This window comes from Lycium ferocissimum, chromosome 1 (assembly GCF_029784015.1).
Source record: "Lycium ferocissimum isolate CSIRO_LF1 chromosome 1, AGI_CSIRO_Lferr_CH_V1, whole genome shotgun sequence".
NCBI lineage: Eukaryota > Viridiplantae > Streptophyta > Magnoliopsida > Solanales > Solanaceae > Lycium > Lycium ferocissimum.
Genome location: NC_081342.1, coordinates 73,387,831 through 73,459,109, shown reverse-complemented (window position 1 = coordinate 73,459,109; position 71,279 = coordinate 73,387,831). Strand labels below are relative to the sequence as shown.

At 33.5% G+C, this 71,279-nt stretch overlaps 6 protein-coding genes and 1 non-coding gene across 19 annotated transcripts; 5 read left to right on the top strand and 2 right to left on the bottom strand.

The window, feature by feature from the left end:
* Positions 1-1,372: 1,372 nt before the first annotated feature.
* Positions 1,373-9,301, top strand: LOC132031437 (protein HLB1-like). The gene is made up of 14 exons (XM_059421407.1): positions 1,373-1,511; positions 2,513-2,635; positions 3,049-3,118; positions 3,279-3,392; positions 3,834-3,917; positions 5,035-5,085; positions 5,543-5,572; positions 5,730-5,792; positions 5,960-6,025; positions 6,131-6,259; positions 6,578-6,613; positions 7,125-7,244; positions 7,859-8,047; positions 8,546-9,301. The coding sequence occupies exons 1-14, from the start codon at positions 1,411-1,413 to the stop codon at positions 8,651-8,653; spliced, it is 1,284 nt and encodes a 427-aa protein (XP_059277390.1). The 5' UTR covers positions 1,373-1,410; the 3' UTR covers positions 8,654-9,301.
* Positions 9,302-11,556: 2,255 nt separating this feature from the next.
* Positions 11,557-22,880, top strand: LOC132060336 (serine/threonine-protein kinase BLUS1-like). Of its 5 annotated transcripts, none has more exons than XM_059453347.1 (22): positions 11,558-11,920; positions 15,222-15,476; positions 15,563-15,687; positions 15,787-15,831; positions 16,076-16,157; positions 16,255-16,323; positions 16,452-16,622; positions 16,697-16,762; positions 17,206-17,274; positions 17,381-17,452; positions 17,788-17,849; positions 18,348-18,587; positions 19,031-19,164; positions 19,298-19,392; positions 19,556-19,615; positions 19,732-19,833; positions 20,005-20,056; positions 20,161-20,213; positions 21,579-21,643; positions 21,733-21,784; positions 22,083-22,182; positions 22,285-22,880. In XM_059453347.1, the coding sequence occupies exons 1-21, from the start codon at positions 11,753-11,755 to the stop codon at positions 22,149-22,151; spliced, it is 2,106 nt and encodes a 701-aa protein (XP_059309330.1). In that variant the 5' UTR covers positions 11,558-11,752; the 3' UTR covers positions 22,152-22,182; positions 22,285-22,880. The 5 variants fall into 5 exon arrangements, with proteins under 5 accessions (XP_059309349.1, XP_059309330.1, XP_059309339.1 ...); XM_059453356.1 differs by having other exon boundaries at positions 22,083-22,194; positions 22,291-22,880; XM_059453374.1 differs by adding an exon at positions 14,333-14,390 and having other exon boundaries at positions 11,798-11,920; positions 22,083-22,880.
* Positions 22,881-25,562: 2,682 nt separating this feature from the next.
* Positions 25,563-27,857, top strand: LOC132060317 (uncharacterized). Of its 4 annotated transcripts, none has more exons than XM_059453303.1 (2): positions 25,563-26,251; positions 27,241-27,857. In XM_059453303.1, the coding sequence occupies exons 1-2, from the start codon at positions 25,616-25,618 to the stop codon at positions 27,637-27,639; spliced, it is 1,035 nt and encodes a 344-aa protein (XP_059309286.1). In that variant the 5' UTR covers positions 25,563-25,615; the 3' UTR covers positions 27,640-27,857. The 4 variants fall into 4 exon arrangements, with proteins under 4 accessions (XP_059309286.1, XP_059309303.1, XP_059309312.1 ...); XM_059453320.1 differs by lacking the exon at positions 25,563-26,251 and adding an exon at positions 26,314-26,399; XM_059453329.1 differs by lacking the exon at positions 25,563-26,251 and adding an exon at positions 26,490-26,547.
* Positions 27,858-31,248: 3,391 nt separating this feature from the next.
* LOC132060288 (protein yippee-like At4g27745) lies at positions 31,249-33,391 on the top strand. Of its 6 annotated transcripts, none has more exons than XM_059453283.1 (5): positions 31,249-31,321; positions 31,424-31,499; positions 31,914-31,979; positions 32,081-32,207; positions 32,963-33,391. In XM_059453283.1, exons 4-5 carry the CDS (start codon positions 32,115-32,117, stop codon positions 33,188-33,190), a joined length of 321 nt encoding a protein of 106 aa, XP_059309266.1. In that variant the 5' UTR covers positions 31,249-31,321; positions 31,424-31,499; positions 31,914-31,979; positions 32,081-32,114; the 3' UTR covers positions 33,191-33,391. The 6 variants fall into 6 exon arrangements, with proteins under 6 accessions (XP_059309266.1, XP_059309235.1, XP_059309251.1 ...); XM_059453252.1 differs by having other exon boundaries at positions 32,071-32,207; XM_059453268.1 differs by having other exon boundaries at positions 31,424-31,979; positions 32,071-32,207.
* A 1,520-nt stretch (positions 33,392-34,911) lies between these two features.
* TRNAV-AAC (transfer RNA valine (anticodon AAC)) lies at positions 34,912-34,985 on the top strand. Its single transcript has one exon. It is a non-coding gene; the product is annotated as a tRNA-Val (tRNA).
* Positions 34,986-35,287: 302 nt separating this feature from the next.
* On the bottom strand, positions 35,288-42,696 carry LOC132060280 (plant UBX domain-containing protein 10-like). The gene is made up of 5 exons (XM_059453241.1): positions 42,272-42,696; positions 40,437-40,909; positions 36,672-36,842; positions 36,371-36,574; positions 35,288-35,727 (listed from the first exon to the last, which is right to left on the bottom strand). Exons 1-5 carry the CDS (start codon positions 42,564-42,566, stop codon positions 35,500-35,502), a joined length of 1,371 nt encoding a protein of 456 aa, XP_059309224.1. The 5' UTR covers positions 42,567-42,696; the 3' UTR covers positions 35,288-35,499.
* A 12,552-nt stretch (positions 42,697-55,248) lies between these two features.
* Positions 55,249-57,283, bottom strand: LOC132060272 (dof zinc finger protein DOF1.8-like). The gene is made up of 2 exons (XM_059453228.1): positions 57,041-57,283; positions 55,249-56,739 (listed from the first exon to the last, which is right to left on the bottom strand). Exons 1-2 carry the CDS (start codon positions 57,062-57,064, stop codon positions 56,005-56,007), a joined length of 759 nt encoding a protein of 252 aa, XP_059309211.1. The 5' UTR covers positions 57,065-57,283; the 3' UTR covers positions 55,249-56,004.
* Positions 57,284-71,279: the final 13,996 nt, after the last annotated feature.

The following is a 71,279-nucleotide window of genomic DNA, read 5'->3' as shown; positions in this document are numbered from 1 at the left end:
AGGTGCCCTAATTCACCTTAAAATTAATTAGGTGGCGACTCCTTAAAAATAAGCAATAATTAGGAATCTCCAATATGTTGTACCTAATTTAACCCGTTAAAATGGGGTATAACACTCACTACCCCAACCCCCAACCCACCTACCCACCCCACTACCCACCCCACAACACACCCACCACCACCACCAAACCCCTCACCCTACCCTCACTATCCACCTACCTTACCCCAATTAACCACCCTCCTCACCACCATCCCACCCTACTTCCACACCCAACACGCCACCACCATCCACCCCACCACCACCACCACCCCATAACACCCCCACAATCCTCCCTCCACCACCTACCCTCACCCATCGCCCACCACCACACCCACCACCCTACAATGCATCACTGCCATTACTAGCGAACATATACGTTTCATTTTTTTTGTCAAATAATACTTTAATTTAATTAAATTTCTAATATTTAGTTACTTTTTTTATTTGAATTATATATTTATTATGTTTAAATAAATATGTTATGCACATTCAGTTATTGAAAAACAAACAATCTTAATCATTCAGTGTTCAGATCTAGAGACACCATCTTAATCATTCAGATGCGTATTCAGATTCAGACGTCTTAATCTGATTGAAAACAAATGAGGCCTTAGTATTTTTAGATTGTGATAATTTTCTATATGTCTTATAAATTAGCCGTATTTATAATAGCATAACTTAGTATTTTTAGATTAAAATCATTTTATTCTATGCAATTTCATTACTTTTTTGTTGTTGAATATTTTAATACAATATCATCTCTTATCTCACATTTTGTGTTTTTGTCTTAATAAATATCTTAAGTAGATAGTCGTATCTTACTAGAACTAAAAAAATATTTGAAGTACAATTTATATGTTTTGTATGAAGACTTGACCGAAAAAAAATTCGAAAAACCCGATTTTTTTTGTTTGGTTTATAGATTTAAAAAACCGATGTAATTGGTTTGGTTTGGTCTTCAAAAACCCGAACCACCCGATCCATGTACACCCCTGCCTCTAAATTTAAGTTCCAGTTAGTTTTATTTCTTCTAGTTCCCATCAAATCTAACAGACAAAATTCTTAACTATTTGACAAGACTAAAAGTACACTTTAGACAAACTTAGAGGGTATTTGGATTGACTTTTTTAAAAGTAGCTTATAAGCCAAAAGTTAAACAAAGCAATGCTGTGTTTGTACTTTTAGCTAACTTGTTTAAAAACACTTTTTATTTTTTCCAAATATCACAAAAAGTAGAAAAGAGCTTAAAAGATAATAAACAATCTTCAGTGCAAGTTAATGGACTAATATTTCTGTACCAAATTTGTGATTGTCGGTTATTTATCGTTGCACCAAAACAGTTGAGATCACACTCTTCTTGTACATTTTAGCATGTCCATAAATGCCACTGATTCAGATCCCAAGGGGGATCAATCTAAGAATGAAAATCAACGAAAGATTGGTAATGCCAATGACCATGATTCACCTTACAGGTTCGCATGCATATCTATCCTCTTAATATATACATACATTGCGATCGACTGAAAATTGGTTTTACCATTCAGCTGCATACAAAATTGTCTAACTTTAATTTCTAGAATAACACTTTGTTTGGATGGTTTTTTTACACCTTGTTTCATAATGTATCGTATTACTACTCCCCGGTCCAAATTTGTTTGACACTTTTCGCTTTTCGAGAGTCAATCTTCTTAATTTTGACCGTGTGTTTGAACATAGAATCTTTAAATTTTTCAAAATGAAATTTACATATTTGGAAACTACGTGACAAGTACTATAAGTCACCATAATAATAATTTAAAATATCTTAAAGACCTATGAACAAGTCGTTTGACTCTCGAAAAGCGAAAAGTGTCAAACAAATTGGGACGGAGGGAGTAGTATGTTGTATTGTGTTGTGATGTATTGTACTGTACTGTATTGTTTTGATGAATACAACGTTTCGATAGATTGTTTCGTTTGTCGTTTTTACATAGTGTCACACATAAGCAATTTGAAAGATAAACCTACAGAAAAAATAAGGTACGGGATAGAGCTGCTATAAAAAGGTACGGTAAAGAATAAAAATAGGATTATTAGATAACAAGTAAAAAAAAAATGTGGGAAAAAAAATAAGGTAACGACGCGATCACACCGTATCATTATAAAACTTCAAAATTTGAATTGAAACTTTATGTATTCAAGTTAAGATGAGTATTACTTTTGTTTCATGTATAGAACATTGTTACTAGATGTTAAATTATCCAAATAATATACTTATGCATGTTGTGTGCTTTAACTACCTGATTCATTTAATTTTTTCCCCTCCCTTTCAGACAATTAATTCTGTTTATATTTTAATTTCTTCTACAACTACTGGTTTTTTGGATTGACTTCACACCTGAAAGACGTCTAGGTTCTTTTTGTTAATATATATTATATTAACATAATAAGCCTACTTTCCTTGTTCAATTTTCTCCTCATTTGATTTCTCCAGTGAAGAGAGCACTCAGCAGCAAACAGAGCATGGTAATGCTGCCTTGGAGTTGATTAACAGTGTCACAGGTGCTGATGAGGAGGGCAGATCACGCCAACGAATTCTAACATATGCTGCCAAGAGGTAACCGGATCTTTAGTAACCATTTTAGGTTCGGTCGCCTTAGCATTGTTGTATTCTTATGCTTTTCTTGTCCTTTTGTTTAAAAAGAAGTGTTTCGTCAGGGTAGCCTTAGCATTGTTGTAAATCATATTGTGATGCTAACTAAACTCCAAACCAGCAACCAAAGATACATAAATGTGGTTTCAGGTTAATTTTTTTCGTCAATCTCTTCGTGATTGCTAAATTGTTGTTATCTATCTGATTTGGTAATACAATTTGTATATGTATGTGCGCGCTGATGTGCTTTTCCACTCCTGATGTGGTTGGTAGAGTAACAAACATAGCCCTTCTGAACTTATTTCCTAAATTTATGTAATGTCTTTCCAAGATCATGCTTTGACATTTGGTATTTACCTGTTGTGATCCATGTGCAGGTATGCTAGTGCACTGAAGCGAGATCCAGAAGACTGTGACGCACTTTACAACTGGGCATTAGTTCTTCAGGTCTCATGTTTGATTTTTTTAGAAAATTTATAAAAACAAAAGATCTCTTTTTCTTTGAGAGAGAGAAGCTCCAGTGTTTGCATAATGAATTATCTGAATTGTCCTCTTATAGTATTTAGTCTCTGTTAGTTTACCTAATTCGATTCGATTTTGCTTGCAGGAAAGTGCAGATAATGTAAGCCCAGATTCCACTTCACCTTCAAAAGAGTCTTTGCTTGAAGAGGCGTGTAAGAAGTATGAGGAAGCTACACATCTTTGTCCTACGCTCAATGATGTATGTTTTCAGAATTTTATTAGGTCTCTTAAATATCATGACACATATAATTTTTAACAAGAGTAATAAGTTGAATGGATGGTGAAATACTGTGGAAATGTTCTCCACAAGTTGAATTGGTCCATACATCACCTCTATATAGCAAAATGTAGAAAATTGTGCCTCGCATTTCTAGTCACCTATAATTTGTGTTTATATGTAAATGGTCCAGGTCATATTGTGAGTTTAGATCGGTAAATATACTTGCAAGAATGGAATATAAGTCATTGGATTTGTTAGTTGACCAACTTTATAATATCTCCTAAAACTTCCAGTCCTTGATATCCATGGTAAAACAGTATGAGGTAGTATAGAAGAGAGGGACTATTCAGTTCAGGTTTCTTCACCTACTAAATTAAGATCTAATCATGTCTGTCTGTGGTTTATATCAATTGATGTCAGGCTTATTACAATTGGGCAATTGCAATATCTGACCGAGCGAAAATCCGAGGTCGTACAAAAGAAGCTGAAGAACTTTGGAAAGAGGTATAGTTTTAGAGCTCTATTGTTTTACTTGCTCTCATTCCATTTGTTTGGAATATCTTCCTTTTAAGCTAGTCACTGTTTTGTTTTTCCCGGAGGGTGGATCATTGGGGATGGCAAGACATTAAAAGATTTTCGTCCTTCAGAATGTACTAGAGATGAAAAGAGATACATCCTTTTCTCTATTATTTAATTTATTATTAAGATATGCATAAACTCTGGGATAAAACCTTGAGCTAAAGTATCAATGGGAAAGTAACTTTGGCCCAATTTTTATTCTAGATGTACTCTCTGGAGTTTTTGAGGCTGTTACTTTTTTACTAGTTAAGGATCTATTTGCCAAAAAGAAAATAAGTTTGTGTTTGCTATTTTATTTTCAGAATTTTGAAACATGATATAGAATGCTGCTCAGTAACTGTTTCTGTTTTGAAAACAAGACTGCATAAAGCAGGAGAATATGTGCTTCACTTTTTTGGTTTTTAATATTCTGATTTAGTTAATTGTGTGTTACACCAAGATGGTTAACTCTACAAAGAGTATGCCACTAACTATGCAAAAGGTCAATCCAGCTAACTAACTTTAGAAATCCCCAATTAAAACTATAAGTAAATTGTCAAAACACTCCTATTTTAAGTTGGAAAAGCTGCTAAAAAGGTAGAAACAACCCTGAACACAATAGAACAACTTATAAAAGCTTCGGAATTGTTCAAAATCCTGAAAACCCAATGTGAAAGATACAATTTTCAGCAGCTTTATATTCCTGTTTTCATGCACGTCATCAAGGGCGGAGCCACATATAGCTAAGGGGATTAACCCCCTTCGGTGGAAAATTACACTGTTTATACATGGTTAAAATTATTTTTTCTGCATAGATAATAGATGTTGAACCACCTTGGGCTTCTTCGTGTGTTTATTTCTTTGTATTTTGAACCCCTTATGGCAAAAACTGGCTCCGCCACTGCACATCATTGATGGTCCAGAACTCTGACAGTTGGTAAGCTATGATGCAAAGCCTGTTCTGTTCTATTTCTTCCCTTCTTTAGCTTATATACTTCATTGCATGTTAGATTTATCAGTGACAAGAAGGTAAAGTGCTTTTCTTATTCATTTAAATTTTCAGGCAACAAAGAACTATGAAAAAGCTGTCCAGATCAATTGGAACAGTCCACAGGTAATCTTTTAACTGTTTTTTAAGGCTTACGATGTTGGTATTTCTTTATTTCCGTTTTCACCTCAATGCAATGTTCTGAAGGTTGTATTATCACTATCAAAGCTTTAGCATATTCTCTTAGGTTTCCTCTTGGGTGTTAGCTTACTCCTTCTCGTTTAAGTTTACCAACTCCTAATTACATCACATATATCTTTCTCAAGGATGACGTTCTATTGTGTTTTGTATGATCAGTATACCTTCGAAAATGATATTCTCTTTTGGTGAAGCAAATTAGTGGTTTCCAAGTCATCCTTATTAAATTGTTTAGTCAAGCAGATAAGGTCATAATTTCATTTATAATTTGCTGCTTTCATCCCTAGATGTAAAGTGCTGTCTTATATTGATCTACTTTCAACCGTCTAACAATGTCCTATTTAATTTTTTTCCTGATTCTAGTTTCCTGAAACTGTCATTCCAGGCACTGAACAACTGGGGACTTGCTCTTCAGGTATCTACATTGAATAAGTCATATTACATGGACACGCAATTCTGAAAATTTTAAAAAGTTGATTTGGCACAGCAATTCTTTTGTAGTAATTATTGAATTTGTCAGTGAATATCAGTGTGAAACATAAACTGACTTGCTATTTCAAAAACGCATTTAGGAATTGAGTGCAATTGTCCCTGCCCGAGAGAAGGAATCAATTGTAAGAACAGCAATTAATAAGGTAGTGGAGTTTTTATTTTTTTTATTTTTTATTTTTTATGAGAAAATGTATAGTGAAGAATAAGTTTGTAAAATCATTTCAGGTCTAGAAATATGGTGGAATCCATGTATATGTGATGCATTTGATTTTTTTTATTTATGTTAACATGTAAGTCTTATGAACTGCAGTTCCGTGCGGCAATCCAGCTGCAGTTTGATTTCCATAGGGCAACTTACAACCTTGGAACTGTTTTGGTTAGTTCGACGTTACTCCTGGCTTTGTAAAGGGAAAAGCGGAAAGGCGACAAAAGAAAAGAAAATTGATGATGAAATTTCTTATTTTTCATCTCTCTTTTGCAGTATGGATTAGCAGAGGACATGTCAAGAATAGGGGGTGCTGCTAATGCTAAAGAAGTTTCTCCTGATGAGTTGTACAGCCAATCTGCAATTTATATTGCTGCCGCACATGCTCTAAAACCCAATTACTTGGTAAGGGAGTTATTCAAATATGGTTTTAGTTCTCTGACCTTATCAAATTAGCCATCAACTTTCTCCTTGTCTTCCCTAAGTGTATCTTATGTCATCATTGTAATGGGTGCTGATGTCTTTATATTTGTTATTAACCCCGTGCTCTGGTCATAACAATGATAGTGAAGGGGGACTGACATAACTCAGGTTTAGGAAATGAAGAGAAATGTGATTAGGAAACCAGTGAATATTATTATGTTTTAAGTTGTTATGAAGTATCATCAATATCTGTGGTCCTTCTTCTCAGGTTCCTAATTTCAGCACTCTATTGATATACAGGTTTACACAAGTGCCTTGAAACTCGTGCGATCCATGGTACGTCCTAGTTTTGCTTGAATCTTGCATCTTTCAAATATACGCATATGTTCACACTACATGGTGTTTAACATGGTCAAGAATATTCTAGATGTTATTCAACCATGTTAACTTCCAGGGTTAATATATTCCGTTGAAATGTGCAGTGCTCAGTGAGGAAATTAAAAGGAAAAGGCATAATAAAAAAGTTGGTTTCACCTCTTAAGCTTCTGTCTCTTGGAGAAAATGAAATTTCGAAAACTAGTTCTTGCAATAACATATACTATGTCATAATTCAACTTTAGTGACTGGTGAGTGGGCTTTTTGTTATAATCTTCTAGCTCTGCCTCCAGATATCATAATTATTCTCCAACCATTGAAAGAAGTATCATTTGGCATTTATTACATCATCTAATCATTTGTGTAATAACAGATAACTTGGGCCACTTTCTGTTCATTGGGACAGATTAGTGTAACTTGGAGTACAAGTTTGTAACAAAATCAAGTTCTAACAGTGCTTATCTGTTTCCAGCTACCTCTACCCTACCTAAAGGACGGATATCTCACTGCACCACCTGCTGGTAATCCTCTTGCATCACATACTGATTGGAAGCGTTCCCGGTTTGTTTTGAATCATGAAGGGCTTTTACAGGTATGTGGAATCAATGTCTTCAGTTGTTACAAGCTTGCTTCTTTCTCTTTAATTTCTTTTTTCTCTTTTTTTGCATGATCATTCTAAAATATTAGTTGCATATTAAAAATATGCCTGTTCCACTTGCGATTAGTTATCGGCTTCTTGCACATGCGATAATGTTGTTACTTGTTAGCACTATTATTAAACTACACTTAATTGGATTAACTTCTTGTTTTTAGATTTAACAAATTATCATGAAATCATGTTCTGGGACCTTGTTCTTGCTTGCCATTATGTACAAATTCCCGTCTCATTTAAAGATTTGCGTATTACTTCTTAAATCAATTCTACCGTATCAAATGTTTTCTTTACCTTTTGTGCCTTATTCATTGTTATTAAAGTTCTTATTTCGCACTTGAATCGGAGCTCTTTCCCGAAAGGTCAACTTGAAATTTATCTCAAATGCAATGGTATTTCTTGATTTATCTTTCTCAGGATACGTCTACTTAATGTTCAATGTGGCAGAAAGTCATTACCTTCTAGAAGGATATGGACATTGGTTGTACAGATTTAATTCAATATTTTGCTAAACTGTACTTCCTTTACTGATCGCTTGCCCTCTTATTGAACAGATTATTGAAATTGAGCAAAGATACATGTCAAGAAGCCTCTCATCAAATTCAGAAGATACTATGAGCCCTAGTCGACAAGCAATCAAAGTTGATATTCCCGACATTGTCTCTGTATCAGCATGTACAGATCTTACATTACCACCTGGCGCATGCCTCTCCATTGATACAATTCATGGACCACTGTACTTGGTAATCTTCTTCTTCTTTTCTCTGTTGGCATAAGAGTCTTGTTTCAAGGCAGATTCGAATAGTTATTTAGACTCGTGGATGCACGTCTAGATATTCTTTCACTTAACAGTAAGTAGTTGCTGATGTGCAAATAAAAATCACTTATGTTTTCAATGTTGAATTTGCTGATTGCTTCGTTTGTCAAATGCTTGAGATTTTTCAAGGGATAATTGCGCGTTTTAATCGCTCAATTATTTAGAAATTTCTTGTTTAATCCTTGTGATGAAGCTACATGAGGGTCTCTCCAGATATTACAAACTCTATTTGAACAACCTACCTTGATATCTTCATGTCAGTGTTCCTGCTTAAAATTGCTGTCTGAACTCCCAAAAACGTAGCTCTTCGTACAAAATGTTAACTCTATGATCATACTTTTAGATGGAAAATTTTATGTTTTGCCGTCTGTGTTTTCAGGCTCCTAGTCTTGTATAATTGGTTGCATTAATTAATTTATTTCAGATTGCTGATTCTTGGGAACTTTTCGACTGGTGGCTCGACGCAATTCGTTTAGTTTACACCATTTATGCAAAAGGAAAGAGTGACGTTTTGGCAGGCATCATCACTTGATGACGTTTTTATATATTTAATTGTATGATTAACCTGAAAGGAAGAAGAATCCTGATTTAATTTTTTGTATATTTAATTATATGATCAACCTCAAAGCAAGAAGAATCCTGATTTATGTGCCTCTCAAATATGTTGCTGATGTATACTTGTATATTATGTGATTTTTTCTCATAGAATGAGGATATAATTGAAGTTCACAGAATGGAACTACAATTGATACTAAGCTTTCAGTGATGTTTCCACTGTGGATAATATAAGATGCTTTGTCAAATCATTTCGCAGGGGTTACTTTCAAAACTGATTGAAAGTTTATTTTAAAGTGAAATTTTGATCTGTTGTTCCTTTTTGAGACAGTTGTTTAGTAAATGACACCTTTTTTACTTTTTTTTTTTTTTTTTTTTTGCAACTTACGAATCTTTTAGATCACGATCTAAAGATTACTTTTAAAATGTTGAATATCTTATGAGAAAACGTTAATTAGACCGAATATAACATTTGGCAAGTTCTGTAAAGTTGAGCAAACATTAGATTCGATTTTAACGTTATCTGAAAGGGTAATTCTCATAGGCACATTTCCACAACTTTAAAATAATGATGCAATCCTAAATGGTGGTCTAAAAAGGGACATTTGAAAAAGGTAAATGTGAGTTTATACAATTAGATCACTCATTAGGTAATTACATATAAATCTCTTTATAAATATTACTAATAAGTTAAAATAATATCTAATAAGTGTGAATAAGAGATTGGAAAACCCATATTTTTCCAACTAACTTGGTATTGTTAAAGAATATCTAAATGATGATTGGAAAACCCATATAGTAACTTGGTATTGTTGGATTCCCAATATCAAAAGTATTACTACTTGTGCATGCTCTAATTAAGAGAGAAAATGTATATAGGGTAATTTAGTAAACTTCACATTGCATTATTAATTTCTTAATATGCGTGTTTTTGACAAAAATGACACTTATTATGAGACGAAGGGAGTAATTAATAATCTGGGAAAAATAATAATTAACGTTAAAATTCAGTAATAGTCTATTTCTCGAAGTGTATATAATTTAAATCCTAAAGACCTTTAACTTTATGTTTTGATTCCTTGGAGAAATTATGGTGTCAATTATTCTCTAGATACAGAAAATTGGCAGCACTTTGGATAGGCAATGTCAAGGAAAAACGTTTCGTATTTAGCCATTCTCATTGGCACATATGTACACCAGATACAGTTAGTAATTTAATTCAATTTCGTACATTTTTTTTAATTTAGTATTTTAACCTAAATCAAATATTGTCGATTCCTATGGTTTATGCCAAATCTTACCGAATTATAGAACTTATAAATTCCATTTTTTTTTAATCTCAATAGAGAGATTATCATATTAATTTGATCTTTTCTTTTTGTAGAAGATTTTTCCGAAGAGGAAATGAATGACATATATGAAAAATCTATTATTCCCCCTCCTAATTTATGTGGTACACTTTCTTTTTTTAATCTATCCCAAAAAGATACATTTCTATATTTAAAAATAATTTAACTTAAAACTTTTCTTTTTACCCTTAATGAAATGATTTAGAACCACATAAATATTTATCGTCACTTATTTTAGATAACAAATTTTAAAAGTTATTATTTATTTTTTAAACGTCATGCCTAGTCAAAACAGATCATTATAAAAAAAAACTTTATGGGAAATATCACAACTTTTGGTGGGGTCAAAACAAAAATAATTTGTCTGCTTTTTCTTGGACATCCACAGTCATCATCACATAAAAGCAGGTCCCCACGTCAGCATAATTACCCGGATCCGTATTCGCTTTTGGTACCCTTCGCACGGGTCTCCACGTCAGCATATGTACTTCAAACCCGAATTCGTACTGTACCTTCGTACGGGTCTCCACGTCAGCAACCCCATTAGGGTCAAACCCGACCCATATATACATAACCCGTACGCCTTCCTCGATTTCCTCACTTCTCTTCTCATGGCGGTCAGCCAATCTGTAACACCTTGTTTGGATGGTTGTTACCTGCTGTATTATACTGTGTCGTCAGTTTAAATACAATATTTATTTTGGTTATTAATTTTACTGTCTCATTAAATACATTATATGTAATGAGGAAAAGTCACATTTTTTGTAACCATTAATTTGATGTAATCGTGTCATTATTTTATTTTTTTACCCTTATTTATTTTGAATTGTTATCTAGTAATTCTATTTTATTCTTTATTCTATCCTTTCATAGTAGTTCTATTATGTACCCTACTTTCCTACTCTCTCCGTTCATTTTTACTTATCTAGTATTATGACAATAGATTTTCGTTTTTACTTATTCAGTATTCCCTTTCTCTTAATTTTTATGACACACTTTCTTTTTTAGTTGGTCTAAAAAATAACATATTTTCTTATTTGACAATAATTTAACTTTAAACTATTTTCTTCTATAATCCCGAAATAATTTGGCTTGTTTTAGACCATAAAATTCAAAAGACTTCCTTTATTTCTTAAACTCCGTGCCCAATCAAACTACATCATATAAATTGAGACGGAGAAATATTATAAAATTAAATTTTCACTTTTACTTATCACTTTTGGCATATCAGAGGAAGACATTTTTTTTTTCCTGTTTCACCCATAAATGACTCATTTCCATATTCGCTAAAAATACAAACAAAATAACATGAATATTATAGTAAATAATGTACTACTTCATTTATTGCTTCTTAAAATATACGTAAAATTTATAGTGAATGAGTAAAAGTAAACGAATGGAGTATAAGTTTATCCATCAAATTAATAATGTGTGGCATTATATAATAATGAAATATACAGTCTATTTACACATTATTATATTCATTAAAACAACACATCAGTATACAAATACAATATATACATGAGGAAACAATATAAAAACCATCCAAACAGAGTGTAAATTGAATGAAGTAAAATTTTTTAAACAAAACAAACAACAAACCAAAATCTATCTGAATAACATCGAAGCAAAAAGCTAACAAAATAATCTCGTTTTTTCCAAAAACAGTTCACACTCAAACTTTAAACTGAGAAGTGGTATTCCGATCAGAGTTTAGTGGTTTTCCGATGGGTGGAGGACAGAAAAGTAATTACTCATTGAATCCTAAGGATTACAAGCTTCTAGAAGAAGTTGGATATGGTGCAAGTGCAACTGTGTATAGAACTGTTTATTTACCTTCTAATGAAGTTGTAGCTGTTAAATGCTTGGATCTTGATCGCTGTAATAGCAATCTGGTTTGTTCTTTTTCTCATTTTTCACTTCATTTTATGTACTTATGTAGATGTCTTTATCTTGTTTATGTTTGTGGAATTGAGTTTGAATGTGACTTGACTTGATTTGACTTCAAGGTGGATATGTATTTACTTAGCCTTGGTGGACAAAGTTACCAGATATGTATTGGTGGTGGGAGGTGGTACGTGTCCTGTAGAATTAGTGGAGGTGCACGTAAGCTCGCTCGGATACTACAGTTATCAAAAAGAAAGTTATATATGCATATCTAAAATTATTTTTAATGTATATATAGTAGATGTTGAAACCTCCTTAGCTTCGTCGTTTGTTTACTACTTTATATTTTTGAACCTCCTTAGTGAAAATCTTGGCTTCGTCACTGAGTGTATGTATGATGTGGGGTTCACGAGTGCCGATTCGAGCTGGTGAACCAATTTTAGTATTTAAGGCAGGTCCATTATCTACCGAGAAGTAATTTTGAGGTTATAAAAAAACAGAAGTAGATGTATTTATGTTGTTTTAAGTATGTGGAATTGAGTTTGAATGTGACTTGACTTGATTTGACTCTAGGCATGTAGAACCGATCCCACTGTTCTAGGATCGGATCCCACTGTCTTAGCCTTGGTATACAGAGTTACCAGGTATGTGTTGTTGGTGGGTGGTGGTAGGTGGTATCCTGTAGAATTAATCGAGGTGCACGTAAGCGGCCTCAACACCACAGTTATTAAAAAAAAAAAAAAAGTTATATGCATATCTAAAAAATTATTTTTTCGCTGCTCCTCTATGATGTGTGGTTCACAAGTTCTAATTCTAGCTGGTGAACCAATTTATGTATTTAAGACAGGTCTATTATCCACCGAGTTTCGAAACTCGAAAATAGTAGTTTTGAGGTTATTAAAAGAAGTAAAGGGCAGCTCGGTGCACAAAGCTCCCGCTATGCGCGGGGTCCGGGGAAGGGCCGGACGGTTATTAAAAGAAGTAGATGTCTTTAATTTGTTTATGTATGTAGAATTGAGTTTGAATGTGACTTGACTTGATTTGACTTCAAGGTGGATATGTAGTTATTCATAGCACGTAGAACCGATCCTACTGTTCTAGGCTCGGATCCCCCTGTCTTAGCCTTGATAGACAGAGTTACTAGGTATGTGTTGCTGGTGGGAGGTGGTAGGTATCCTATGGAATTAGTCGAGGTGCGCGTAAGCTGGTTCGGACACCACGGTTATCGAAAAAAATAATTATATATGCATATCTAAAACTGCACCCGCTTCGAAGGTGCTACTTCATTTATGTATTTAAGGCAGGTCATTATCGAAGCTGAAAAACAGTAGTTTTGAGGTTATTAAAGGAAGTAGATGTCTTTACTTTGTTTATGTGTGTGGAATTGAGTTTGAATGTGGGACTTGATTTGACACTAAGGTGGATGTAGTTCTTCATAGCAGGAAGAACCGATCCTACTGTTCTAGGCTGATCATAGAGTTGATTTCTCAGATGGTCACTCAACTAATATTTATTATCTCAAAAAGTAACTTTCTTTGTTAAAGGAAAGAAGAAAAGTGACTTTCTGAGATAATAACTATTAGGTGAGCGTTCATTATCCACCGAGTTTCGAAGCTGGAAATAGTAGTTTTGAGGTTACTAAAAAAAGTAGATGACTTTAATTTGTTTACCTATGTGGAATTGAGTTTGACTTGACATGACTTGACTTGATTTGACTCCAAGGTGGATGTAGTTCCTTTTAGTCCAACCGATGAAGCATCCCGCAGGCCAATAAGATTAACAGAAATGCCCGTGTTTTGACGTGATTAGGTTAAGAAATGATCACGATAGATATCAAAATAGCACAACTTACACACACACACCAAAAAAAAAAAAAAAAAAAAAGAATAAACCGCAATCGAGGAAAAAATTAAAATTGGGAAAGAGTGCTGATCACGATTGTTATTTAGCTTGTGCACGTGGAAAAGGTATGACATTTAGTTCTAAATTATCCATTTGGGATTTTCCATCAGTTTGACCAAGAGTGCTCATCTTTGGTGAAATTAAATGATCATATGTACTCAAGGTAATAATAGCGACGAGAATAGACTTATTCCCAAACTTAAGGGATCATTCGGGTTAAAATCTTTGCAAAATCAATTTTCCATCTTCAGCTTCACAATATCATAACATGAATACTTGATACTCTTTTTCCCTGTTACAGTTTATAGCATCTTTACATAGATAGTCAGGGTCTACTTTTTCTTCTTTTGGGATGTAATCAGGCAAAATCTTTGTGCTATTCTGCTTGATGCTTATAATAATACTTATCATACTTGATCACTTGATTTATTGCTAGTTGTGTGAAGTAGAGATCCTATCTACTCTAGTTTCGATGTTCACATTTGGACTCTTATCCATGCTCAATTATTGAACTACAGTTGGACCTTCTCCCTGTGACACTTCAAGCTATTGCTTGGTACGAAAGTGCAAAAGAGGGTATGCCTTGTTACACTTGGGACAATAGTTTCTTACAAAATTCCTGTTGGTGGTATCACTGTTTATATGTATGCATTGACAGATAATCACGTGACCCGGGATTTCTCATATACTTTTCTTGTTTTGAGCGGGGAGGATTGGATATGTGCGGAATTGCAAAGTAGTTGTGTGTTTATGCAAAATATTGGAGTTCTTCGTCACGACCCCTCGTTGGACAATGCTTTCAAATCTCTTATCTTAATGGCAGAATCTAGAAACTAATTCCCTCTGGGCTAAATAACTTTTTTCATTAATTTATTATTTTAAAGTTAATAAAAAGCTTGCCAAATTGGAACTTCTACTTACAACTGCAGATGAAAAGTTGTAATGAGACTGGTTTAAGGTATTCTTTCATACAGAGATTTCCTTTCCATCATGTTAAGAAATAGGTTGCTTGATATATGTGGTATTTAATTTTAAACTCTTGCATTCCATGTCATAACAACAGCCACATTTGTGCCTTTCGAGACTTGTTCCCGTCCCCCTACTGAAAAGAAAGAAACTTATAATCAGATTTTCTATAACTTGAGGCATTGTACTTTTCCTTGACTTTTGGTTCTTTATTGTTGTACACGCTTTTTCATTTTAATTTTCTGACTGTCTAATTGAATAAAAAATCAATTTCGGAAAATATACCATTTTGCCTTTTTGAGTAAACGCTTCAAAGGAAGACTTCTTATGGTTTGCAGTTAAGGTGTCATAAACAATCTCGTAAAATTACAAATTTATTTCTGTAAAGTCCTACTTTCTTGCTTCGATACGATTTTTAAAAACAAATTATATTTTTCACAGGATGATATTCGCAGGGAAGCTCAAACAATGAGTTTAATCGGCCATCCAAATTTAATAAAAGCATTTTGTTCATTCGTTGTTGATCACTACCTTTGGGTGGTGATGCCCTTCATGGCTGAGGGTTCTTGTCTGCACCTCATGCAAATAGCATATCCGGATGGATTTGAAGAAGCTGTAATTGGTTCTATCTTGAAAGAAACTCTTAAGGCTTTGGAATATCTCCACCAACATGGGCACATTCATCGAGATGTTAAGGTTTTTATTAGAACTAATGTTCCCTCCTGACGCTGATCCTGAACTGGCGATATTTATTTGTTCTCTGATGATTGGTGTCATTGTAGGCTGGGAATATATTGCTGGACACTACTGGGGTAGTAAAGCTCGCCGACTTTGGTGTTTCTGCATGCATGTTTGACAGTGGTGATAGGCAGCGTTCTAGGAATACCTTTACTGGAACTCCATGCTGGTGATTATATAAGCATCTTACTGCTTGATTCTCCATCCGTCTTTGTTGCCTTGAATGTTTTTTTTTGTATTTCTTAATGTATTTCAACTGATTTTGTAGGATGGCACCGGAAGTTTTGCAGCCTGGAACTGGATATGATTTCAAGTGAGTTTTCTTGTCACTGTCTAAAATGTCGGTGCTGTAGCACCGAACAAGTTTGCCAACCTGGTTAAGATGTGATATTGACCTTTGATTAAAATATAACATTTTGTTCGACTGAGTAAAACATTTATGTGGCTATGTCTACCAATATATTACTTATATATGGTTTCAGAGAGCATTTTTGATAATTACCTGAACGACTGATTTACTTTCCGAGAGGCGTGATTTTTTCATCATCCTTCTACAGGGCTGACATTTGGTCATTTGGAATAACTGCCTTAGAGTTGGCTCATGGTCATGCACCATTTTCAAAGTACCCTCCAATGAAGGTATATAGTCATTTTCAAGAGTGTTCAAGAACAATGCTTTAGCTATATACTTTTGTACATGTAGATGAACTTCTTGGCCTTGGTTCTCCTGTGATAGGTTCTATTGATGACCATAAATAGTGCTCCTCCTGGACTTGATTATGACCGTGATAAGAAATTCTCAAAGGTAGTTTTTTTAGTTTGCACTGGTTGATTTCGACACCGGATATATTTTGATGATCTTGCTATAAAGTGTGGTTCAACGCCTTATGTTCTTTTCATGTATGAAATCAAAACTTTTTTATTCCTTAACAGTCATTCAGGGAAATGGTTGCCATGTGCTTGGTGAAAGATCAAACTAAAAGGCCAACTGCTGAAAGATTGTTGAAACACACTTTTTTCAAAAAAGTTAAGCCTCCAGAGCTTGCTGTAAAGAAACTGTTTGCCGACTTACCATCACTGTGGAGTCGAGTAAAAACCCTCCAGGTATTTCATAATAGCTCTGCTCTAAGGTTTTCCTGTTTAGCATCGTTTAATTTTTCCTTGATTAAATACTGCAGCTTAAAGATGCTGCACAACTAGCCTTGAAGAAAATGCCTTCATCCGTGCAGGAAGCAATATCACAGGTTTGAGGCTTTTTTTTTTTTTTTGAGAAGGTGGTTGGGACAATTGCTAATTGATGGATTTTGTTGTATAATATTGTGCTCAACTTCCCAAAAAAGGGGAGATCTTCTATTTTCCTGCTCGCGTTGTAAAGCCCTTTTATGCGTAGACCATCTTTCAGTTACCTGCTTTATACTACACTTGATTTTAGCCAAAACGCCGAGAAAGGCACTCTTCAGTTTCCCTCATTTATTTGTTGTCCAAAGCTGAATTTTCTATTCTTTTGCTATATGTTCTTGGCCGAAATGGTTGCATATGAGCATTCTGCCTAAGCTTTGTGCCTATTAGTAATTTTAGCTCATATTCTTTTAATTACTCTACCAGTGGCACCTAAAATTTAATATAAACATGATGGTTGACTCTTTTGATATGTGTTCTGTTCTAATATCTTGTATGCTCTTTTCAGAGTGAATACCAACGAGGTGTTAGTGCCTGGAACTTTGATCTGGAGGATTTAAAGTTTCAAGCTTCAATGGTATGTACATGAAAAGACATCTATAAAGTGATAGACATAATTTCAACTTGTTCGTTGTGTTTTTTCATGAACTCAAATAAGACTGACTTAACTTTCACTTTGGCAGGTGCAAGATGATGACGAAATACCAGAGATTAGGGAAGAAGATGAAAGCATGAAATCTTATATGAACTATAAGGTCCTTAGCAATGTTATTCTATACAGTTTTGAGCAGTGGCGGAGCCACATATATGATACCCCTTGCTCAATTTTTTTAGTAATTATACATGTATATTACAAGCCAAAAATATTAAATGCAGGATACATACAAGGTTGAATCCCCTTAATGAATCTCTAGCTCCACCACTGGTTTTGAGTTATATTTTTACTGTGTACTTTAAAAAAATGTTCTGAGCTATATTTCAAGTTATTCGTTTGCAAAAAATAATAATACATGCTATTACTTTCTTAGATTTTTTAAAATCTAATTTAGCTCCTAATATCTCCTGGCATGGGAATGTTTATATATTGCAGGAGAATTCACTTTCTGGACTAAATGCTGGAAAACCATCCTTAAAACAAGATATCGTTTCCAGGTATATACGACGTTACTTCTTTTCATTGACTGTAGAAAATACCCTTTTATCTACTCCATGTTACACACTTAGGCAGGGACAAAGAATTACGAGTCAGTCACTTGTAATTTACAAATCCTAGAAGAAATACCAAGTTAGTTTCTGAAGTTTTTGTAGCGTTAATTAGAAATGAGGAAATCTGATCGTGGTTTTAACTTTGTATTAATGAGCTTGAGTTCTTTAAGCTTAAATGAGTGAACCTGTAAATGATCTGTGTTTTCATTATAAGTTTGTTCTAGGGGTTCATGTCTTCTATAGCCGACAATAGTTATTTCCCTCAAAGGTAGCATAAGCATCTCTGTCTCCAGGAGAAAATGTAAAAAAGGTTGTCTTCAACATCAAAATATGATAGATTGGGTATCATATGAGAAACACTACCATTTTTTTTATATATGATCATAAGTATTATCATGTCAATCAATCTTTATTGAATTTTCCCTCAATACTTTCTGTTTCCAGTGAACAAGGAAGTGTTGGTGAAGTGACATTAGCTGAACTGGATCCCGACTATCAGGAGGAAGGTGGACTGAAGAAGTATTCATCAAAAACAGAACTGCCACCCCTTACCTCAGACAAAGACGCAGTGCAGGCCAAGAGTAGATATCAAACAGCAAAAGCTTGTCGAAGTGAGAGTGGACCACTTATGCCAGGTGTTGAGCTAAGTCATTCGGCATCAGAAAGAGCTGGCAACTTTGAAAGGTCTTATACTGTTTTCTTTAATCTACTGTATCCTGTGTTGCACCAAGACAATTTTAAACCTGATTATTCAGGAACAAGTAGTCGTTTCTATCAGTCCATGTAATCAGCTGTTATGTCGAAAGAAATAGATCAAAATTACCTTGCACTTGAATCTTTCCAAACCATAAAGCTCGATATTGGCCTTTTTACCATCTTTCGTTGTCCATTTCTTTATCAGATTATTTTTTATTTTGAAAAAAAAGAACACCAACAGATAAAAAATTCTCATAGTCATCTTTAGATCAATAGGATGTTATCTGTTGTGTTTACTCACTGGTTTGTGCGTAGTGAAGTATGATAAATTCTTAAGTTGTTGGGTCAATGGTATTAGATGATTCTCATTTGCGCTTTTGCTACATGTTATTAAATGAGAACCTTGCCTCATGTAACTTGTGCTTCTGCAGCAGAAGTAAGATTGAAAACCAACAAGCGGAAAGAGCTCATCAAGTACGAAGAGCGCCCAGCTTTAGTGGCCCTTTAATGCTTCCAAACAAAGCTTCAGCAAATAGTAAATCAGCTCCAATTAACTCATCTGGGGGTATTAATGCATTCCACGCAAGTTCTTTTACTAAAATTGTTTGATTGTGCATTATCGGGATAGCCTTCGTCTCGTCACATGTCAACTGAAGCTGGACTTTGCTTTACCCTAATAATTATTATTTTCTTTCCAGGACTCAAAGATTCTTCGGATGACAAGTCAACGGCCAACTTGGTTCAAATAAAAGGGAGGTTTTCTGTGACATCAGAAAATGTAGATCTTGTAAAGGTACGTCAATTTCTGTTTAAAACAATATGTATGCTAGGATATGGCATGATATATAGTTCCTCGGCAATTTTCTCAAGTAAGCTGTGTAGTGTTGCCTGACATTTTAACATAAGACTATCTACGTCCTGTACTATCTTTGACATAAGATTCATGTGATCTCCAGGGGTCACAATTGAGGAAGGCTGCTAGTGTAGGAGACTGGATATTGGAATCTAAACAGCTGGTTTGTGAATTGGTCCCTTCTTTAGTACCACGGCTAAATGATATGAAAAATGAAACTTCACCTCCGGCTCCATTTTTAATGGATCTAATGGTCGGATATTGCTTATCAATTTTCAGCCTCCCAGTCGAATACCAAAGGAGCTTGGCCTTGATAATATTCCTGCCTCAGTTCTGATGCCTCACCTTCAAAATCTTTTTCAACAGACATCAATCCAACAGGTAATATTTCAAGTTTATGGTAGGAATATAAGACTACTACTTCCTCACTACGCCCTCCCTACCTAATAAAAAACAGAAGAATAAAACGCCATATTTCTTGTTTTTATAGTCTCCTTGTTTCTACTTATTGAAAAGAGAATCTCTCCTAATTTCTACTGTTTGCTATACTAGGATCTAATTGTGAATCTGTTGAGTAGCTTGCAACTATCAGAGGCAGGAGATGGTGAGTAAACATCTAAAGATATGTCTAATCTTATTATGTAGAGAACACATGTTCTAAATTTAATATGGTTTCTGTAATAATCTGAATTTCTTGGTTTATCTCAGCTTCGCAACATGGGAAGTCATCTCCACAGTGTATTGCAGAGAATAATGGAAGTGTGAGTAAATATTTTTGCATTTACAATATTCTTTTCGGAAGAGTTTCTAGAAACTATATGCCCTTTAAAAATGACAAATGCTGAAATTTATTTCCCTTAAGTTAATTGTGCTCATGTTCAAGATTTTCCATCTCATGTCGTAGGGCAGCAACACTATCCAGTAGGTAGTTCTCTAGCTAAAAACTTTGTTTTCTGGTATAATGAACTAGAGATGTCTTATTCATGCTTTTAAACTGTACTCTAGTGAATATACCTCATCAAGGATAACACTAAGCTCCTAAATTGTTTGGAGGAATTTCCTCGTACCCACGATGTGAACTTATTCAATGCAATGAACTACCTGATTGGTCATGCACAACTCGCATTATCAGCTTACTTAATTTTATTAGAATTGGTTTACTCATTTCTTTCTTATCTTTTACCCTTTAAAAACAATTCATTTGCTTCCTAAACCAGACAAGATGTTTGAAATCAGATATAGTGCTCTGAATTCGTCCAATGATATCTAAATAGCTAGTTAAACAAGGAGGATAAAACTTTGAATTATTGTATAATCTATTTACCATGTCTTTTTTTATGATAAATCTGGCTTAATTTGTTAACTTTCTGCCTGTCATATTTCAAGTTTCTTTCCGTGAAATTGGTACCGCTTACCAATGAACTTCATGTGTTAGACCACCATTATTGGAAATGACAGAAAGGAGGAGACGTTTTATTAGTAATGGCAAGTCTTAGTAGTATATAGTACTCCCTCCGGATCAAAAAGAGTGTCCACTTACCCTTTTTTTTTGGTTCAAAAAGAGTGTCCACTTACCAAATCAAGAAACAATTAACCTTATTCTTCCAAAATTTCCCTTATTAAGTGTTAAATTATCAAATCCCAATAACTATTTAATTAGGAGTAGTTTAGTCAAATTACCTATTTTGCCTAGGAATTAGTATTTTCTCAAGGGGTGTGCAAATGGCTAAGTGGACACTCTTTTTAATCCGGAGGGAGTATAATGTATCATTTGAAAGGTGGATGTTCCATTATCCAAACTTCTCTGGCCATTTCGTTTTCCTCTGTGACCAATACACTATAGACTATCAGCAGGTGTTTAGATTTTATCGTTTTCCTGATTTTCATTTAGCGTTTACTCCATAGCAACTAGAAAAGTAACAGATTTATTACGTAACTGCTGGTGGCAACTTCGTATGAACTTTAATCTCAAAGCCTTGAAGTATTCATTTTTAAGTACTTTTGTAGTATTTCATTGTGTATAGTTCTGTACTTATTGCTTGGATACAGCCTAAATGTTCCATTCATCATTGTTCTGTTGTCACATTCATTTTCGTCAAGACGTCAGAGTTTCATCTATTTTGCAGGTCGATGCAGCTGTTTCTGAGAGGGAGCGCATGTTGCTAGTCAAAATATCTGAGCTTCAAGCTAGGTGAGCCAGCTGTGAACTCAAATCAACTTTGCTGTCATGCTTCTCTTTTATAGACCCTCGCTTAAACTGATGTTACCTCAATTGTGCAGGATGAGTAGCTTGACGGAGGAATTAACAGCTGAAAAACTAAAATACATGCAGGTGAATGCTTAATCGTTTCTTTAATGCAAATAGGTCATCTAACTTTTCGAGTGGATTGAAAATATTGAAATAAACTATAAGAGAGAGACCACGAACTACATTCTACCAGGCTAGGATGAGCAACTGCATTTTCTCTCAACAACTGTCAAAACCAAAAAAACAAAAAAACAAAAAAGAAGAAGAAGGAGAAGAAAGAGGTTGAAGGAAAAATGAATAGAAGCAAGAGGGATGGATAAATGTTTTTTCCTGGTACCTTATCGCGTTCTCGTTTCTTAACATAATTTTCTACTGCTGCCAGTTGCAACAGCGGCTAAATGGCATGTCAAATCAAGGGGAAGATTGGGACAGGAGAGGGTCGGAATCTTGATGCCGAAAGATCTCTTTGAAGTATAAACAATGTGTATATTCAGGTTTCTGTTTGATGTTTACTGCTGCCATAATTTTAAATTCCTTAATCCAAGTTGAATGCCCAACTCAGACACATTCATTTGGATGTGCAGATTGAGATATCGGAAGGAGCAGAGTTTACTATTCACGTGGCTGGAAAAATGTACTCGTCATCGATGAATAGAAAGCTCACGTGGAGTAATCCAGGTCCAAGTGATGAATAAACAAGATCATCAGTTTGTAGAGAATTTCTTCGTTTATTTGGTGAGTGCTAGCTGAAAACAAGCTTTCTGTGCATTCCATGTCTCCAGTCCCAGAGGTTTATTTTGTTTATGCTGGAAAATGCAATAGTCCTTCTTATACGCGGACCGGATTCATTGCTCTTGGTCGGCCTCCCGTAAGGTGGGGCCGGTGCTGCGGAGGTTTCTGGGGCAAAATCTACTTTGTTTCTTGGCCAATTTATTGTTTATCCTTAATTTATCATGTAATTTGAATGCACCATTAAGCTGTAATTTTGTTCATATATACCTAGTGAAACCAACAGATGGTTATGGCAGTCCTATTAAAAATCGTTCATGGGGGAGTATCGAAGCCATATTTTTTTACCTTCTGTTATGAAAGTATTGTGCTTATTAAGATTATTATGTTGGGTGCAATTATGTATTACACTTGATTATTTCAGTTTTAACTTTTCTGAATACTATACTAATGCTGACTGGCTTCCTAGTTGGCAAACGCAAGCTTTACTTGTTTGTATGTATCCTTCGTTGTATAATTCGGATACGTGCAAGAGATATCGTATAATGACAACGCAATGCTAGAAAGTATATTACTCCCTCCGTTCCATAATAAGTGGTTCTTTTAGCTCATGCGCAGCTCTTAAAAAACTGCTCACTCTTAAAAAATTAAGAGTGTTTTTACTAACTTATCCCTAATCAAATTGTGCTTACATAATTAAATGTCTAGAAAAAGAAAAGGTAGTTGATGAATCCTAAATATTTAAATAAGAGTAATTTTAGAAAAATCTACCCAAAATATTCTTAAAATCCTAAAGCAACATTTATTTTGAAAAAAAAATTAAAAAGTCACTTATTATAAAACAGAGGGAGTATTAATTTCCAGCAATTCACAAAAGACACATATCCTCATTTTTTTGTTCTGGTGACGTGGTGTCCAGGCTAGGCCAACTGTGTATATGATTCCTCTAACCTGCACATGCATCAAGAATTAGCCAAATGTGAAAGAAATCATGTACAGTATTTTTGCCTATGCTGGAATTGAGAGAAACATCTTTATAATGGATTTGTTACAAGCATATTGTATATTTCATTTATTTGTCTTATATGCTACCCTGTTTATGAATCTCACGTGAAAAGGGTACTGTAATCAATTTTTATATTTTAATAAGAGAAAAGACATCATTTAACCCTAATTTTAAAAAACTCGATTAACAACTTTCATCCCAATTATTTACCACATATTATATTGCGGTTGTCGTTCCATGTCAAAAATGACTAACCCTTCATTTTTTATTTTTCTTTTATTATTTTTTTCTCTTTCTTCTTCTTTCCTCCTTCTCTCTTTCTTCTTCTTTCTCCTCAACACCACCCCCCCGCCCCGCCCCGCGCCACACCTCCGCCACCGCCGCCACCGCGCGCCGCCGCCGCCACAAAATAATCAATAATAAAAAATTACCAACCCTTCATTTTTTATTTTTCTCTTCCTTCTTCTTTCTCCTCATCCTACCATAAACACCCATAAGAACAACACCCACCATCACCCCACCAAATTTCATCCCATTTCTTTTCAAATTCGTCCAAATTGATTATTTTGGTTGTTATTGTTGGCTATTATTATTATTATTATTATTATTATTATTATTATTATTATTATTATTATTATTATTATTATTACCATTTTTTGGTTTCTTGATTTTGATTTTTGTTTTCCATTTCTTCCATAATCATTATTCCATAACCACCACCATCTTCTTCTTCACAACCCCCCCCCCGCGTTTGCCCCCCCCCATAGCCCTCCCCCAACATTTCGTCTTCTTCACAACCCCCCCCACCCCACCACGGTCCCCGCCCCCCACGCTCCCTCCCCCACCACGCCACGCCCCCCTCCCCCACCATCTTCCTTCTTCACACCCCCACCCCACCCACTATATATTCTCATCATTCTTTTCTTACCATTTTTTGGTTTCTTGATTTTGATTTTTGTTTTCTTTCAAAAATAAAATTATGAAATAATGATTATGGATGATTTATAAGGAATGGGATGAAATTTGTATGGTGTGAAAGATGTGGGTGTTGTTATTGGTTATGGTAGGATGAGGAGAAAGACAAAGAAAGAGAAAATAAAAAATGAAGGGTGAAGAAGATGGTGGTGGGGGGCGGGGTTTAATTAATTATTTTTTAATTATATATTATTTTTATTTTATTTTTAATTATATAATAATATATATCTATATATATATCGACTTTCTTAATTTTTTTTACTTTTTTTTTTTTTTTGCCACGTCGGCTCGAGGGTGGTAAATAATTGGGATGAAAGTTGTTAAGGGGGTAAATAAATACAATTAAGTTTAGTTCTTTGGCCGAGTTTTCTTGCCAAGTTCAAGGGTTAAATGATGTCTTTTCTCTTTTAATAAAGATGATTTAGGATTTGAACTTTTATAAAATCATCAAATTCATTTTACTATATCTCTTCTAAATTTTTTGGCTTTAAAATCTATTTATTTATATTTATTTAGTGAAAATTGTAAGACATATAAAATTTAAGAGTTTTCTATGAGCCTGTCTGGATTGACTTATTTTAGGTGCTTTAAGAACTTTTATAGTGTTTGGATAAAATTAGGGCCTGTTTGTCCACGAGAATTATTCACTTTTTTGGGGAATACTTTGTCACTTTTTTTACTTTACGGTGTTTGACCATAAAAATTCAAATATAACTTGAAGTTGTATTTAAAATTTGAAAAATAACCAAAACTTATTTTTCACTTTTTTTTTCCACTTTTTCCACTTTCAATACATTCAAACAACCAAATATTCTTTGCAAAAACTATAACCTAACACAACTCCATCTTCAACTCTAATTCGAAAATACCAAATAAAGTGAAAAATATTTAATTTTCATGGCAAAACGCCTACTTAAAAAATGCTTTTAAGCATTTATTTTTAAGCCAAAATGATAAAAAGAAGCCATAAGCTCATCCAAACGTCTCTATATCTCCTTCACATCTGCAGGCTATTACAAGTAATTCACTTCTATTTTTCGGACTAGACTAGATCCCACTCCACTCTTATGAACATAATTATCTTTTTTTTAGGTGATTAATTAGTAGCTTCAGTATTCAATTTGAACTCAACTACTCCTACACTATATTATATCCTATACTATAATCTATCCAACATTTTTGACACCAAAAAAAAATTACAAGCTATGGCCACTCTCTCTTTCTCTTCTCCCCCTTCTTCTTCTTCCTCACTCCCAACTCTCAGAAAATCCCCAATTCTCCCTTCTAATTCCTCATTTTACCCTTCACTCCCCCAATTCCCCAAACCCTTATCCCTCAAAACCCTAACCCCCAAATTCACCATCTCCGCCGTCACCACCGCCGCCGCCGCCGCCGGAGAAACCTCACAAACCCTAAAAACTCGCCTGAAAAACGGCGAAACACTGTACGGAATATTCCTGTTAAGCTTCTCACCAACCCTAGCGGAAATCGCCGGACTTTCCGGCTACGATTACGCCGTAATCGACATGGAACACGGCCACGGTGGCATCTCCGATGCGCTACCGTGTCTACACGCATTAGCCGCCACGTGTACACCGGCTATTATCCGAATCCCTGAATCATCTGCCACGTGGGCTAAGAAAGCACTAGATCTCGGCCCGCAAGGGATCATGTTTCCCATGATTGACGGGCCTAAATCGGCCCGAAAAGCAGTTTCTTATTGCCGTTTCCCTCCTAATGGGATACGTGGATCTGCTCATACTGTTGTTCGGGCTTCGGGTTATGGAATTAATGAAGGGTATTTAAGTAATTACGCTGATGAGCTCCTTATTATGTGTCAGGTTGAGTTTCCTTTAATTCTTACTACTGTCTGTACCGCGTTTCTTGCACTTCGATTATCTGTGTTTATCTGTTTTTCGGGCTTCGAGCTATGGAATTAATGAAGGGTATTTAAGTAATTACGCTGATGAGCTCCTTATTATGTGTCAGGTTGAGTTTCCTTTAATTCTTACTACTGTCTGTACCACGTTTCTTGCACTTCGAATATCTGTGTTTATCTGTTTTTCGGGCTTCGAGCTATGGAATTAATGAAGGGTATTTAAGTAATTATGCTGATGAGCTACTAATCATGTGTCAGGTTGAGTTTCCTTTAATTACTACTAGTATCTGTTTATCCGTACTAGTTACTGCTCTTTTCTTTCAGACTGTTTTATCATGATTTTTTCGCTTTCGTTAGTACTGTTGTTTGGGTTTTGGGTTTTGGGTTATGGAATTAATGAAGGGTATTTAAGTAATTACGCTGATGAGCTCCTTATTATGTGTCAGGTTGAGTTTCCTTTAAATCCTACTACTATGTGTCTGTTTGTTTTTTATACTTTGATTATCTTGCTATTTTCTTTCAGACTGCATTATCATGGCTTTTTTTTTCGCTTTAATATACAATCCAGCATAAAATATTATATTCACGTAGCTATATTTTCAATTTACATCCACATAGCTAGCATTTTTTTTCAACGGTGTTTATACACACGATATACAACATTATACACTTACTGTAGACAATGTATAAACCTTATATAAAAGTGTATAATAATGTATAAAAGGTCCATTTCGGGTAAATATTCTCTCCAAATACACATAGAGTGTTATTGTTCATACTGCTTTGAACAACTTGTCCTTATCTGACCTTTTTCAATCATGTTTTCTCTTGAGCCGGGGGTCTTTCGGAAACAGCCTCCCTACCTCCCGAGGTAGGGGTAAGGTCTGCGTAAACTTTACCCTCCTCAGATGCCACATTGTTGTGGGATTTAACTTCTTGTTGTTGTTTCAGGTTGAATGTGCTGATGGTGTTAAGAAGATTGAAGAAATAGCGGGAGTTGATGGTGTTGATTGTATTCAAATGGGACCGTTAGATTTGAGTGCGAGTTTAGGGTATTTATGGGATCCAGGGAATAAGAAAGTTAGGGAAATGATGAATGTAGCTGAAAAAGGGGTGTTGAAACGGGTTCCGGGTGATGGTGGGGCTTATTTGAGTGGATTTGCAATGCCGTTTGATGGGCCTGAGAAGTTGAAATCAAGAGGGTATCATATGGTTAGTGGAGCTGTGGATATTGGGATGTTTAGAAGTGCGGCTGTGGAGGATGTAAAGAAATTTAAGATGAGTTTGGTTGATGGTGATGATGATGAAAAGGATTGTAAAGATGGTGAAGAGAAGTACTGGAGTGAATAAAAAAATTGAACTTTGTTAGATTTCATGGTAGATTTATTTTCTGTTTTTTGTTGATTCTGAGCATTTGGAATAGCTCAAGTTTCGAATTTAAGCTACTTATGCAATAGAGCCTTTTTTAGTCCTGAGCAAGACTCGTGTCGATTGCTTCTTTTTGTTCCTTTTTAGCTGGTTTTCGCTTGATTGTTTTAGTAGTTGAAATTGGTTTAGTTGCTAGCTCACCTTATTCTACTTCTTTGTTGCAATTTTGGGTTAGTATTTTCTGCTTTTTCTTGATTCTGAGTACTAGGACTAGCTCAAGTTTTTCTGAATTTGAGCTACTTATGCAATTGAGCCTTTTCTTTGTCTGAGCAAGACTTTGGTTGATTGCTTCTTGATTGTTTTAGTAGTTGAAATTGGTATAGTTGCTAGCTAGTCTATTCTACTTCTTTGTTGGAAAATTTTAAGTATGTTGATCAGTCTCGACATGGAAGGTTGCATCTTTTTGACAGTTCCTTACATAATAGAAATACTCATGTATCTTACTTTGATATGAAGTTCAATATGAGTATGGTTCATGGGTTTGAATGTGATAATTACTGGAGTGAATAAACTTTGAACTTCTTGTTAGATTTCGTGGTATGGTTCATGGGTTTGAATGTGATAATGATCATAACGATGGTGAAGAGAAGTACTGGAGTGAATAAACTTTGAACTTCTTGTTAGATTTCGTGGTAGATTTTGGAAGTATTATGTTTTGCTTTTTGTTGATTCTGAGTCTTGGGATTAGCTCAAGTTTCGAACTTTGAGCTAATTAGGCAAAAGAGCCTTTTCTTTTTCTGTGTTGATTGCTTCTTTTTCTTTTTAGCTGGTTTTTCTTGATTGTTTTAGTAGTTGAAATTGGTTTAGTTGCTAGCTTGCCTATTTCTACTTCTTTCTTGGGTTTAGTATTTTCTGCTTTTTCTTTATTCTGGGTATTGGGAGTTGGGACTAGCTCAAGTTCTGAATTTGAGCTAACCTTTGTTGATTGCTTCTTTTTTAGCTGATTTTTCCTTGATTATTTTGGTAGTTGAAATTGGTTTAGTTGCTTGCTGGCCTAATTCAGAATTTCGGGTTTAGTATTTTCTGCTTTTTCTTGATTCTGGGTGTTGGGAGTAGCTCAAGTATCGAATTTGAGCTACTTATTCAATTGAGTTCTTTCTCTGTCTGAGCAAGACTTTGATTGATTGCTTTTTTCCCTTTCTTTTTAGCTGATTTTTGCTTGATTGGTTTAGTTGCTAGTTGGTAATTCTACTTCTTTGTTGGAGAATTTTCGTATGTCAATCAGTCTTGGCATAACAGTTTGCTACTTTTTAGCAGTTCTTAACAATTTAGAAATACTCATGTATAGTACTTCAGAACAGCTGTTATGGAGGATATGAAGAAGTTCAGGATGAGTTTGGTTGATGTGTCTGAAGATGATAATGATCAAAAGGATCGTAAAGATGATGAAGAAAGTATTGTAGTAAATCAGAACTTAAACTTTGTTCTTACATGTAGAGGTTGATATTGGAACAGTTTTGTGTTTAAGTAAATGGGATTGGCTCAAGTTTAGAATTTTAGCTACTTATGTTATCAAGGTCTATAGAAACATAAGTAGTGACTTTTTCCTGGCTGGCTGAGCAAGACTTTAGCTGATTGTTTCTCTTTTTCTATAACTGAGGGCCAGTGGCGTATACTCCAAAACGTTGTGGATAATGAGTTTGTCCCTCCATCCTCCACTAAAATATCTAGTCTTTGCCTACAACAGGGTTCAAACGCGTGGCATGTGTCTAACACACATCACAAGCTATGCTCTTATCATTACACCAAGGTGCTAGAGCCTGTTGTTATTTTTTCATTTCAACAATTTTCATTATGGTTATCAATATCAATCTGGGATCAGCGCAAGTTTATAGTTTTGAGCTCTACTTATACAAGCTTTAAAAATCTTCAGAAACAGGACTATATTATGGGTGATTGCTGCTGCTTATTTTCCCAGCAAATCTTTTGTTGATTGTTTCAGAATTTAGTTAGATTACTTGTTGTCTGATCATAAATTATGTCTTTCATGTCTGTATTCAAATGACAATTATAGAAATAAAGACATTCAAATAAGGAGTTTGCAATGAAGCATGCACTCATCGTGAACCATTTACCAGATGTCAAACACTTTGGAAATTCCAAGCACTTCACTGACAAATTTTTTTAATATCTATATACAAATTAAACCTAAATTATATAATAATTTATATGGCTGATCTGGTAAGTCAAACATAATAAATCATTATCTGCTACCACAAATTTTAGATATCTCAAAAGGAAAAGAAAATGGTTATATTACCAACAAATAACATCATATGGGAAAAATTATCGGCTGAACCAGTAGTGTTAAAACCACGGTTGATTTATGCAAATGTTCTTTAATTATTCAAATTTTATTCGTATTTTCAAATTATGAGAGTAATGCCTTTTAAAAATTACCTTTTCAAGCCTAATATTTACTGATATTTTAGCAAAATTTACACTAATTAAGAAATCGATAAATACAATGTGGAGTTTACTAAATTATCTCTATATATTAGATGTTTTCTGCTAATTTTTGTCTTGAACTTGTAGGTAACACTTTTTTTTGACCATTTTTTTTTTTTTTACTAAAGTGATACTTATTTTGGGATAGGTATCTAAAAACTTATAATTTTGTATCATCATTTAACACTTTTTTGAAAAAAAAAAATGTACACCTTCATCTAAAAAATTCATAAACAACAAATAAAAAAGTAATTGTTTATTAAATAGCTGTAGCAAAAAAGGAATAATGACCAAAATATCACCACAATCATTATCTGAAAAAAAAAAGGAGGATAGAATAGACTTGAACTGTTTGTCGTGTATCTTGATGCTCCCAATCATATCTTTGTCGTCTTCTGTATTCATAAACTCACCAAACTCCGACACACCTCTTTACCCCACCCTTCACACAACCCCCAACCCCACCCCACCCACCCCCTCTCTTTTCTTGTCTCCTACCAAAAAAAAAAAAAAAAAAAAAAAAAAGGAAAAACAACTGATCAATCTGCTATTGCTTTGCCATGATGACACTATAACCAGGTTCTTTATTGACTATTTAACTACACCAAATGATTTTACTTCTTCTATCCACAGTTTGACTAGGTACGGAGTTATTTTTGAATCTTGTGGTTCTAAATTAAATGCGTATAAAGTATCAAAATATCCTTTACATGTTATAAATTTGTCACGTAAGAGACTTTAATTGTCAACTTACGAAATATAAAAATAAAAGCTATTTTTAAGACAGAACAGGATGGAACAGGAGGAGTATTAACCTTTTTTTCTTGACTTTTCACCTACTATGTTCAAATGGGGTTTCCTTTTCCTCAACTGAGTAATGCTCTTTTCCTCCTCTAGAGATAAAAATTGGGTCTTTCATGCTTAGTTTTCCCAAGTTTCACTTTGTTTCTTGGTATGTTATTGTTATCTAAGACCATCACTTAATTGATTATGGTGTAACTGCTTTTTGTTTAAAAAGAAACAACTTTGATGGTTATAGTCAACACTGTTTTTCTTTCTGTGCTAGAAACAGATTGTTGGTCAAAGAAGAAAGGCTGTTGTTGGTCAAAGAAGAAAGGCTGTGTAGGTAACATATTGTAGTTCTTGAAAATAAAAGGTATAATCTTTTTTCTCTACTCTCTATTATTGTGGTTTATTTGGTTGTATTGGGATCATATTTTTGCTTGGTAGATTAACATATTGCTTGTGATGATCTCAGGGTGTCACAGATCTTGAGAAAACTGTGCATATCTTGATTATCAATCTGTCATTGCTTGCCATGACACTATGATCAGGTTTTCTCTTGACTCTTTAACTACATAGATGACTTATTTTCCTTTTCCCTTTGAATGCAAGCATATTCTTCACTTAGTATTTCAAGTGGGGTTTCCTTTTTCTTTTCCACCTTTTTAGATAAAAATTTGTTCTTTGATGCTTAGTTTTCCCAAGTTACACTTTGCTTTTTGGTGTCTAAAATCATCACTTAATTGATTATGGCTTAATTGTTTTTTCTTTTTAAGAAAACTTAATTTTGATGGTTATGATCAACACCTGCGTTGCTCAGACTCTTCAATAATGTCGACGGGTGCGTGTTGGATCCTCCAAAAAGTAGTGTATTTTTGGAGGATCAGACATGGGTGCGGCAATATTTTTGGAGAGTCCCAGCAACATAGATCAACACTATTACACTGATTTTTTCCTCTCTGTAGATAAAAGCAGATATTTGGTCAAAGGAGGACTGTGTAGATAACAAATTCTAGCTCTTGAAAATAAAGGTACAATCTTTTTCAAGAGATTCTATTTTTCTTCTGTTGGAATTATATTTTGCTGGGCAGATTAACATACTGTTGCTTCTTACAATCTCAGGGTGTCACAGCTCTTGAGAAAACTGTACATATCTTGATCATCAAATGGCTGAGGTGATTGGCCCTAGATTGTATAGTTGCTGCAATTGTAAGAATGAAGTTGCACTTCACGATGACATCATTTCAAAGGCCTTTCAGGTTAGAATATTGAATTTTTTTCATTTTCGTTGAATTAAATGAACGTAGATAGTTTATTAAATGTATGATCATTGTGTGTTGTTTTTTGCTTGGAGGTTCCTGATAGAAAAATGTTATCAGTAATTTCATAGTTAGCCCACCGCCACTAGTGTTTATGATAACATCTAATTTGATTGCCACATAGTTAGCCCACACCTGCTTGTTATCAAAGGCGAAACACACAAAAAGATCTAGGGTCCATTGGGGCTTTAAGCTTGGGTTTAGTGAAGAAAGGTGCAAAAAGTATAAGTATAAGCATGAATAACAAATACATGGACAAAGAAATTGAATTTTTTTTACGATAAAGTGAAATATCAATTGTTTAGCGTTGCCTCTTCAGGATTACACTCATTGGCAAGGAAAAGTATGCCTTACAGCCTTTATGACAATACTGAAGTGCCCACAAAGTGACGTGAAACGCTCAACATGTTTTGCGCTTTGCTTCAGGGCTAAGCTCACTTTAGTGCGCCTTTGACAACACTGCACCTATTTCTATTATTCTCTAACAGCAGAAACCAATGATCTTACTTTGAATACAAGAAAAATGGCTCCCTTTCAATTGAAATGAGCATATATGTGTTTGTAGCTCAATGGGGGAATACATCTTGCTCTTTTCTATTTGAGATTTCCTGTTTTTATCTATTTCACTGCAAAATCTATCCTTTTGTTTACTTAAGATATTACCAGTAATATATTCTTGCCTAATTTGACATTAGGGAAGAAATGGTCGGGCATTTTTGTTCTCTCATGCAATGAACATAGAGTTGGGGCCAAAAGAGGATAGGCATCTCATGACCGGTCTCCATACAGTCGCTGATGTCCATTGTTGCGACTGTCGTGAGGTTCTTGGATGGAAATATGAGCGAGCCTATGAAGAGACGCAAAAGTACAAGGAAGGGAAATTCGTACTTGAAAAGTCAAAAATCGTCAAGGAAAACTGGTAGTAGTCCACCCTGAATTCTGTGAAAGGGTGTAGATGGATCCTACGTACGTGTTATGTCAATTCATTGCTCATTGCTGTATAAATTTCTTATGTGCCCGATTGGATTCGTTATGTTGAACAATCTTGTGAACAATATATCTCCAACATCATAATTTGTAAAATATCTTGAAATTATAATCTTTGCCTTACTTTGTTTCTGCTATGGGGTGCCTGAATTTTTCGTCTTGGATAATATTCGTATGATATCTCACTACTGAATATCCTTCTTTATTCAAGTAAAATCTTGTCTTTGTTCCAATTTTGAGCAAAACAGGAGAGGCATCTCCTTTAGTGTCTCGGGAATTGTCCTTATGATACGATGAAACATGTTTGATAGTATCTCTGGAATTGCTGAACCTATACTCTGATATATGTGGCAGTTCAAGTTTGGTATGAGTTTGTTACTTTGCTTCAGTTATTCAAGTTCAGTGATTTCTTCAAGCAATATATTTGGATGTTAAGCTTGATTTGTCCGCTATCATGGTTGCTTCTTTATGAATAGAGAAGAAGGTGAAAGAAAACGATGTGAATGTGGTTGCTCTGTCCACAGTTTGATTTCTGCCTACCGCTGTAATCTATACTTGTTGCTTAGTCCCTATGAATTTCCTGCACGTTGTTAATTTGAAATTTGTTTTCTTGACACATGTTCCTTCCATTGCATAGCCGTACTAGCAGGTACTACGAGGCCTCTGTCCCACACATCTAACCAGCTCACGTGGCTAATCAGTTCCACTGAAAACTCTCATTTGTTTTTTTTTTTTTTTGGTTTCCCATCCGGTGTCCGGTACCCGCATTGGGACCCGACTAATCCGGATTTGTGCCGGGTAGTCCCACATTGGGGGGCAAAGCACTCCCTAACAAGGCTGACTCCGTACCCAAGGGGGCTCGAACTCGAGACCAAAAACTCTTATTTGTTGAAGTAGAGCATAGCGTACTTTAGGCTCTTTTCTGTTTGTATTTTTTTTGTAGAGAACTCGAGCCTCTTTTTATAGAGTGCATAGCGATTCTGCCAATGCAGTAAGAATTGCATGGCTGCCTCAATATGCAGATGCAAACACATTTGCTTATAATGACTCACAGAAGAGCATCATGTACGCAAAAACCAATTCATTGTCCTATGTACTGCAGAAAGAATAGTTTTCCTAATAACAAAATAGAAATTCTTTGGCTATAGGTACATGATTCAGTTGCAATAGAGGCGGAATCAAAATTTTGAGTTTATGAGTACTGAATTCTGAAATAGGCAATCGGATTTCAATTAAATTATTCATATGTATGAACTAGACTTTATAACACATACAAAAGCTGGACCAAAACTGTTGGATGCTACCGAACACGTAAGTAGAACTGTAGCTCCACCCCTCGAGTAGCAAGAAACATTCTATGTGCATCAAAGGATGTACACCTTTAGTTTACTGACCTTGTAATGGCATAGAAGATTGCTAATAATGCAGATTTGGCACAAGTTTAACTTGGAACTGGTGGAGCTGATCTTTGTCATTCTTTCAATCAGAGAAACAAAAGAAAAGTTCAAGATAACAAAGTGAAAAATGATAATTCTTTCAATCATTAAAGAGCTCATGTAAATTTAGAAGTCATTAGGTCTCAATGTTATTAAGCGGAAATTCTATACTTCACTGGACGATTATATAACAGTTGTTTGGGCAAACTGATTTCAACAAGGGTTTCGTGGTGTAGTTGGTTATCACGTCAGTCTAACACACTGAAGGTCTCCGGTTCGAGTCCGGGTGAAGCCACTTCTTTTAATTATTGTTGTTTTGGTTTTCGCATGGTTTGGATATTTCAGATCTTTAAAATATAACTACTTATCCTAATTGTCTTCTTCCAACTTTTTGTATCTCGTTTTTGCATAGATTATAGGACTGATTGCGTAATTGGTTTATTGTTTTGTTGATTCTATATAATGTCTGTTGATTCTATATAATGTCGAAACACAAAAGAACCCATGTTAGTAAAGGCTTTGAAGAAATTCACAAGCAGACACCATTTGTTGTCTCTCCCTTCTTGCAGCAAAGATGCAGGTTGCTTTAGTACTGAATGGTATACAAGCTTCTTTGCAATTTGTATAATCTGCTATGAATTATTATCCCATTCGCTTATTTCTATGCTGGGAGAAAACAGTAAATAGTATAGGCAAGAATTTGTCTATTGAATTCATTTGCTAACTATGGATGAGTTACAAACATAGCGGAAGGAAAAATTCTAGAACAAGACTACTAATTGAAACCATCAAGCTGCAGTTTGCTCTCATTAGCTCGACTCGATAAAAAGGCTGGCCTGAGGATGTAGTCCTGCATCTTTAAGGGACAAAGAAAGCTTCTCTGAGCCATATACTGTTCGAGGGAAGTTGGATACCAGCTTGTAATTGTCAACCTCTAGGCATCCCTGAGAATCAACATAGTCGTACAACGACTGTAATGTAGTAGTACAATGAAACCTCCTCTCCTTGCGCTCTCCAGTAGGAAACCGTACCAAAACCTGAATGATCCACATAAAACAACAAATTAATCAAGAGAGCAATATGAACACCTTTCTGTTCACTGAGAACCACATAAATAACTTAATAGCATTGCGCCTGAGATTCAGCAGTTTTCATCTTGCACTCTATTCCCCCTTAAATTATCTACATTTGACATGTACATTTTGCTCAACCTTAAGAAACCAATTAAATACTTTCCAGGATTCCTTTTTTCTCTTCCCCGTAAGTCCCTTTGCTGGACAGCTTTTCTTAGCACTATAGTCTTTCCTATTCAAATCTTCCCAAATCAAATCATTTTGCTCAACCTTAAGAAACCAATTAAATACTTTCCAGGATTCCTTTTTTCTCTTCCCCGTAAGTCCCTTTGCTGGACAGCTTTTCTTAGCACTATAGTCTTTCCTATTCAAATCTTCCCAAATCAAATCATTCAAGACCTAAAATCAACGAGAATATACAAGCGATGGCTCCATGTATCTATTCTTTGGAGCTTGAACAATCAATAGAATGAAACGGAATATTGGTAAGCCACAAAGGAGCATCAAGACAAAAGATCAGGCTTGAGCAGTTGAGAAAAACCATGTCGTTCACCAAAATTTGTAATAAAGACTTCTTTAATATGAGAATCAAGAGGAAGATGATTACTTGGGTAACATCAGGACCCTTCTCAGGTTCAGGGCCCAATGACAATAGTTTCTCCTGCCGCATCTTAGCTAATGCAGCTTCTCTTTCAGCAGCTTCATGTGCTGCTCTTTCCTTGGCCTCTTCTTCCTCCTTTCTTTTCCTTTCAGCTTCAGCAGCCTCCCTCTCCAGACGCTCTTGCTCTTCTATCCGCTGGCGCTCTATAGCCTAGTAAAGGGCAAACAGTTCATCAATGTAAAGCTTTTTCCCTTCAGAAAGTAACTTGAAGAGGGGAAGGGCATATTTGGAACCTAAAATTACTTACTTGATCAGCTTCTAGTGCAGCACGATAAGCAGCATCTTGCTCCTCCCTCAAACGTATGTTGTTTCTTCTTTCTTCTGCCTCAACCCTGGCCGTGACAAGCACAGGAGCACTTTCCTCTATCACTCTTTGCAGTACTGTAAGCAATTCTTCAGGAGATTTTGGCCCTTCCGCCTGCAGAGCGTTGTTCACCAAAATAAGTACACAAGTCATCAGGCTAATAGAAGATTCAATGAAGCAGGTTTACTTTTATACACACAAAGAAGTCATTGAGACAAGTGTGCTTCCTTCAGAAAATAGTAGTACCAATTATAGTACGACAGCTCTAGGTTGCCCTTTTCTTTATTGTGTGGGACTCTTACCTTTTTTGTGATAATCTTACGTGGAAAATATAGCATCACTTGGTCTTTACACATCAGGCCAAAAGCCTAATAGCATTTTCTGTAGATAGCTAGCGAAAAGAAGGCAAAAAGGGGAATAAACACAAAAAAAGAACACAGGAAGCATGTGCACGTAGACATGGAATAGTTTAGTGAGATACACAAACATGAGCCAACGCCCAACAGTTACAAAGTGCTAACCATGTTACCTTTTTCAAACTAACAGTTGGAGGAGAGGCAGAAAAGATATCCCCTCCCACCTCTCTAGCATCATGAACTCTTTCCAATTGACAAAGAACAGGGCAGTCAGCCCTTCTGTCCCGAGAGAACAATTATATTTCAGACTAGAGCACACACTTGCTTACATAAGATTATAATAGTCAACCTCCAGATAAAAGGAACATAGGTGTGCTAAAAGGCATTAATGAAAACCGGCTAATATCATGAGAATATACGTTTTGCCTCAATGAACTTGTCCAGAAAACCCATCGATGAGAAATCTTAGAGCAGTAGCATAATCTTTGATCTGTCTATCATTGCCCGCAATGGGCTTCCTTTTCATAGGCGTTTTATTCCACGTTGTAATACTCCCTCTGTTCCATAATAAGTGGTATTTTTAGCTTATGCACACCCCTTTCCTAGAAAATTATGAGTGTTTTTACTAACATAGCCCTAATTAATGCCTAGAAAAAGAAAAGCTACTTAATGATTCTTGATTATAAATAAGGGTAAGTTTGGAAGAACAACATCAATTTCTTCTTGAAATCCTGAAACACCACATATTTTGAAACAAAACAAAATAAAAAGCCTAGAACACCACTTATTATGGAACGGAGGGAGTATCTCAGAATTAGGGAATGTCACATGAATAACTTTCCAACAAACGATGAAATGCTACACAATTGAGCTTAATACAGTATGTTAGAAAGAGAAACGGGGATCAATCCTCTTCAATCAAAAGAGTAAGCATGCAGAGTTGACCATGGTGATATTTAGAGGAACCCTTAAGGTTGAAATGCTTGTTGAGCATATTCAGGAGAACTGTAATGGAATCCAATACTTTTATAGGACACATAACAATGGTTAAACTAACCTTTTCCAAATAGAGTGAATACTCTTGGGGCAGAAGAAAATGGAAGGATAAGACACTAAAAGAAGTAATTTCAATTAATTGAAAGATATAAATTTTGCATACTGGACATTTTTATCAACTTAGTCGTAATACCCTAAAACAATAAACCGAGAATATATTTTATAACAAGTTTATGATGTTTTTCTTAACATTGCTCATTCATTATAAAAAGCATAATGTATATCAGAATCAGTTGACCTTTAATGACAATATTACATGAGAAAAAAGTAAACAAACTGCAGAGTTAAGTTTGCGGATAAAGAAGGCAAAAGGCACAAAAGAAAGGTGTAGGACAATGTTATTTAGACAATGTTATTTACCGAGTTAATCATCCCACTTCAAACAATAAGTCCACACTTAGTCATTCCGAGAAAATATGTAACATCAAAAAACAAGGCATGTTTTCAAATTCACTGTGAACAAATGGTTGTGTTCTTTTTCTCCCCTTAATCTAATTCCTTTGTACAGCCATGTGTTCTGTAAAATTACTTATCAGACCCTTTGCATGAACATTATTGACTCTTGATTTCCACCTTTACTCTTCTATTACTTTGATAGGAGGTTGTTTAGGTTTATGCAACTTATTTTGATACAAGTACCAAATAATTTCAAGTCATTGAGCATACTTAACCAAAAGAGTACAAGATTGTTCATTCAAAATGAAGGTAATTTCGTGATTAGAGCCCACTTCAATAAAAACAAGATAAATAACTATCTTGATACATACATTCACCGGAAGTCACATTGACATATAGACAGTCAACTTCTTGGGTAGGAAAAAGGTGAGGAGTATGAAAGGGATAAACCATGTTCCCTCTATTTCATCAAAGATTGCAATTTCAAAAGAAAAAAAAATGAGGGAAAATGACAATAACCATGCAATTTTTTGTTAAAACTAACAACCATAGGCCTTCTTCAAGTTAAAATCACTAAAATAATCTCACTTAAGCATTCAACAATCAGATGTACTCTGAGAACTCCCTAAGGAGTACACGAATTTCACATTTCACTTCTAGATACAATTATAATGATATGATAAAATAATAGCATATCAACTTTGTTGTAGTTAGATAAGCAGCTGCAGTAATATCACATAATCCTAATTTATCATCTTGAAACTACAATTAGTTCAAGACCAAAAATTCTCTCATTTTCCTCTGTTCGTTTGGTTAGCGGTTCTTTCTAGATGAGTGAGGAGACAGATGACATGCCATGTTTGTAGAAAAATAATTTTTTTATAACCGTGGTATCAGGGCCAGCTGCATGCACCTTGCCTAATTTCGCGGAATACCTGCTACCTTCCACTAGCCCAGGAACGGGTTTAACTCTGTCCACCAAAGCTTTGACAGATTGGGAAGAAATCACTTAGTGCTTTTGCCTATGCTATTATAAACCATTATGCTAAGCCACATGTCATAGATTGTTATGCTGCTTTGGTTATAGAGAACACATGTTAGCAAATCAAACTGCTAATGGAGAACTCCCCATTTAAGCTGAGCCCCTGAGGGGAGTAGACCAATTGTGCGATGTTGTAACGATATTTTCCTCAATCAAATTATGTCATAAGAAGCTAAGTTCTCAAATTCAATCAAACATGTCAGCCATCCTCTATCAAATTTTGGCACGCATTGCAAACATCCTGGAGCAACAAATGTTGGTAGTCCATAAAGTAAAAAATTATATAAAGGGGCAAACAAGTTAGATAGAGCTTGTTGAGGTTGGAAGGTCTGAGTATTTCCTTCCCCACCAAGTTCAGGGAACAAGCTTGTGCCAATGTCTTTCAAGTTAGTGATATATAGCATTCCACCTTTCAATAAAAAAATCATAATTTTCCACAATAGTCAAACTTTTCTTCCTTAATTTAATATCGTGTGCACTTCAATCAGATATCTCTAGGATCACAATTGATAATATACAAACCGTTTACCCATCCAATGGTGTGGTCTTGTGGTCAACAGAGCTAGAATGAGAAGCATGGGAAACTAACGATCAATCCCAACAAGGTAAAAAAGTTAAAGTGATTTCTTCCCATTTGCCTTAGCCTTGAGCAAAGTTTCGCATTAACTATATTAACGGAAAGATAGGCAAACACACACGATTCTAGACATTATTTCCACAATGAACGTCCAATCCATCATGTGCTAGACTAGCAATTTGCAGTAAACATGACAACAATAGTAAACTGGAGTATCAAATTAGCTAATTTGGCAGAAACGTCCATGGCTAAATAGTACTAATTGTAATAAATTGTGATACCTGCTGTAGCAGAGCAATCCTCTGGTTCGTTGCAGCCATTACAACAGCACAAAAGGGAAACCTTGACGCCTTCAAGCTATTACTCATCTTAAAACCCTCACTAGCTCTAATACTCCCACCCCAAGAAACAAAATTCTCATTAATAAACGCCACCAAATCCTCATTACAAAGAGTCCTCTCACAAAACACAGGGGTATCCGGATGATCAGCCGAATGCAAATAAACAAACAGTAGCTTATACTCATTCCTAGACCTCTGCAATGCGTCCATAAAAGCTTCAGCAACAAAATTCGGCCTTGTACTACCAAAATCCCTCTCGAAACACGCAACAAAATCCATAGCCTCTGATACCGCTGCGGATACCGACACCAATCGTGTCGACGACTCGCCATTACGTCCCGAATTTAGCCCAATCATGCCTAACCCATACGATAGAACACCACCAGCCGCCCACATTCCAAATCCAACCACACCTGAAATTTTTACGCCTTAGGATTAGTAAGGTAAGGTCTAGCCCCCCTTGCTTGTACTTTTTCCTTTGAGTTTCGCTTTTACTATATAAATAAATAAAGGAAAATTTTCAAAAATATACAGCCCAATATAAATTATTACGCCAGATAGCCCAATATACAATAGGGAAATAACGCTCTATGTCTACTCGGAGAAAATATTTACACGCTTTAGCCTATATTTGTGTATAAACACCTTTTATACACTATCATACATTATGTATAATACTTTCCCCAGGTATAATGTTGTATAATATTGTATAAACTGAAAATATGGCTATGTGGAGTAATATTTTATGTTGGTTTGTATAATTTTTGAAAATTTCCTATACAATATTATACAAAATTATACCTGGGGGAAAGCATTATACATAATGTATCAACCTTGTATAAAAGTGCATAAAAGGAGTTTATACACAAATATGGGCTAAACTGAGTAACAAACTCAAAATATAGGCTACGTGGCATAAATATTTTCAAAAATAGACATAGACCATAATTTTCCTAAATTAAAAAACTTAGCCCTAGGCACCTCGCCTAGTGGATTTGCTTCAAAAAAAAAAAAGAAGGGAAAATTACGCTCTATGTCACGTAGCTCATACTTTGAGTTTGTTACCCGATTTAGCTCATATTTGTGTATAAACATCTTTTATACAAGGTTGATACATCATGTATAATGCTTTCCCACGGGTATAATACTGTATATTGAGCTATGTAGTGCAATATTTTATGTTGGGCAGTACAGTCAGACCTATCTATAACGGCATCCGCATATAACAACACCTCTCTATAACAGCCAAGGTTTTTCGGAACCGATTTTTTATGTTATATTTTACTTCTCTATAACAACATTTCACCTATAACAGCAACAATCAACTTTATAACAGTACGCTCTTTGTAAAATTACCCCCATATAACAGCTATCTTCTTTTTTTGATAATATAATAATTAACCATCTTTATAAAAATAGAATATCTATGATTACCAATGTAGAGATTTTGAAAATGAAAAATTAGATTTTATGCATCTTTTTTGCCTATAACTAACAAAATATTATTTAAATATCAATGTTGTTATAAGTGTATAACAACAATTCTCTATAACGGCTAAGATGTTGAGTGTGCGAACAAAGTACCACATTAGTAGCTAAAAAGAAAACGAAGCTACTTATAAGGAGTTGGAATTGAATACTCTTAATCATGTGAGGCCTTTTGGGAAAAACCGTGCAGGCTTAGCCCAAAGCAGATAATATCAGATCATGTTAAGAGTATCTTTGTGCCGTTTTGACTGTATATATTTGAAAAATTACCAAAAAAACGGACGAACCTGAAATTAAGCCTAGACTACCGGAAATAATAGAAAAGGGCAACGTAACAATCCTCCAAGCGAGTCCACGTGGCAGCGGCCCACCACCACCACCACCAACAACAACAAGTCCAGTTGTTTCTACTTCCTCGGGATTCGTGCTCCTAGAACTGCTACTAGTAGTATTGGATGTGAAATTAGAGATGGCTAATTCGAGATCCCAATTATGTGCGGAGAGAATCTCTGTACATAAATCGGAATCATCAAGACCAGTGATTGATTGAAAATAAGCTACTTTATCAGCTACATCTCCCATTTCTGATTTTGAATATTCGAAATTCGCTCTATATTTGCTATGATTTGAACAAGTTTAGGGTTTTGACTGCTAGGTGTTTGATGAAATGACAGAGAGAAATTTGTTGTAGAGGTATGGGTGAGAGTGAAATGTATGAAATTGAGAAAGATGGATATGATTGTTTGATTTTATTTTATGGAAAAGGTCAAAATTACCCCTCTACTTCATTTATTATACTCTGCGTCTCAGAATACTTAAAAAGTGTCACTTAGGAAGTATGCCCTTAGTGGTCGTTTCACAGACCGACAAAATTATTCCGGTATTATAATTCTAAGACTAATTTATCCCATCTAAAAGGTGGATAAAAAAATTTCAAGGTTAATGGGATATGGTGGGATATTTCATCTTTAACTATGAGCTTCATTTTATATTTTATTTGGTAAAAAGTATAAATTTATCCTGCAATAATTTTATACCTTCTATCAAATATGGTACAAAATTAATCTCAAAGTTAATGTTGAGATATCCACCTTATGCCGTATATCAAATGACCCCTTAGTCTTTAATATTGCTGAATTCTAATAAATAAACTCCATATTTTATTTATTGGCTTTTTTAATGAGCGTGACTTTTTTTAAGATTATCTTATTTGGGGATGGAGGGTGCAGATGACTTTGTCCCTCGTCATATTTATCGGGCTAATGAACACAAATGCCTTCAGTTAGATTGGTTCTTCCATATATCGATTAAAATTACCCGATTTGCCTTAAATAATCGATTTCGTACATGTTGGATGAAATGACAAAGAGAAATTGTTGTTGTGATATGGCTAAAGTCCAGTATATAAAATTGACAAAGATGGATAATATGGTTGTTGATTTTAACAAATTTGCCATTGCCATGTTTTTCAGACATAACAGAAGATAACCGAGAATAATGTAATGTCGTTTTCGCCCTCCATCAGCGACTCGGGCGGCAAAGATAAGAGGCCAAGTCCAACCATGCTAATACCACGTCGTTATGATTTTAAATCTTCCTAAAAACTTACCGAACAATATTTTTACACTTAGTCATATTAATTTATCATGACTTAATGAGCTGATGACATGTACTTCATCCGTCTCAGTATGTATGATGGTGTTTGACTATGCTCACATTATATGATATGTGTTTGATTATGAACAGAATTTAAAAAGAAAGAAGGTGTTTATACTTGTGATGTAAAATTAGTTATAAGCAATTGTGTGGCTATAAATCATCTCATTTAAAATGAGTAAATAAGATCGAAAAAATTGAAAAATCACTTATTCACGACCACAAATGAAATTTAATTTGTTTACCTCAAAGGAGAGACATGATCACATGACCTTTTTTTTGTTAAGACTTAATACTAAATGTTCACATTCTTGAGACCTTGATCATTGTTTGGTTTGGTTTGGTTTTCTTAATATCAGTAACGCTAAATTACTTCTTAAATTCTGATACATTTAATTTAACTCAATTGCATTTATGTACTTTAAACTTCTATTAACTATTAAAGAAACTCATAACACTGCACATTAAACTTAACGAACAAGATCAAAAAAATGGACAACAGAAAATTTCCTGTGTTCTACATTTGTCTCGTACTGTTTTTCTCCGCACAACTTACACCGTGTGTGCACGGCGATTTCCTCAAAGACGTTGATGTAATACTGAAAAACGAGTTGCATGTACCAGCAAACGTACGTTGCAAATCGAGTGACGATGATTTAGGAGAGCATATGATTTCAACTGGTAACGTATACAGATTTTCCTTCAAAACGAATTTTTGGGGCACAACTTTATTTTGGTGCAAAGTTTGGTACAAGCAATATCCTAATTCTCAAAAATACAGAGAGGCTAGCTTTGAGGTTTATAGTTCTGAGAGGCATACTAAGCATTGTGATACTATTTGTACATGGGAATTACTAGACAGTGGCATATATTCTCATGATCCGTATAACAACAGATCGATTAAAGAATATGACTGGAACTAATAATGAAATTTTGAGTATGCAGCCTATTTGATATTCTTTTCAAGAGTATTATTATGAGAGATTTTCTTATGCATTTGTTGATCATGTTCTTAGACTATATGTGTTATTTTATCCTTGTTAAGATTCTGGGAGGAAAAGCTTTTGTTATGCTATGTTATTCTTATGATAGACTTTTGGCTTGTCTTGAATAGTATAGAAAAGTACATAAATCTGATTAATTTAAAGGATTTTTTGGTTTAGGTATTGGAGATATTAATTCCAGCGTAAACTATTACAAGATTACTTTAGCGTTAAACGGAGCCCAGTATGATATTTTTATGCGACAAAAAATAAAATAGTGACTTTTGTTTGGTGAACATCAACTTGAATATGACCACCAATTAAAACATATTCTATTGTATTTGTATCATATCTTACCATTTGGCATGCAATGGCTGAAAAGACAGTTTAAGATTGACGCGCAGAGACTGAAAGTTGTATTCAAAGATGTAAAATAGCTGCTACTGACGTGTGTGAATCTTGAAGATTGGGATTCTTATTCCAGAATAGATAAAGTTATTTGAACTTTGTCGCGGAAAATAAAAATAATTTTAATTCTTAACCTATCGACAATACCTCGGCAGAAAAGGAGCATAGGCTAATTAAGTAATGCACTGTTATGATAGTGAATATTAACGCGCACTCATTATTTATTTGAAAATGATTTGCATATATATAGTTTTTCTTTTGGGTCATAAAACGTACTTATATTGAAACAAACCAACATACTTACAAACTGGGTAGAAACAAGAACTATTATAACCCAAATGGTTACAAAAACTTTTACAATGGAATGTTGAGACTTGAGACATAATTAGATAGTCCCATTAATTGTAGGGTTTGTGTTCTAACAAAAGATTGTTTAGAGACCGTCGGATTGAAGTCCTTTAATTTCTTGTAGATCATGATGATATATATCCATTACACCTCCTGCAGGGCTATCAAAAAGCAGCAAGTGACTTGTATTTGAAAAATGCTTTAAATATGTAAGTGATGTTAAGTAATAATATGTCTGCATATTAACTTAAGATGTTGAATCTGCAAATTACCAAGTGCTGGAAGAGCCACTATTATACTTCCGCCAAATAAACTCCGAATTTCACAGAACAATCAAATGAGTCATAAATGTGCAAACTTGTTGGTCATCTAAGTTCCCCAAATAGAAACAAAGGGGCGGCAATGTTACAATTTCAAGTCTGATTAATTCAAACTCACACTATGCAAGGCTCACTCAAGGGAAAAACGTTAACCAACAAGGGTTGTGGTGTAGTTACCGGTACTATTCCATTCTTATCCAAGAGGTCTCGAGTTCGAGCCCCCTTGGGTATGGAATCACCATTGTTAGGGAGTGCTTCACCCCCTCAACGTGGGATTACCTGGCACGTATTCGGATTTAGTGGGCCCCCAATGCGGGTATCGGACACCGGATGGGAAACCAAAAAAAAAAGAAAAAAAAAGGAAAAAACGCTCTCTATCAGGATATTTTTTCTAATTCTAAAACTCAAACCTGAGATTTATGAGTAAGAGCGAAAGGTTCCTATTCTTTCCATCCTTTATGGTGCACAAAAATGACGTGCGGCAAACAGTAAAACTTTACAAGATGATATGTACTAACTGTTTAATTTATATAACACTATTTGGTCAAGATGAATAAATGTGTGCAAATAACTTAGGCAAACAACAAAACCTTACGCGATGATTTAATGATAATTAGTAATTTATTTTATTATTATGATAGTGTTTCACTGAGCACTCGTGAAGAAGACAACCTTTAGTAAGGTGTGTTATATCCGATACCGCTTTCACGTTTTATATGTAATAATTAATATGTCGACACCACTTTAGATTAATACAAAATTAATATTCATTTTGGAAGTAAAACCCTAAAATTACCACACCCATATCCAAGAACACTTATAAGTTTGAATTGTGACTATAGAAGGTAACGCAACTTAGGCGAAACCGTGAATGCATCACTGCTGAGCACAAAATTTTAAAAGTTTTTTTTTTTTGGCGCATCAACAAACAAACTAGAATATAATTCTAGAATCTTGTTTCCTTTTGCATATCCCGGCATTCCAATAAGAGCATATCATTAAGTGCAAATAGTGGCGATTTCAGGTGTAAAAAATGGGGCACGTGAACACATGATTTCTCCGTAAAACTAGGTATTTTATGCATATATTTCCTAAAATTAATATAATACTATCTGTTGAAACACATGCTACAAAAAAGGTACATGATGCACTTGATTGAAAGTTGAGTTATTTACCTAGAGGTCTAGGGATGATGAACTCATGTTCCAAAAATCCTAGATTCGCCTCTGAGTGCAAATAGAAGTGTTCGTATTAGAGAGTTTCCTAAACGTAGCAATGTATCCATCGTTTTGGAACACCAAAAAAATATTGCCTCACAAAATCAATAGCCGGAGTATTAGTTATTTACTAGTATTAGTACTATTATTATCATTAGCATTAGCATTAATTATTAGTATTATATTATTACTTTTTATTTGCAATAAATTATTGGAGGGTGCAGATCTGGGCTAGTGGTGGACTGAGTAAGTGGAAGAGATTATTCCTCCGCACGATTCCCAAGGAGAATGTTTGTGGGTCCCACCTTTCTGACCAAAGGGAAACTATCATCTAATGGTAAACTTAACATACAAAAAAAAAAAAAAAAAATACACTAATACATAATACACAACTAGGAAAAGCTAATGTATGATTTAGAGACGAGATTGATACCTTAGAAAAGAAATCAGTGACAACCCTCCAAAATAGCCTCCTTAAGCCTCAAGAACGAAATATGGGAAAATGACTTAGTGTCTAAGGGTTTAACACATTAAAAGGACTCTCGACTAAAGAATTACCGCTTCGCGCGTGTGGCGGTCCCTCTATGACGGTAACTCAGACCGTCACAGCGGTCCCTCAACAAATCACATTGCCGCTACAGCGGCCCTTTTGCCGCAATAGCGGCACCGCTATAGCGGTTCTGGCGGCACCAGGTCACATACTCAAATTTCATAACTTGCATCCGAAATTCGATTATTTTTCGGCAAGACTTGCTCACATGCCATATACGCTATCCCCCATAAAATGCGCTACGAACGCGCTTGTGGTCTCAGAATCTCCATCAAGGGCCCCGTTGACCGAGTCAACCCCCGAAACCTCCAAACTAGTAATCCAAACCATGTCTCAAAATGCACCCGATTGCATTGGAACCGAACCAAATATACACATAAATTCTAATAGGTCATCCGGACCTTTCAAAATCGACGGATTCCCGAAAAAGGTCCATTCACCCAAAGGTCAACTTTGAGTCAACCATTTTTTGCTTTTAGGCCAAATTTTCCCAAAACTTACCCAAATCAACTCTGATGACCTCGGGAAGCGTGGCAATGGTCCCCGCGTGTCATATATGAGCTAATAAAGCTCGAAAAAGGATCAAAAGGGTTCGGGACGCAATAACGAGCAAACGGGTCGTTACAAAAGGGAATTATAACGTGGGGATTCGAACCCTTACCAACAAGGTGAATGTTTAGGTAGCCAACCAATTGAGCTACTAGATCTCTACGTCTATCAAAGAGTAGCATAATCATGTATATATCTTTTCATCAAATGCTTCTAGCGGTAATGAATTTCATTCTGTACTGAAATTGTTGAGTTTCATATGGTTTATTCAGGGATGGGAAGGCCTTCTATATAGTTTTGGGCAATTCTCCCCCCATGAGCTAGCTTTTGCATTTGAGTTAGGCCTAAGATCCATTTAATTACATGGTATTAGAGTCTGACCCATCCCAATTCATTTACCTATGTTGAGCCCCCATCTTATATTGTCCACGCTCCAGATGTCCAGTCCTGGGCGTGTGGGGAGTGTTGAATCCCACATCGTTCATTTAGGGATGGAAGGCCTTCTCATATGGTCTTAGGCAACCCCTACTCCCATGAGCTAGCTTTTCGGCTTGAGTTAGTCCGATCCATTTCTTTACACGATATCGAGCGGATACATCCTAATTCATTTTACCGATGTTGCACCCTCAATCTATGTTATCCACGCCTAGATGTCCCACCACGAGCGCGAGGGAGGTATTGAGTCTCACATCGTTCATTTATGGATGGGAATGCCTTCTTATATGGTCTTGGGCAATCCTACTCCCATGAGCTAACTTTTGGAGTTGAGTTAGGCACAAGATTCATGAAAAAAAGTTTTAAAGTTTCTTTAGGTATTTCGAGAGAATGAAATGTTTGTTATAATTATATACGTTATTTAAGTAAATTATTTAATTTATGAAAAATAATCTTATCTAACTAATTTAAAACTTAAAAGTGAATTGACCGATAATTTAATTTATATTATCAATCCTGAATTAAGAATCTTGCAATTATAAGTTCTTTTTTTTGTGTTAACAGATTTAAAGGTATTTTAGGCATTTTAATAGGAAAAGTTCAAAGACCTTTTTATCAAGATATACTTATTTATACCAAGTGTTTTACCCTCAATCAATAATTTTAATTTTAGTAACCAAAACTTAAAGTAAAAATACATATCACGTAATCATGGTTAAATGATAAATTTGTGAATGAAAGACACGTGTCTTGCATTCATTGGTAGGGTAAACACCGAACAAGTTTTTATCCTTTTTACCAAATATATCAATAATTTATTTTCAACTTTAGCACTTCTGTCTAAATACTTGCTGCTTATTTATAAAAAAAAAAGCTAATGCACATACATTTTAAGGGGAAAAACCAAAAATTGATCATTATCTTTGGACTTTTGCTCAAAATGATCCTATTTGTTTCACAAGAAGCACAAATAATCCACATTCTTTAATAAAATGTGGCTCAAAGTGATCGTCCAGTGGGTGTGGCATCTATGAGTTTCGTCCTCTTCCTCTTATTTTGTTCGTTAAACTAGACGTGTCAGTTCTGTGCCGCGCACGGCCTAACACTTTGTATAGTGATCTATGTGTATGTAATTGTGTTTGGATATATATATATATATATATATGAGTTTAAATCAGTGTATGGCATCTATGAGTTTCGTCCTCTTTCCTCTTATTTTGTTCGTTAAACTAGACGGCCTACGCCGTGCCGCGCACGTGCCTAACACTTTAGATTATAATCGTATCTATTGTATGTAATTGTGTTTGGATATATATATATATATATATATATATATATATATATATATATATATTATGTTCAAAACACGATTAATATAACATTGTAGTTTGTGCTCATATCTAAAACTTTATTATATTAATGTTTACTTACTTAATACAAAATCGGCAAATTTATTAATATTTTTTAAAAGAGAAGACTTGTTTAAAAAGAAACTATTTTTTCACTATTTGAGTATAAAAACAATAAAGAATATTTAAGTATCACCGATACTTTCAATTTTAATTCTATTAATTTAAAGGGGTAAAATACTTATTATTTTTTATCAATTTTGATTTGGATAATTCTAATTCAAATTATTAAATTAATTTTACTTGTTTAAAATGAAACAAAGTAGAAATTGATTTTCTACTTAAACGAAGAAATACTATTTTTTAATTTTTGGTAAATATTCTCGGTTTAGCTCATTACTTGTCATGTTATCTTTTGCATGATTTTTTAAGAAAACGTTGATTAGAATTATAATTTGACATTTACCTTATTCATTGTTTGATCTTCATTTGGTATATTTTTTTTTACGACATTAATCTCTTTTCACATTTATTAGAGTAAGAATAAAAATAAAAAAGTAATTAAATTCTATCTTATTTTAAAATATATTATTTTAAGTATATTTATTTTAGTAAACATAACAAATAAATCACATGGCGGAATAGCAAAAAAAAAAAAAAAAAAAAAAAATTGTATGGTTTGACTACTTAACCTTTTGAAGAAAAGCAATTTCATTTGCCCCACTAATGGATTGATACGCACGTGGCAATGAATCCATCATTATTGACTTAATGAGATACTTTAGAAATTATATGAATATTGTTTGATTTTTTAATATGGAGTGCACCTTTTTTTTTTGGACATTATTAATTTGCACTATTTTTATGTATATATATATATATATATATATATATATATATATATATATGTATATATATATATATATATATATGTATATATATGTATATATATATATATATATGTATATACACATATATATATGTATATATACACATATATATATGTATATATACACATATATATATGTATATATATATATGTGTATATATATATATATATACATATATATATATATATGTACACACATATATATATGTGTATATACATATATATATATATATATATATATATATATATATATATATATATATATATATATATACTATGTTCAAAACACGATTAATATAACATTATAATTTGTGCTCCGTATCTAAAAGTTTATTATATTAGTGTTTGCTACGAATACAAAGTACGCACTTTTTTTAACATTATGTTTTTTTAATATAGGGTTCACTTTTTTTTTTTTTATATTGCTTGATTTTATTAATATGGGGTCACTTTTTTTTTTTCCTATGAGTTCGGAGATGGTGAGTTTCACTTTTTTTTCTTCCTTTTTTTTTTTTTTTTTTTTTTTGTATTGCTCTAAGTGTTATTTAGTATGGAGCCCACACCGTTTTTTTTTTTTAAGGGACAACGGACTGACTAAGCATGGGTCTAAACCCATGCTTTACATGGTTTCTTCTTTTTTTTTTTTTTATTTTATATTCTTTTCGGTGTTGTTTAGTATGAAGCTTACCCTTTTGGACATTATTAGTTTGCACTATTTTTATGCATATAATATATATATATATATATTCAAAACACGATTAATATAACATTGTAGTTTGTCTTTCCGTATCTAAAACTTTATTATATTAGTGTTTGCTACGAATACAAAGTTCTGATTTTTTTTTTACATTGTTTGTTTTTTTAATATTGGATTCACTTTTTTTTTTTTTTTTATATTGCTTGATTTTGTTAATATGGGATGTTCAAAAACACGATTAATATAACATTGTAGTTTGTCTTTGCGTATCAAAACTTTTATTATATTAGTGTTTGTTATGAATACAAAGTCCTGACACTTTTTTTTTTTTTAACATTATATTTTTTTTTTAATATGGGGTTCATTTTTTTTTTTTTTGATATTGCTTGATTTTGTTAATATAGGGTCCACTTTTTTTTTCCCCATGAGTTCTGAGATGGTGAGTTTCACTTTTTTTGGTTTTTTTTTGTATGTTCTGTTATTTAGTATGGGGCCCACACCTTTTTTTTTTTTTTAAGGGACGGACGACGAAGCATGGGTCTAAACCGATGTTTTATGGTTTCTTCTTTTTTTATTTTTTATATTGCTTGGTGTTGTTTAGTATGGGGCCCACCCTTTTGGACATTATTAGTTTGCACTATTTTTATATATATATATATATATATATATATATATCAAAATAATATGTAATATATATTAACATTGTAGTTTGTGCCCGTATCTAAAACTTTTTTATTATATTATACTTGCTACGAATACAAAAGTTTATACACTTTTTTTTTTACATTGTTTGTTTTTTTAATATGGGATTCTTAATTTTTTTTTTATATTGCTTGGATTTTGTTAATACGGATTCACTTTTTTTCCGTAAGTTTGGAGATGGTGGGTTCCACTTTTTTACTTTTTTTTTAATATTAGTTGGTGTTTTTTTTTTAATATTGGTTGGTGGTTTTTTTAATATTGGTTGGTGTTAATTATGGGGACCACACTTTTTTTTTTTTATGCTTAATTTTATTATCAAGCATGGCTTTAACCTACGCTTCTGTTGTTACTTATATGGGAGCACCACTTGGTGCACTTTTTGGTCGTCCGTCCGTGGGCCCCAAAAAAAAATTTTGTGGGCCCACATATTATTAAACACAAATCAACTAATATTTAAAAAAAAATTAGGTCCTCATATTAAACACAAACCAACCAATATTAAAAAAATAAACAATGTCAAAAAAATGCAGCAGATTTTGTATTCGTAGCAAACACTAATATAATAAAGTTTCTTTAGATAATTTTAACATAAACTACAATTTAGTTGGGGGCCCACATATTAAACACAAACCAACCAATATTAAAAAAAAAAAAAGGTAAAAAAAGTGCAAACTCACCGTTCAAACTCACGGCAAAAAAAAAAGTGGACCCCATATTAACAAAATCAAGCAACATAAAAAAAAAAAAAAAAGTGAATCCCATATTAAAAAAACAAACAATGTCATGCAAAAGGTGCAAATTTTGTATTCGTAACAAACACTAATATAATAAAGTTTTATATATGGATCACAAACTACAATGTTATATTAATCGTTTTTTGAACATTAAAAAAATAAAGTAAAAAAGGTGGAACTCACTATCTCCAAACTCACGGAAAAAAAAAGTAGATCCCATATTAATAAAATCAAGCAATATAAAAAAAATAAGTGAATCATATTAAAAAAAACAAAACAATGTCAAAAACGTGCGTACTTTGTATTCGTAGCAAACACTTTTAATATAATAAAGTTTTAGATACGCAGCACAAATTACAATGTTATATTAATCATGTTTTGAACATAGTGTGTGTATATATATATATATATATATATATATATATTATATGCATAAAAATAAGGTGCAAACTAATAATGTCCAAAAGGGTGGGCCCTATACTAAACAACACCAAGCAATATAAAAAATGGACCCCATATTAACAAAATCAAGCAATATCAAAAAAAAGTGAACCCCATATTAAAAAAAAGAATAATGTCCAAAAAAAAAAAAAGGACTTTGTTTTCGTAGTAAACACTAATTTCCAAAGTATCTCATTAAGTCAATAATGATGGATTCATTGCCACGTGCGTATCAATCCATTAGTGGGAGCAAATGAAACTGCTTTTCTTCAAAAAGTTAAGCAGTCAAACCATACAGTTTTTTTTTATATTAGCCTGAGATCTAATCTAAATATTAAACTGTTGTATTTGCTATTCCGCCATGTCATTTATTTGTTATGTTCACTAAAATAAATATACTTAAAATATTTATATTTTAAAATAAGATATATGCTGCAAAAGAGATTAATGTCGTAAAAAAAAATCAAATAGACATCAAATAATGAATAAAGTAAATTAGTCAAATTATAATTCTAATGACGTTTTCTTAAAAAACCATGCAAAAGACAACATGAAAAGTAAAATGAAAAACCGAGAATATTTATCAAAAATTAAAAAATAGTATTTCATCATTTAAATAGAAAATCAATTTCTATTTTGTTTCGTTTAAACATGTAAAATTAATTTAATAATTTAATTAGAATTATCAAATCAAAATTTGATAAAAAATAATAAGTATTTTACACCTTTAAATTAATCGAATTAAAATTGAAAATATCAACCCATGCTTAAATATTCTTATTGTTTTATTTCAAAGAGAGGAAAATAGTTTTTTTAAACAAGTTCTCTCTCTTTTAAAAATATTAATAAATTTGCCGATTTTGTATTCGTAGCAAACATTAATATAATAAAATTTTAGATACGGAGCATAAATTACAATGTTATATTAATCGTGTTTTGAACATAATATATAGTCTATATATATATAATCACTATTTAAAGACAATTACATACACATAGATGCACTGTAATTTAAAGTGTTGGGTCCGTGCGCAGCACGGGCCTAGGACGTCTAGTATAGTTATAAAAGAGAGACAAAACACACATATATTACAACGCACCGTTACTAATTATAGAATTCTTTTCATGTTCGAGTTCAAATTTAATTTTGAGTCGAGATTAAGTTTTATGCACCGTTAATAAAAAAATATTCATGTTATCTTGTAAACCCATTTTAATTAAATGGGAACCTGAAATGCTTAAAATTTGTGTTGGGAAAATAAGATTAAGAGCCCGTTTGGATTGGCTTATAAGTTGCTGAAAATAACTTATAAGCTGTTTTCAGCTTTTTTAAGTGTTTGGCTGGCCAGCTTATAAGCCATTTAGTGCTTAAAATAAGTCCAAAAAATATTAGCTTATCTAAAGTAGCTTATAAGCTAAAAAAAAATAAGTTGGGGTAGCCCAACTTATTTCTTTTGGCTTATAAGCTCGAGGCGGATGTCAAGAGGCTGTGGTGTTCACCCGAACAAATAAAAAATTACAATGTATATTTAGGGTAAATTTTATGTGTTTATGTACATATATTAACTTTTGAACACCCTGAACATATATTAAAGTGAATATTTAGGTTCAATTATTTTTCTGAACACCCTGAGTGAAAATTCTAAATCCGCCACTATATAAGCTGTTTTCAGCTGCTTTTTTTAAGCCCATCCAAACAGGCTCTAAAAGTAGAGCTAAATTATCATGAAATAAGCCATATTTATCTCAAGAACATAAGTCACAATTTCATATTTGCAATAGTAAAATTATATACACCGACGCCATAAACAAATTTCACACTATCAATGTTGTATATAGCATGTTAGGGAAGACTAGGACTATATTTCTAAGTTATCATCCTCAAGTTGCTACGACAATTACCTATTGTTATAAGTGAGCTCAATTTAAGAATGAAATTTTTTTACACTATCAATATGTATATCATAAACAAATAGTAATTCTCACAAACTCAATGCAAACTTGGAATATACACAATGCATTAATAATGTCATTCTCTAATGGTATGAAGTCAACTACTCAGAAGAACAACAGTGGATGTACTTTTCCTTCCATTTGTGCTTGAAGAATATAATGGTACAGTATCATCTCTTCTCCACCAGTTCAAAGTAGTGAAGCCAACTTAAATAAGCTTTAAATTTTCAAACTTTCCACCTATGGTACGGTACTCTTGACTTTCAAAAATAATGCCGTGCTTGTATGCAATTTTCTAAAAATGCACTATTTTGAAAGACCAGACACACATCTAGTAACATTATTGAAGTCTCAACACTATAACTTCCACCAACCATAATTAAAAGTTGAATCACAAATAATTAACTATACTGAAAAATGAAACAAGAAATTAAAGAGATCAGAAGAACCCTTTAACCCTTCAAGATATTAAATATATCCCACCACTAAACACTAAAAAACATCATTAAAAAATTGAAAGATATGAAAAATCCCTGATATATTACAAGATAATCCATCCGTCCTAATTTATGTGGCACCGTTTGTCTGAGCACGCAGATTAAGAAAAAAAATAAAAACTTCTGAAACTTGTGATCTAAAATAAGCTTAGAAATTTGTGTAGTCATAAATCATATCATTATAAATAAAATGTAATTTTAAAGTTAAATTATTTTTAAATATATAAAGAAGACTTAAATTTTTAGGATGGACTAAAAAATATGTCTTAGGACAGAGGGAGTTGTATTTTCTTTAATTACCAAGATCTCCATTTCGTCCTAAAATTGCATTCCAATATCCAGTTGATGATTCTCCAGTAGGCTGATCTCTATTTTGCTCATCAGTAGTACATGTGTTTGAAACTTGCTTTAGATCTTCAAGAGGAAACAAAATCCTTCCACTTGTTGTAGTTGTAGTACTCTCTTGCAAATCTTGAATATTATTACATTCATAGCCACTAGTACTACTTCCAATTAGGCCATGATCCAAAGTAGAGAACAAGTTTAGTGATGAGTAAATTGATGAATTTGGATCAGAAATATTGGGCATTGGCATAAATGAATTATTTGGTACTTGGATTAGCTCAGATATAATCTTGAAATCAGATGAAAAATCCAAGTTGAGATCTTGACCCCCTTTAAGAGGATCTTGTACTTTAGTAGGAGAAATAATATTATTTTTCATAATATTTGATGAAGAAGAAGAATTTTTTGATGAAGGATTTTTGGATTTCCTTGAAACCCCACCAACAGGAACGTTTCTAAGAGATCCACCATCAGTCCAATATCTTCTACAAGTCTTGCAAAAAAATCTTGGTTGAGAAAGACTATAGTTGTTGTAGTAACAAAACTTTGTGTTTGCTGAATTGCACCTTGGACAGTTCTTCAGAGCTTGGTCTTTTTGTTGTTGATGAGGCCTAATTTTCCTTGTAGTGATTGTATTTGTTATTTGTGGTACAATTTCTTCCATGGGTTTCACCACTATATCCTAAAAGGGAAAGGAATAATTAAAAACAAAAAGAAGTAAAATTAAAGGAGCGCACATAGAAGAGGAGAAATAAAAATTGCCTTTGTGTGCTTTTTGCTTTTATGCTAAATAACAAACTTCATCTTTTTTTCTCTTTTTCAACCTTTTCACAATCGCATAAGATTGAGAGGAAAAGAAAAAGGTTACATCAACCTTTTCAAAAGTATACAAATTCAATTTGTTGCAAGAGAAACTCCAAATACAGATAAATGATACTTATAAAATAAGGTATGGTTCTATTACTATTTCTTTTAGTTCATACCTGTGGCCATTGAGAAGTATCCATGGATGAAGAACAAGGAGGAGGAGGAGCAAGCAGAAGGTATATTTTTAAGGTGAAAACGAAAAATGAGTAGCTTTTGAGCAAGTGGTTTTAAAAGCAGAAAAAGGAATGTTTGAGATGGTTTTGTGGAAGTTCTATGTGCTTGATGTGTGTATATGCATATATGACATATTCGTCTCTAGAGTAGAGAGAGAGTGTGTGTGTTTAATATTTAATTATTACTAAATGGAATTCTTTTTCTCTTATTCTATTGACTATAGTAGTTTATCATTTGGTAGCGGAGGAATATATGTCTCTGTAGAGATCAATTTTAATATATACTTTTGTGGGTGGTTAGTTTACTCTCAGTTGTTTCATTTTTTTTTAATAATCGTAGTGTTCGGATAGATTCGTGTGCATCTCAATTAATTTTATAAAATATTTGTTATCTCTCACTAACACAAATATCGAGTGATTCCGTATACAAAGACTTGAATAAATGAGAAAAAACCACTTAATATTTTTTTCTTAGCCTTATGATTTATTTGTATACAATAAAAAATCTTACATTCTTCTCAAATTATTTCAGTACCGTGGAAAAAAAATTGTATATGGACGGATTCAATGTCAAGGATCTAGATGAGGTGTTATCCTGCTTGTACATATTGTGCAAATCTTTTTATATTTCATGCAAAGAGTATGAGGGAATATTATCCTGTCTGCCTCCTATGTTCCAATGTGGGACATGGTATTTGCTTCATGTTATCAACCAAAAACAAATATTTCGAGCCCCCGGAATCGAACACTCGCTCCAGATAGGGAGCGGGTTACTTTCTAAATTATGACTTTTCAGAGGTATTAATTCAGATTAGTCAAACTTCAAAACAGGTGTCGAATATTTTGTACTTAAAAATTGAATAAACATTAAATTTACGGAAAAGGCTCAAATATGTTATCCAACTATCGGAAATGGCTCATTTATGCCACGTCAATAGATAGTTTGCATTTATCTTTATCGAACTATAGGAAATGGCCATTTATGGCTCACTCATCAATAGTTTGACTCATTTATTATTGCCATCGTTCGTTAAAAAATGACTCATCCACGCCATTTTTTATTAACGCCGGTTTTATTATACCAGATATGACACGTGGCCTCCAATTTGAGGTTTACGTCGTTTAATTAAACCAGCCCAATTTTAAATACCAAATTAATAAAATGTTCGATCCATACACTTTACCTACCCACAACCATAATCTAGTTGGAGGCCACGTGTCATACATGGTATTGTAAACCAGTTTTAATGAAATATGGCATGGATGATTCATTTTTATTAACGGGCGATGGCATAAATGAGTCAAACTATTGATGAGTGGCGTAAATGAGTCATTTCTATAGTTCGATGGTAAATGAGCCAAACTATTGACGAGTGGCATAAATGAGCCATTTCCGATAGTTGGATGGCATATTTGAGCCTTTTCTGTTAAATTTATATTGTTTGGACCCTCCAATAATGTTGTCGGATGCAATTGTTGTCAGATTCTCCGAAAAGGCATACCTTTTGAAGAATTCAATAATATTTTTAAGAGTCTGAGTAGCATAGTATTCGATGGATTAATATACATCGATAGAATGAACATCTTAGATTCGAGTTTCTTTATCAATCAACGTATAGTGCATTTGTTTAGAGCAAAATAAATACTCCTATAAAACATAAGTTGGCAATAGTTCTTAATTAACTGCATGTCCAATTTTTTTTTATGGTAATTAGGTCTTATTAAAAACATTTCTTTCTATATTGAACAATCCGCGATTGGTTTTGTCATTATTTTTTTTTATTATAGTGCTGGTTTCCTTCTTTGAAGAAATTGAACTCATGTCAATTATTCCATTAAACAGTTGATTAGTCCAACTCTTGAGGGATTATCTTATAATTAACGAATTTAGCTTCTCAGATTTATCATTTAAAAAATCACTATAAGTAACAGTGTATAATACCATTAATACGTAAGGTTAATAACCTAAAAAATCAAGCAGATAACTTATTATACAGAAATAATGTAGAGTTACTTCAGACGTCAAATATATAAAATTTAAATCGGTACGTTTCTATCAAGGAATGAAGAAGGATGCAAATGTATTATTTTTGTCTCTGTATATAGTTAACACTTTTCCGAGTTTCCTATATATATATAGTTAGCCCTTATATTTTTTTTCTTTTTGTATACTAGCTTTTGTTTAATTTTGCTTTTATTTTTTCGTTTTACCTTTTTCTTTAAAGCCCCACCTGCAGAATTAACTCATAGTCGGAGTGTCTTAACTCTTCACTTCTTTTGTTTATGCAACTGAAAATCCAGAAACGACAATATATAATAAGATTTTGGTTGCAAAAGAGAAGAAATAAAAATGATATAATTAAAATAGACCATGGAGATTTTGGTCATGATTTATGGTTATGTTATTGTTCCTTGGCTGCTTGCAAGTTGAGTTTGACATGATGAAATCAAAATGCGTGAATGGAGTTTGAAACATTCAAAGACCAAGTCTTCAACTAATTGTAAACCGTATCTAATGGAGTAAGTAGCAATTTTGCATGAGTATCGTTGTAACACATTTTTGCTGATTACTTACTTGACAGTAGTACCTTCTGGCTCTTAGTACTTCCGAAAGTGCATGTGTAAATTATTGTAGGCATGATAATCATCCAAAATTAAAGGTAAATTCAGAATTTAATTTGATAGGTTCGATTCTTATATTTTTACTACTGAAATTCCCAATCAGAAATAAGAAAGAAAAAGGGAATAACAATATTATAAGTTTCAGCTTTACCATGTTGAAAAAATGAATATTATTTCCTCAAAAAAATCTTTACCATGTTGAAAACGAATATTATTTCCTCAAAAAACCAAACTGACATGATCTATTTCAAAAAAAATCAGAGTCACATGCTTAGGCTATTAGCCATAAATTACGCAATCAATAAAGTCACATCATATCCTAGCAGTGAATAATTGAAGGAATCATATAGGATCCATCACTAGCAGTTTGAATTATTCATCATGATTTCACCATTCTCAACTTGCTGACATATACTATAGTTTTTCCATCCAAATTGATATAGATCTACCCATGTGAGTACTCTATGACCCTAGTAACCTAAACATTATATATACAGTTAATTAATCATGCCCAGAAAAAAGAATGGACTTTAACATTTTGTGCACTAACAACAAATGCGAATTCAAAATTTTAACAGTAATCTCAAGTACTGATAACTGAGTTCAAAATCTACTATTTATTCATATTTTTTGGCTCTCTTAATACACATACGAAGTTTAAATCAAAATACTTAGTGTAGCCGAATCCATATACACTATACATTCGACCTTGATTGATAGTATAAAGACTTTCATTAAGTGAATTTTAGAAGTTTGACCTACCAAACTATTAATTTTCTTTTTTAGGCCTCTCCTACCCTCCCTACAATTTTTTTCCTTGAAACTATGGTTCATAGTTTATTATCAGGCAAAGTTAGACTTCTTCTTCTTCTGTGTTTTTTGTCATCATGTGAATATATCACAGTACAAAGTACTAAATTTCAGTACTATATATTCTTCAAGTGTCTAGTAATGTCAAAATGATGATATACTCGTAGATGTAGTAGTTACTAGTCATTCTAAGTGCTCCATTATTAGGTAGACTGCGTCAAAAAGCATGTTGGCACTTTCTACGTAAATTTATGAATTAAAACTAAAGCATGCATGTGAAACCTCCATTATATGAAGGTAAAGAATGGCACATGCAAGCCTAAGGAAAAAGAGAAACAGAAAACGACTTTTTTTTTTCCATCCAGGATTCGAGGTAACGATTCAAGTTCATAGCACGTATTGTTTGCTTTGCTTAATAGATCTTACAGAATTGTTTTTGGGGTTACGCCATCATCGAGCCCAAGAACGCGTATAACATATTAACTTGTATGTCTTATAAAGCTCTTCATCGCTTTCCTTTCCAATTTAGTTGCGGGATTCGCCATAAGGTTTTATATGCACTCCTTCAGAGCGTTACCAGCCTAAAAGCTTGTCAATCCTTCTCTTGACCCGCCCTCTCTCATGAACGTCACATAGTATGATATAAGCGTTAAGGCCCGACTAATCCAAATTCGCACCGTATAAGGCTCATTAAAATAAGAAGTACTTCTTACCTCGATTTTTTCATATTCGAGGTGCAGACCGGAAAAAGCACTTGATCGTTTTTCAGATTAAAGTTTCCCTTGTTAGTGCAAACCTTCATTTCTAGGAACAACTCTTTTTAAGGAAATGAATATGTCGTTTGATCTACTTTGGAAAATTCAACCTAATCCCCTTTTGACTTCGAAAATAATATTTTTGTATTTGTAGAGTACACTGATGCTATAAATAAATGATGAAGTCTACAGATTTCATTGATGTGCTCCCAACTGTTCTTGTTTAGGAAGAAAACAAAATCAATTAAAACAAGTCTTCAAAAAACAAATTTTTAAAAAATGGTCAAGAACCAAATCCAAACACCAAGAAAGATTAAAATTTATTGATTAGGATTTAAAATAAATATATCTAAATGATGACACAATTTTCACTTGGGACCAAAAGTAATATACGAAAAGATATAAGAGGGAAAATGAATGAGCCTAACTCAATCTTAAAAATTAACTCATAATTAGGCGATGGTAGTCCAAAATAATATAAGGATCCTCATTTCCTCAAACAATGGTGGACGTCCTTTACCACTTACATGCTCAAAGTTTAACATCTAAAGTGTGAACAATATATCATCGAGACCAAAGATAAGGCAAATCAAGAATATGGATATCAAGAAAATGGATATTGAGCCTAATTCAACCTCAAAATTAGCCCAAGACCATGTAGTGAGACAACAACTCATTCCTCTTGCATAGTAACAAAATAATGAAGATTAGAACCGGACCAGGGTGGAAAATCCTAACCAAGATATGTGCTGAAATAAGTAGAACCAGAATTTTCGCAAACACATTTAAAATATAAAGAAGTAAACACACGAACAAATCGCAAAAATTCAATATTTACTATTGATATATAAAAAATAAATATTTAAAACGGGATTCGAATGAACTCCTTGCACCCTAACTCCACCCTTAAAGAGTCCCACTCCTTGGACCAATTTTTGATTGATACATTCAGGATATTGGGCTGGGCCTTGGAAGAGATAGTGCCAGTGGTGTTGGATTGTAGGGTCCAAACCTTACAAACCCAACTAAACAAACCAAGGAATAAGTCTACACAATTTGACGTAAGGACGAGAAGTAGAGCCGTACGTAGGCCCAATCCAACAATTATTTTAAGAAAAGGCCCAACCACATAATCCTTGCGGCCTCAGGGCGGATGCAGCTTGCCTGTTGCCGGATCCATTTGAACTCAGTATTATTGATGTTGAACATAAATTTATATGTAAAATTTTACAAAAAATATAACAAATAGTAAATATGGACTCGTAACTTTAAATATAATGAGTTCAATGTTAAGAACCTTAAAGATTGTACGCATAGGGATCGTTTGGTCAACCAAACGCAAAATAAATATTACTCCAAACTTAATCTTGGATATTCCACCTTATCCTATCAAATTTGGGATTAGGTGGATAAGTTAGTCCAAAGATTATAATTCTAGAATTATAATCCTCATATAATTTAATCCGTAAACCAGACGACCGTATATAGTTTAAATTCTGAATCCACTCTACGTTATTGCCAATGTCGTGTCACGTGATTATCTACCTACATACCACGTGGAACAGTAGTAGACTGTTGAAGAATCAACTTTGGACTGAGTTGCATGGAATTGGTTCTTCTGGGCCCCAAATGATGCATATTGTATCCAATGGTCTTCTTGCAAATAGGGCCAAGCCTAACTAGTATGATAAGTACCAAACAAATTGCTGAAATTTCATTCTCCCAACTCAAAAAGTCGCATTTCCAAGGAAACAAAATAGTCAAGTAAGAACCAAGGACTGTTAAAAAGGTGAGGTGGAATTGATAAGATCACTTCATTGTTAATAAAAAGTATTAGGTTTTAATTTTGAGAATGGAAAAACTGCTGGTATGAGACGTTTTCTTGTTTAAGAGCTTTACACGTCACGAATCTGAATTAGTTGAATTTCATATATCAAATGGTATACCCAAAAAAGGTAAAACGAAGAAGTCACCATTTGAATCGTGAGATCATAAATTTGAATTCTATTGGACCCTTTATCATTGTTTTCCAACTCTTGTTAAACATATAAATATAAATGAAGTCAAAATTTTCACATGCTTTTTTTTAGAAAAAGTCATAAATTCAGGGCAATAAAGATCGGGAATATGAATTATGGTTGATGATTGTGGTACATATGTATGTTTCTTTTGCCCCAGATGAAATAGTTCCATGATTTAGAAATCAATTTGTCTAAACTAAGATCCATTCTTCTATATGACACAACTTTTTTTCTTTTAAGACGACTAAATTAAACTATTTTCGAAAGCTAGAAATATTTTATTCTGAATTTAAACATAAAAAACTTCAGAGTTATAAAATCAATCAATGACACCATCGATACGATTTCTCATATTAGATGGTCTAAGAGGGTGTTTGGATTGGTTTTTTAAAAGTAAATTTTAAAAGTTTAAAAAACTTTTGACTTATTTTTTGTAGTTCTTTTAAGGAATAAAAAAGCTAGAAAAGACTTAAAAACTAAGACTCCAAACACCCTTTAACTTATAATTGGCAATCATTTTAAATAAAATCTCAATGTTCCTCTAGTGTGTCATATTTTTGAAGGACCACAATATCTGAAAAGTATGGGGTCTTTTGTAAATAATTTTTATCTTTGTCAAACACTACAAAAACTAGAAAAGACTTAAAAGCAAATACGCACTTAAAATAGGACAATCCAAACACCCTCTAAATTGGTACTGTAAAAATGGTGAAACATATAATTGGCCATCATTTTCAAATAAAATCTCAATGTTCCTCTAGTGTGTCATAGATTTCATGAAGGACCACAATATCTGAGGGGAAATCTATGAATGGGGTCTAATTTGTACCAATAATTGCCACGTTGGTATAATATTCCAAACAGTATACTTAAGTTCATAAAAAGGCCCCTCAGCTACCACCCAAACCACATGCATGATACTTTCTAATTGCCACGTTGGTATAATATTCTACATGCATGATACTTTCTAATTCCAATGTCTATGGGCCTCAATGTCTAAGTCATTATGTCTTTCAATTTTCCAGAAGTTTTCACCGGTCCTCCCTTTGTAGTAGATAATTATCTGATAAACGATCCTCTTTTTTCTTTCTCTCACAACTAAGGTTTTTTGACTATATATGAGTGAGACTAGTATAATATTTTGTACTATGGAATAAGGTTGAATGTATAATTATAAATATACTCCATAGTCAATGCACTAAACCTGAGTCTTCCTTTAATTATTGAACTTGTTAGTGTAATTTTTTTTACATTTTATATTTTTAACAGGTTATACTAAATTATTTGTTATATATTTGGATTAGTAAATTAGGATAATCATAAACAATTTAATATATTGTAGGCAGATAAAATCTTTGACAACGTGTTCGGGATGAACCTAATATGTTCGATACAGAACACACAGCTATATGTGTGTGTATGTTTGAAAATTCATCAAAATTTCAACGAATTTTTGAACCCATATAATCTTAAAAATAAGTTTGATATTACAAATTTCAAATTTTGAATTTATCTCTAATCATAGATCATCTTTTGTGCGGATTCCTAGTTATTGCCACTCATTTTTTTTTTTTTTTTCTCTTCGCAATCTCTCCTTAAGTTTAAAAAAAAATGTCTCTTTGTAGCAAAGTTAGGCTTATTCGGGCGAAGGTACGGGAAGGTTTTTTGTCCAAAATTGGCTTACGACCACCCTCTCTAAAAAAGAAAAAGAAAAAAAAATTCACTTTGCCTTCACTATAGGCAAAACTCTACGTATGTGAGTATGTGTTATTGTGGTTGTTGTAAGTTTAAAACATTGCTATACATTTTATTATGTTACATTTTTTAGCGATAAAAAAATTATAATGACAAAAAGTAAAGACTAAACTCTAACATCCCTTTGAATTCAGCATTTTGATGTAACTAAATTTATGTGTAATGTTTTACAAAAATTATAGGTTTTAAAGGATCAAAGTAGATTAAAAACAAGTATCAGCACTAACGATAATGTTATTTTATGCGTATGTCAAAATTTCTTCTTCAAAAGAAAAAGGCTCAACCATGCCACTTGCAGTATTTGACTGTCGAAGAATCATGTGTCAATTCTTCTCTGGGCCCCAAATGATGCGCATTCGGCCAAGTGCCCAATGGCTCGTTTGCAAATAGGGCCACTAGTGCACTAGAAAGGCCTAGCTAGTATGACAAGTACCAAATAAATTGTTGAAATTTCCCAACTCAAAAAGCCACATTTCTTAGGAATCAAATACTGTACTTAGTAAACTAAGAACCAGGGACAGTTAAAAAGATGCAGTGGAATTGATGAGATCCCTTCATTGTTAATAAAAGTTTCAGGTTCTAGTTTCGAGAATAAAAAATTATTGGTATAGGATATCTTCCCGGGCAATTCGCAGCAATGCCCCTTATTCGGGGTGGTCTTTTATTTTTGTCCCTCAAATTTAATTTTTTGAAGGACAATCCTCGCTAAAAAAAATGTATCTTCCTTTTAAAAAGTTCTACACGACACGAATTATGAATTATGATCGATGGTTGTGGTACATATGTATGTTTCTTTTGCCCCAAAATGATATAGTTCCATAATTTAGAAATCAATATGTTTCTTTTGCCCCAAATGATACAGTTCCATCATTTAGAAATCTATATAACATAACTTGTTTTTTCTTTTAAGACTAAATTAATGGACTATTTTAGAACGCTAGAATTATTTTATTCTGAATTAAAACATAAGAAACTTCATATGACATTATCGATACGATTTGTCATATCAGATGGTCTAAATTGGTACTATAAAAATGGTGAAACATATAATTGGCAATCATTTTCAAATAAAATCTCAATGCTCCTCTAGCGTGTGTCATAGATTTCATAAAGGACCACAATATCTGAGGGGAAATCTATGAATGGGGTCTAACTTATCCAATAATTGCCACGTTGGTATAATATTCCAAACAATTATACTTTAAAGTGCATGGTCAAAATTATACCGGGACTATAATCCCGGGACTAATTTATCCTATATCTTGGGACTATTTTATACCATCTAGGAGATGGTATAAAATAATCCAGATAAAGTGGTATAAGAAGGTATATCAGAACATATACCATGGGATGCATTTTATACTTTTTTTGGTACAAATATAAATTTATTCCAAGATAAATTTATACCTTCTATCAAATATGATACAAAAATTAGTGCTGAGATATCCCAGCTTATACCTTCTACCAAACGACCCCTAAGTTCATAAAAACCCACACCACATGCATTACGCTTTCTAATTCCAATTAATAGAGCCCACCGGGAAATGTCTATGGACCTGGGCCTCAATGTCTAAGTCATTATGTCTTTCAATTTTCCAGAAATTTTCACTCGTCATCCCTTTGTATTGTAGTAGATAATTATCGAATAAACGATCCTCTTTTCTCTCTCACACAACTAAGGACTATTTTAGACTATAGTCTAAGGTTCACTTTTGAGCAAATTAAGTAGGCGTTTGGCCATAGAAATCAAAAATAATTTCACTTTATTTGAAATTTTTAAAATTGGAGTTGTGTTTGGCCATAGTTTCTGCAAATAATATTTGGCTGTTGAAATGTATTTTTCATAAAAAACATGAAATATGATTTATACCCTTTAATTTCTAAAAACTAGCAAAATCACCCAAAGCAATTAATAAACATAACCAGTGCGAGAAATATAGCAATTATACTTGAGATTAGCTTATGGATTGCTCAAAACTGATGGTTTCTTTCCATCAAAAGGCTGTAACTGGGAGGCTTACTGGTGTACAGAAAAAATATAGCATCTCTAAATATGGTTTTGTTGCAAAATTCCTTGCTTCTTTTGTTTTAGAGGCTTTTTAGCACATGATGTTCAATGTTGTCAGAGCGGAGAGCAACTGAGCAACATAAGTTGCCTCTGACTAGTGAAAAACAGTTGTATGAACTTTTAGGGTAAAAATTGAGCAACAAAAACTTTCGGGGTAAAAATTGAAAACAAAAAGACAAAAGTAAAGGTCCAAAACAGAAAATGAAAAAAGTGAAAAACAAGGTTTTGGTTGTTTTTCAAATTCCAAATACAACTTGAATTCCAAATACAACAACACCATAAAGTGAAAAAAGTGAAAAAGTATTCCAAAAAAAGTGAATAATTCTCACGGCCAAATGGGTCCTAAATTTTTATGAGATAACGTCAGACTACGGTCTAAAATTTTGAAAGTTTACAAACGTTAGACCAGTAGTCTAATATTTTGTTTTTTTATGTTGAGAAGTATAGCAAGCAAGCACTAGACTTGAGTCTAACATTATCTGGAAGGTAATTTTTAAAAGGTTATGTCTACAGGACTTTTAAAATAAGGATAAAATCTAAATGAAAGCCTAAAAAGGGACTTTTGTGTAAATCAACCTTTTTTGAAAACATGAACAATTTAGTCTGATACGCTATTCATCTCACTTTAGTTATTGCCAATTTTTTTTTCTTTCTCTCCTTATGTTTAAAACATAATGTTTGTGTTTCTCTCTAACCCAGAAAGGTATGGGATGGTTTGCTTACAATCACCCACTCCAGATTTCACTTGTGTCAGATTATACTGAGTATGTGAGTATGTGTTGTTGTTGTTTTAAGTTTAAAACATAATGCTATACGTTTTATTATGCTACATTTCGATATTTATAAGGTGACTAAACTCTAACATCCCTATTTTGCATGTAACTACGTGGTTTTTCATAGGTTTTAAAGGATCAACGTAGATTAAAAACAAGTATCAGTACTAAGGATAATGTCAAAATTTGTTCTTCAAAAGAAAAAGGCCCAACCATGCCCTTGCATGTTTTGAATTATGTGTCAATTCTTCTCGAAAGTATTCCTGCATGTTCAAATCTTTCTCCATATCTAGAATGAATGCATATATTCCAATTAGTATAACAAAAGGTTTTTTGACCATATATGAGTGAAGGTAGCATGACAATATAAAAATATAAATTAGGAAAGAAAACGCCAAAAATACTATGGAATAAGTGGTCTTCTCGAATGTATAAAGTTAAATGTATACTCCATGGTCAATGCATGGGCTCTAATGCCGAGTATTCCTTTAATTATGGAACTTGTTAGTGTAATTTCTTCTACATAATGTTGTATTTTAACAGGTTATACTAGATTATTTGTTATATATTTGGATTAGTACATTGGGATAATCATAAACAATGTACTCCATGTTAAATATTTGCAGGCAGGGGCACTGGATACAACTCGTTGACAACGTGTTCATCCAAACCAAATATATTCGATACAGAACACACATATATATGTGTGTGTGTGAAAATTCATCAAAATTTCAACGAAGACTAAGTTTGAACCCATAGAATCTTAAAAATAATTTTGATATTACAAACTTCAAATTTTGAATTCGTCTTAAATCATAAATCATCTTAATGGTGTAAAAAGATTGTACTAGACTATATACCAACACATACAGAAGTTAAACTCAATATAAAAATATTATTAAGGAGAATGCCCCCCAAAAGATATATGAATGACTCGTCTTCTCGAACGGATAAAGCTAAATATGTACTATTCCATGGTCAATGTATGGGTTGTAATGCTATAATATATTATACATTACTTTTGTGGTTTTACGCAACAAATCACGCCATCAACTTTTCAAATTGACACACCAACACACACATTAAAGCAAAATTAACTAAGTCAAAGCCACCTCATTCATTTATAATTAATTTCCAATTAAACTGTTTTCTATATTATCAATCACTATCACATAGTCATATTTTATACACAAACTTTTTGCGTCGGTGTGTGGTGTGCTTCGGGAGGTGGTTGTTTGTTTAGCGGGTTATCAACAAAAGTCAAATTAGCGTTTAATATTTGTCAAAAGGCAATTGAATTATATTGAGAGAACTGGTTTCAACAAGTTTTATATTTTGGGTCACTATATATGGTGTTACGAGATTTGATATATGATAAATGATCATACAATGTTAATTCGTAGTCGAAATAGTCGGTATTTAATGTGCGAACAAAGTTGTACATTAGTAGCTAATGAGAAAAACAAACCTACATGTAAGGTGAAAGGAAATTCTTAATTGTGTGAGGTCATTTGAGGAGAATTCTATTGTGCTTCGCCCAAAACGGATAATATCACAACATGTTAAAAGTATTTTCGGAGTTGTTTAACCCAACCACTGATATCAAAGTCAATATTTTGGCGAGAAGAGTATGTAAATGGTAAAGTTATTGCGTGAGGTTTGACTTGGTGTCTTTGCCTGTCTATAGGCCGTTTACTACCTTTACTTTCTTAACTTTGGAGATACATACACGCACACAACAACAAAAAAAGTCAGTGGACTTTGGTGGTCATATAAATGCTCCGTTGATTTACATGTGTGGCACGCAATTAATCTTCAGATAAGCACATGAAGTGATGGGTCATGTGTAACTCAAGATAGAAATAGTTGGGTGTACGAACAAAAATCTCACATTGACAACTGCAAAGTAAAAGAAACTACATATTAATTTTACTCTAAACTCTTAAGGGTATCATCATGTTTAGAATATTTTCTGGATTGTTTTAACCCAACAAATCAAAATTATGTGAATTTTACAATAATACGCTATAATAGAAACTGGTGGCATTGCCCCTGCCATTGGATATGTACCTTACTTCATCATGCCATTCTCACAAGTGATAATTGTTGGCAAAACCTTTCTCTCTCTCCCTCTTGGTTAAAATTTAGAATAAATCAGTGACCCTTGATACATAGAGTAGCTGAATATACTATGGAAACGTGACAAGCGAAAGGCCATAATGCATTATTTTGACGTATTAGAGGCCCCAATTTTAGTTTTTTGTACTCTGGAATTTTCTTATAAGGCATGCCGACCTTTAATTAACAATCAACAATATAAAAAGTGTACGAAGTATTGCGCATTTATACCGGCCAGGGTCTATGTAAAGGGCGTACTCAAAGGGCCTATCTTGACACAAGCATCAGTAGCCGATTTCATTGCTCAAACTTGTGACCTAATATAGCTCACATTATCGTTGCTCCATTACTCCTGTCAAAAAAATAAAAGAAAAGAAAACAAATAAGAAACAAAATGATGGATGGAATGGAAGATGACATTGCTGTTACAGGTCCTTAATTAATTTTATTGTTACTAGTAGGATTACTGTTAAGCTAATTTTCACTACTTTGAATTTCATTTGACTAGATATATCTTTCCTGGAGACAATCAGATATATAGATGTTCAAAGAATCAAGAATAGTCATCTTTTTAGAGAAAGTCATCAAATGTTGGACATGTTAAAATTATTATTTGATTGTTGATATTGTTCAATTTACAATTTTTGTATGCCTAGCAAGTTCTGAAATATTTATTCTTATTAGGAGGAAAACTTCACAGACATTCCCAGTCAGAGTTTTAAAAAGCACTTAAAGAAGAAATAACTTCCATCTTGAGTATAATAATTTAGAATTAATGTACCTATTCTGTAGACCCTTTTTTTAAAAAAAAAAAAAATCTTTTACAACTAAGACTTCACGTCTTTATAGAAAACTTAATGAATACGTTGATGTCAATTATTATACAAATTCATTTCAATTACCACTATACAAATGTGCTATGATCCATTTTATTTATTTTTTATAAAGTAGGTAGGAACTAGGAAGAGGCATATCCTACCAAACATATTTAATCATTAACATTATATAATTATGATATTTTTCATATATATGACTTTTAAAAATGTGAATTTTACTTTAAGAAATGTAAGGAACCAACGGATCAACTCACACTAACAATTAAGTAATTTCTTCCTTTGTATAGTCGTAAAAACACTTTCTCTGTTTTATGTTAATATGCTAAGTTGTTAACCTATTTGACTGAAAATATAGTTTAAGAAAAGAATCTAAAAATTTATAGTCTTAAATAAATCGTAACGACAGTGAAAAAACCTAAAAATT

Bases quoted from the DNA above. Each gene is read 5' to 3' on its own strand.
- LOC132031437 (XM_059421407.1), top strand. From the start codon at position 1,411: ATGTCCATAAATGCCACTGATTCAGATCCCAAGGGGGATCAATCTAAG. The intron at 5,086-5,542 runs GTAATCTTTTAA...CTGTCATTCCAG, and splicing joins TCAATTGGAACAGTCCACAG to GCACTGAACAACTGGGGACT. The intron at 5,573-5,729 runs GTATCTACATTG...AAACGCATTTAG, and splicing joins ACTGGGGACTTGCTCTTCAG to GAATTGAGTGCAATTGTCCC.
- LOC132060336 (XM_059453347.1), top strand. From the start codon at position 11,753: ATGGGTGGAGGACAGAAAAGTAATTACTCATTGAATCCTAAGGATTAC. The intron at 16,623-16,696 runs GTATTTCATAAT...TAAATACTGCAG, and splicing joins GTCGAGTAAAAACCCTCCAG to CTTAAAGATGCTGCACAACT. The intron at 18,588-19,030 runs GTCTTATACTGT...GTGCTTCTGCAG, and splicing joins AGAGCTGGCAACTTTGAAAG to CAGAAGTAAGATTGAAAACC.
- LOC132060317 (XM_059453303.1), top strand. From the start codon at position 25,616: ATGGCCACTCTCTCTTTCTCTTCTCCCCCTTCTTCTTCTTCCTCACTC. The intron at 26,252-27,240 runs GTTGAGTTTCCT...TTGTTGTTTCAG, and splicing joins AGCTCCTTATTATGTGTCAG to GTTGAATGTGCTGATGGTGT.
- LOC132060288 (XM_059453283.1), top strand. From the start codon at position 32,115: ATGGCTGAGGTGATTGGCCCTAGATTGTATAGTTGCTGCAATTGTAAG. The intron at 32,208-32,962 runs GTTAGAATATTG...ATTTGACATTAG, and splicing joins TCATTTCAAAGGCCTTTCAG to GGAAGAAATGGTCGGGCATT.
- LOC132060280 (XM_059453241.1), bottom strand. From the start codon at position 42,566: ATGGGAGATGTAGCTGATAAAGTAGCTTATTTTCAATCAATCACTGGT. The intron at 40,910-42,271 runs GTTCGTCCGTTT...TAAAAATTTCAG, and splicing joins TAGTCTAGGCTTAATTTCAG to GTGTGGTTGGATTTGGAATG. The intron at 36,575-36,671 runs GTAAGTAATTTT...GCCCTTTACTAG, and splicing joins CTGCACTAGAAGCTGATCAA to GCTATAGAGCGCCAGCGGAT.
- LOC132060272 (XM_059453228.1), bottom strand. From the start codon at position 57,064: ATGGATACTTCTCAATGGCCACAG. The intron at 56,740-57,040 runs GTATGAACTAAA...TTTCCCTTTTAG, and splicing joins ATACTTCTCAATGGCCACAG to GATATAGTGGTGAAACCCAT.